Raw genomic sequence first — 72,089 nt, 5'->3', positions numbered from 1 at the left:
CCCTACACTGAAGTAGTCCGTAGGCGCTTTACATATCAGCTCATTCACACTCACATTCACACACCAATGGGACTGAGAGTCATATTTGCCTCCAGTGTTTCCCTATGGAGACAGAAAGGACTTTGGCCCACGTTTACATGGGACCTTTATTTCCCCTTTCATTCAGAATAAAAGTTAATTCCTCTTAAAAACTGAAAGTTATTACTATTTTATTACTTAACGTAATGCTAAAAAATCACTAAAATTACATTTTATACACGTTTTCCAAAGCCATGTGTTGTAGTTTGTATAGCATAAACATGTTATATGTTTTGTTTTTTTTTACTAACACACATACACACGTTTGTTTGGAAACGCACAACGTGTTGCTGTAGCAACAAGCCACGCTAGCGAGAGTTCGTCGCCAGTCAAAATGGTCGGCACTTAAACTACAACACCGGCCATGTAGGTACACAATATAGCAGAATGATACAGCGTCCACACACACATACTCATCATGACGAAAACACATTTCAGACAATAAAGCAAGGAATCACACTAAATATATTTACCTCCATATGTCATTCCGGGTTATCAACCCCAAGTGTCGGCGTGCTGGTGTCCCGTTCGAAGTCCCATTCAGTGTTCCATTTGGCGTCCGGAAAGACAATGTTTCTCCCCCGCCAGACGGAGGAGTCCTCCCCGGTCGTGAAAAGCTAGGAGGAGAACACGACCCAGACCTCGACCGAGACCTCGATCTGGAACGAGTCCGAGTCCTAGGCCTAGAACACTTCTTTGTTGTCTTGTGGCCCATATTTCCCTCCATGGTATCCATGCTTTTAAAATGCGAATGCAATTCCGACGATACGCGGGCTGTATTTTTTCACATTTGGCGCTTGTAATCTCAAGAGCCAATCACTGCCACCGATGTAGAACACACGGCCAATCACATTTAAACTTTGGACCGTTAAAGACCTGCAATGCATTGTGGGTCTTCCAGGTTGAAGTCACGCTTATCTACTGGGATAATGTATAGGTGACGCTCTCCATAGCAACCCACCGTAGACTGTTAATACTGTTTCTGTGAAACACCGAGAAAACGAAATGGATCAACGGAGGAAAAGAACCTGGGGGCTTCTGTTTTGCGACCACTGTGAAGAATACGTCTCCAAGTCAACGTTTTATCGTCATCGAGAAATGGTAAGATGATCAAACTTAGTGCACTTCGTATATGTTGTAATTAAAATCAGCTTTATTGGCCAGGTATGTTTAACACACAAGGGATTTGACTTCGGTTGACTGTGCTTTCACTGTACAGTTTAAACATTAATAATAACAGTCAACTAAAAATGAACAAGTCATTTAAAGACTAATATGTACAAGAAAAATTAAGATAATTTAATAGGATGATAGTAGATGATAATTTAAATTATGACTGTATGTGCATGAGTAAACTGTATTTGCGTGCTCATGACTAAATACTTTCTTTGTATTGTGACCTCTAGAATATGAGCAGACCTTATGCAAAACGATTTGTTGAGTCGTCATCAGATGAACAGCAACAGGTAACTGAAGGATTTTCTCTCTCTGTGTGTGTGTGTGTGTGTGTGTGTGTGTGTGTGTGTGTGTGTGTGTGTGTCTGTGTGTCTGTGTGTCTGTGTGTCTGTGTGTCTGTGTGTGTGTCTGTGTGTCTGTGTGTCTGTGTGTCTGTGTGTGTGTGTGTGTGTGTGTGTGTGTGTGCAAAGATGACAGTAAAATACAAAAAAAAAAATTAAACAAAAAAAACAGACCAAAATAATCAAAATCACTCCAAAAACACAGATGATGACAACAAAAAATAAATGATTAAGAAAAGCCATTAAGAAAAATTTTATTTAAAAAAAAAAAAAAATAATAATAATGTTGCCATTTATTTTGAAATGTGAGAATAATTACAATCATAAATGTATACTTATGTTAAAATGTAACACTTTTGAAACATTGATTTAAGACATTTTATTGACAATAAAGGGCTTATTTTTAGATTCATTAATTTAATGCCTTTTAAGACTTTTTATGGATTCGCGGGATTCACCCTGGAGATTATACATGTGTTTTCAACAGTTATTTTTGAAAAACTAAATTTGATTGGTTGAATTCTAAAAAAAAAAAAAAAAAAAAAGTGGGTCGTGATTTGATGACAGTGGTAAAAAGTGGGTCCCAGGGTGAGACCAGTTGAGAACCCGTTTTTACAATTTAGGTGTTTAGAAAACACTCTTAATCCAGAATGATTTACGAATAGGGTAAGAATGCTAATCACAAGGAAATTCATGAAATGCACACAAGGAATTAGACTTTGGTAGACTGTGCTCTCTCTGTACAATGTAAACAATAATATTAACAGTACAGTCAACTAAAAATAAACAAGTCATTTAAAGACTAATATGTACAAGAAAAAACAAGATTATATATATATATATATATATATATAATATTGCAGTGGTGAGTAGTGTGAAAGGATGATGAAGTGAACATGAGGTAGTTATCTTTTCCAGTATTTATATTAAAGAGTGTGTAAAGATGATAATTTAAATTAAATAATATGTGTGTGTACATTCAATAATGACTGTATGTGCATGAGTAAACTGTATTTGCGTGCCAATGACTAAATATTATTTTCTTTGTATTGTGACCTCTAGAATATGAGCAGACCTTTTGCAAAACGATTTGTTGAGTCGTCATCAGAGGATGAACAACAGCATCAGCAACAGGTAACTGAAGGATTGTGTATGTCGGGGTTGGAGTCAATTAAAATTTTCACTTACAATTACGTCTTCAATCATCCATATTCAATTACAATTCAATTATGATTACATTGACCAACATTTATTTGAATTACAATTAAATTACGATTATTTTTTCCCCCCTGAAAGTCAATTACAAGTACGCTCTCAATTATTAAATGCCTTAACCATGTCTTAAATGAACTGTAAAATACACTGAAACAATCGTCCGTCATCTAATTTGTTTCTCATCTTGTTAGGCTTAAATCAAGGCTGTCGCCCTTTATTTATTAATATTTTAAATAACAAATTATCCTCATAACAGCCAATCCATGTAAAAAAAAAAAAAGGAAAAATAACTGCCCTTTACGAGGTACGGCAGACCATGATTCATGCTGAAAAACTGTAATACCTTCTACCTGTATGGGTGTGAAGATTCACAAGGTATCATTCACCATGGTAACCGAGGAATGGACACCTATAGAATGCAACAACCAACCCTGATTAACATGTTGGGATTAACCCACCTTTTGGGAAGTAGAGCAGACAAGGATGCCAGTTGAACAATTGCAGCCCAGGCCGGGCCAGGTCATGCATGTGTGAAACCATAGGGGGCCATTGTGAGGCTTGAGTAAGTGTTAAATTCCTTGTTAAGGAGACCTTTTTGGTCACACATGTATTTTGTAGTCAGGGACAAGGCTGGCCTAGAACAGTGAGTGTTATCTGATATGTGTAAGACAAAGTTTTTATTGCATTTTCATGCAAAGTCAATTATCTAAACTCAATTACAATTCAATTACAACAGCAACACATTTTTTCAAGTATAATTTCAGTTATGTTTACGCCATAATTGTAATTATTTATCAGTTACGCAATTACAATTATAATTGACCCCAACCCTGGTGTGTGTGGTCCTAATTTCTAAGTCATATTTTTCTTGATATTTTCACCTCCAGAAAATGAGAAGATTTCAACGGATTGAAGAATCCTCAGAAGATGAGCAGCAGCCACAGCAGCACAAGGTAACTGAGGTGATGAACAACTACACTGACACAGAAATGCTGGAAAAAAGGTCCAGGCACATGTACTTGATATTAATACCCCACAATCCAGTTATTAATAAAGTTTGTTTTTTGTGCTCCAGATGACCAGAAGCCTCCATTCTAGCTCAACTGAAATATCTTCTCAAGATGAGCAGGTAAATAAACTGAAAGTTAGTTGTTGGTTGCTAAACTTAAGAAATAGATTTGTTTTGCTAATCATCTATAAAAAACACACCAGAAGAAGCATGTGTAATGAGCATTATTGTAGAGAAGCTACTTATTCCCTGGTTTCATAGAATTTTTAAGATTGTTTTGAGTGACAATGACCTTTACTAAATAGTTAGAATGTGAAACATTCCACAATCCAGTTATTAATCCAGTTATTGTCTTAATGATTTGTGCTCTAGGTGACCAGAAGCCCCCCTTGTAGCTCCACTGAAAACTCCTCAGAAGATGAGCAGGTATGAAATGAATTGTTAAATGTGCATTAACACTGTTCATCAGTCATTTGAATGATAACAGCCAATCCATAAGAGTGTTGCAAATCTTTGACTGTATCTTAATAGATTACCTCTGTTTGTCTTGCTGTCGAAGGTGCAGATGTAACTACAGCAAATCCTGGTTACCTATCCCTGTTGAAAAAATCCCCTTTCATTTTCATTTTGCTGATCATAATGTTTTCTGTGGGTCTTCTCATTTTAGTTTTCTGAGGACCAAGAAGTTTGGAGTGAAAATGAAGACAGAGAAAATCCTGAGGAAACTGGTGGTTGTGAACCACATGCCATAATCACATTCTTGCTTTTGCTACTGGCAAAGTGGAAGTTATTCTTTACAGTCTCTGACAGGGCATTTGAGTCAATTTTAAAAATTTTCAGAATTCTGTTTAATGTACTGAGTAGTACTCAGAGAAGTTACAACATCAGTTCTCTGCAAATGACTCGGCTTCTGTCTGGAGAGGCTCAGGTAAATTACAAACTACAAGCCCAGAGCCCCTGCTGCTGCTAACGACCTCTGCCTGGCCAACAGTCTGAATAACTTCTATTGTAGATTTGACAGACAATGGGACAGACCTGACTCCAACCCCCCTCACACCTCTGACCAGCCTCACTCCAACACCTTCACCCCCCACATCAAAGCTACAGTTTCACCACAGCTGCTTACAGAGGCTCTCTCCCCTATCTTCCCCCCCTCCTCCCCCCCTCCTACAGAGACACCTTTCTCCATCAAAGAGAGAGATGTGAATAGACTTTTCAGGAGACAAAACCCCCGTAAGGCTTGTGGACCGGACTCTGTCTCTCCTTCTACCTTAAAGCACTGTGCTGATCAGCTGTCTCCAGTGTTCACAGACATTTTTAACACCTCACTGGAGACATGCACCGTACCAGCCTGTTTTAAGGCCTCCACCATCGTTCCTGTCGATAAAAAGCTGAGGATCACAGGACTTAATGACTACAGACCCATCGCTCTGACATCTGTGGTCATGAAGTCCTTTGAACGCCTCATGCTCTCCCACATCAAGGACATCACCGACCCCCACCTGGACCCCCTGCAGTTTGCCTATAGATCCAACAGGTCTATAGATGATGCTGTAAACCTGGCTCTCCACTTCATCCTCCAGCACCTGGACTCCCCAGGCTCCTACGCCAGGATCTTGTTTGTGGTCTTCAGCTCTGCTTTTAATACAATAATCCCAGCTCTCCTTCAGGACAAGCTTTCCCAGCTGAACGTGCCAGACTCCACCTGCAGGTGGATCACAGACTTCCTGTCTGACAGGAAGCAGCACGTGAAGCTGGGAAAAACCATCTCTGCTCCCCGGACCATCAGCACTGGATCTCCTCAGGGCTGTGTTCTTTCTCCTCTGCTCTTCTCCCTGTACACCAACAGCTGCACCTCCTCTCACCAGTCGGTCAAACTCCTGAAGTTTGCAGACGACACGACCATCATCGGTCTCATCGCTGATGGAGACGAGTCTGACTACAGGTGGGAGACAGACCGGCTGGTGTCCTGGTGCAGCCAGAACAACCTGGAGCTCAATGCTTTAAAGACAGTGGAGATGATAGCAGACTTCAGGAAGAACCCAGCCCCCCTCACCCCCCTCACCCTGGGAGACTCTACAGTGAGCTCTGTGGAGAACTTCTGCTTCCTGGGGACCATCATCACTCAGGACCTCAAGTGGGAGCTGAACATCAGCTCCCTTATCAAAAAAGCTCAGCAGAGGATGTACTTTCTGCGGCAGCTGAAGAAGTTCAGTCTGCCAACAAAGATGATGGTGAACTTCTACAGCTCCATCATCCAGTCCATCCTCTGCTCCTCCATCACCATTTGGTATGCTGCAGCTACGGCCAAGGACAAGGCCAGACTGCAGCGTATCATCCACTCTGCAGAGAAGGTCATCGGCTGCAATCTGCCCTCCCTCCAGGACCTGTACCCCTCCAGGATTTTGAGGCGTGCAGGAAAGATTGTGGCCGACCCCTCCCACCCCGGTCATAAACTGTTTCAATCTCTCCCTTCTGGTAGGAGGTTTCGGTCCATCAGGACCAGAACCTCCAGACACAAAAACAGCTTCTTTCCCTCTGCCACCATCCACATGAACACACCCCAAGTCACCCACTGAACCCCCCCCCCACCCCCCACCCGATCACCACCTCCACCAGCTTGATACCATGCTGCACTGTATATATATATTTATATTTATCCTATTTATCCTTTATTCTCTATCTATCCTTTATTTATCCCTCATCCTTTATATTTATCATTATTATTATTATTATTATTGTTGCTGGGTTGTTCTTTGTTGTTTTGTTTTTATTTCTTTTATTTCTTTTTGTTGCTTGTTTTGTGCACCAACCACCAAGTCAAATTCCTTGTACTGTCCTTAAAACTGTACATGGCAAATAAAACATTTCTGATTCTGATTCTGATTCTGATTTATTTTCACGCCGGCTTTGCAAAATATTGCAGCACATTTCCCTGCAACTTTCTACATGTTGAAGAAGGCTATATCTGTAAATGGAAATGATTTTACAACATTGGTTGTATGTCCAAAGTGCCATTCTGTATATACCTTAGATGAAGCTGTAATGTTAAAACATGATGCAAGTGGGAAGGTCATCCAGAAAAAGGCAACAAAATGTTGCCATATATCATTTCCCAGACATCCACAAAAAAGATTTCGTAAGAAATGTGACACTGTGCTAATGAAATCTGTTATCGGGAAAGATGAAAAAGAGTTTCTTTACCCCAAAAGAAAATTCTGTTATCGTAGTTTGATCAAATCTATTAGTGATCTGTTAAAGAGGCCTGGCTTTAAAGAGTCCTGTGAAAAGTGGAGGCAGCGTAATGTTAAGGAGGGAATATATGCTGTCATTTTTGATGGGCAGGTCTGGAAGAATTTTCAGGTTTATGAAGGCAAGCCATTTTTACAAGAGGTTGGGAATCTTGGTTTTATGCTCAACGTTGACTGGTTCCAGCCTTATAAATATATCAACGACTCTGTTGGTGTAATGTACTTAGCATTGATGAGCCTTCCAAGGGAAGAAAGGTTTAAGAAGGACAATATTATAGTTGTTGGTGTTATACCTGGTCCCCATGAGCCAAAGGAGCACATCAATGGGTTTTTGGAACCTTTGGTCAGTGATTTAAAACATCTTTGGGCGGGGTTAGATATTGATGGGCAATTTGTCCGTGGAGCGTTGTTGTCCTTAGCGAGTGACATTCCAGCTGCAAGGAAAACTGGAGGTTTTCTCGGCCATATGGCAAATATGTGTTGCAGTAAGTGCCTAAAAAACTTTCCAAGGACTGAAGACAATAAGGTTGATTACTCTGGGTTTGATGATACATGGCCTGTTAGAAGTAACACGGACCACTGTAGATATGCCAGAGATGCTAAGAGGGCAAAAAACAAAGCGAGCAAAAGCAAGATTGAGGGTAAATATGGAGCCAGATACAGCTGTTTACAAGAATTACCATATTTTGATGTTGTTCGAATGCATGTTATTGATCCAATGCATAACTTGCTGGAGGGCACAGCTAAAAGAGTGATGCAAGTTTGGAAAGAAAGAGGTTCAATCTCCAAGGAAGGATTTGCCACAATACAGGAAAGGGTAAACTTGTTGAAACTTCCAAGTAACACTGACTCTGGTATACCGGCAAAGATTGAGGCAGCTTTTGATAATTTCACTGCAGCACAGTGGAAACTCTGGGTTTGTGTCTATTCCACCTTTGCCCTTAAAGGAGTCATAGGAGAAGAGGACGACTCTTTGTGGAGAGTTTTTGTTGCAGCAACACAATTACTATGCTCCAGAGTTATTAATGATGTGCAGATTGAGGATGCCCATAGATGTCTCCAAATGTTTTGTAGATCCTTTGAAAACCGATATGGTAAACAGTGGTGCACGATGAATATGCATTTACATCTACATTTGAAGTCCTGTGTTAAAGACTTTGGACCTGTTCATGGCTTCTGGTGCTTCTCATTTGAACTTGCCAATGGTACATTGGGAGATTACCACACTAATAACCAAGACACTGAAGTGATTATGATGCGAAAATGGTTAGCTGAATGGCAGGTGGCAGGCAAACAGTTAATGTGCCCAGGTATTTTGGATATATTTGATACAGAAGTCCAAACATTATTCCGTAAGACCCCCACTGCCACAGCTATCCAGGCAGAGAAGTTACATGTCCTACATGATCTCTCTCATGATCATATTTTCCACAGAAACTTTGAGCTTGATGATACTCTAGAAACTTTTCTTCCACCTGCTAAACAAAGCACAATGTCAATTTCAGACAATTTGGATCTGCTTTCAATGTTTAAGGTGATGTATCAGACTGAGAGAATAGAGAGAGTGTCTCTAAACTACATGTACAGCAACAGATATAGTTTAGCTGGTGATGTATTTTCAACATGTCGCTATAGGTCAGGATCATCATCATTTGTGACTGCAAAATGGTTGAGTGTTGATAGAGTCACAGGAGATCCCATGATCGACCCTAATGCACCATTGCGCCCGGGGGAGATATCAAATATATGGAAAGTGTTTGTGTTTTTGTGGATGGATGAATGTTTGACAAAGGTTGAACATGCAGTAGCAAAAGTGAAATGGTTCAAAGAGCATGGGGATGTGTGGCATTTTGGGCAAAAAAGCAACTGCACAGTCTGGGAAACTAATGAAGTACCATGGTCACATGCATCTTTCCTTCCACTGAAAAGAATTGCCAGCCAGTGTGCATGCTGTACTTTCAAAGTCGCCTTTTCTACTGCAAGGCAAGAAACTGTTAATGTGTTGGTAACACTGCCTTTAGCAAGATGTATTTAACCGACATGTCATTGTTGTTCAGCAGAAGGGCCCCCAACGACCTTTACATACTGTACATATATATAAATTGCTTTTGTGTCTGTTATTTTTTTGTTGTTTCTGTAATGCATCTTAAATGTACTGTGTTTTAAACGTTCAAATAAAAATTGAAACAAAATGAAAGACTCCCTTTTTACTATCTGACAGCCAGTCATTCACAACTGTATTAGCCCAACATTACGGGTGAAAAGGCTCGTTTTTTTGTTGTGTTTAAGAAGAGTCCAAAAATAAGTTGCAGTGAGTTTTAAAAAAACTATATCCGATCCAATCCCAGACGCAAGCAATATGTCTCATTATATAACTTGTTGCTCATTTACTGTATGTACTTGTGTATTACAGAGTATCAAAAAAAATTTTCTCAAGCATTTTTGCCAATGTTTCACAATTTTTGCAAAGCCCCAAACTGACAGAGATAAGGGTAAAACATCAAAAAGCTCTATAGGCCAGACATGAGGCAGTAAAACATTCATAACTCAGAACTCCATAACATTTTAAGGCACACTAATGTAAGTTAAGGGTAGTAATATAGCCGATCAGAAAACGTGTTATTGACTGAAGACATGCAAAACTAGGGGAGACTAATGCATTGGGAACGTGTGTACAGGATCAACAGGAAAAACTGGTTAATTTTGAATATACTGAGCACAATATGCATGAAGTGGACTATGAACAAAATGACCCGGACAATAATTTATTTTCATCTATTAATAATTAATGTGACTATTTCTCAGATGAGCAATTTATGCAGACTTTCAATTGTAATGAAGCCTTATCTATTGTGTACTTCAACTGTAGAAGTTGAAATGCAGACTTCAATAACATTAAGGATTATTTACAGCAACCATTTAACATTGTTGCTTTAACAGAAACATGGATTAATAAACTGAAATAACTGAAAATTCCAGGGGCCACAATGGGGGACAGTTGCTTATCTGTCATTGTGTTCTTTGGCAAGGCACTTCACCTACATTGCCTAGTATGAATGTAGTGTGTGAGTGAGTGTTGGTGGTGGTGGGAGGGGCCGATGGCGCACTATGGCTGCCTCATTTCCGTCAGTCTGCTCCATGGTAGCTGTGGCCACAATTGTAGCTTACCACCACTAAGTGTGGAGTGAAATACTAATGCCTTAATTCTGTTAAGTGCTTTGAGTGTCTATGATAAAGTGCTATATAAAATCCTATGTTATTATTATTATTATTATTATTATTATTAACAGAACACAAACATGACAAAATCTAAATATTGTTAGTATATTAATACAATATACTGTCTTCATGAAGTATATTGGGTCCGTATTTGACCAGATATGGGGCATATCAAAAAAACTCCGGATATGCATCAGAAAAGTCCGTATTCTCGACAGAATCAAAAACCGGATATTTAGGGATTCTGGGTGTTTTCACCCTGAGGACATTTCCGGAACACATATATGACAAAATCTAAATACTGTTAGTATCCTAACAAAATATACTGTCTTCATGAAGTATATTGGGTCCGTATTTGACCAGATATGGGGCATATCAAAAAAACTCCGGATATGCATCGGAAATGTCCGTATTCTCGACAGAATCAAAAACCGGATATTCTCGATTCTTGATCTTTTTGCGCAGTGCAGGCTCCTCACCTTTGGACCCAGCTTCCAGTCTTATGCTGCTTTTACACCAATCGCGGTTTCTGCGGCACAAGCGAACAGATTACATGCAAAGTCAATGGTTTAGACGCGCTGGGAGGCGAATTATTCGCCGGTGGGGCGGCGCGAACTGTTTCGCGCGTTGAACGCGAAGGCTGCGGCAAGCGCGCTCCCGATTTTCGCGTTATTCGCCGTTCGCTTGAGTTGAAAATATTGAACTCCAGCGGCAGTTTCGCGTGACGCGCAGGCGCGAACGCCAATCAGAGTCCTCGTTGGCAATGACGTCATGCCGTCAACGCGGAAACCAGTCCACTCACCTATTCAAACATGGATGACAAGCTAATCATAGCCGTGTGTGACAACTCTGAGCTGTACAACACAGCCAGTTATTGGTACCGGGACCGGACCAAGAAGGACCTGGCGTGGAGGAGGATCGGCGAAGCGGTGGGACTAGCAGGTAAATCTTCTTTCTCTGTAGTTTTCATCTTTGAAAGTCGGCAATGAGCTAGGATTTGCAGCTATTGGCCGCTGTGTCATTTTACCGCCTTTTTCACTTGTGGTTCATTGAATTGAATTAGAATTATATAGTCTTCATAAACAAGTACAGAACAAACAACACTCAGTAGTTCAATTCTTCAGCCGAAAGGGTATAGGTTGAAGCAAAGCTTATTTCACCATCACAACATAACTAAACCAGGTTATCTACATAATATCACACACAAAAAATATTTAACTTATATTACTATTTTTACAATACACACTCAATATAAATTCTGCACAATTTTTATATATACAGTCTGTACATGTATACCGTAACATGGATACTGTAATATTGTAATTTGTATAAGGGTTACACATACACACATACATGTACATAATATTGATACACTATTTCATATTTATAAAACAAACGTCATCAATTAAATTTAGAGTGGCAATATATAAATTAATAAAAACATTTTATTTTATTTAGTAAGGATTGATATATGTTATACCGTTGTATACATATTATTGTTTATTTTTCTGCTGTTTATGACAGCGGATCTCTGCCGTTAAAGGTGGAAGGGCCTGAGAGACACATACTTAAAGGAAAAAAGAAAGTGTCTGGAGAAAAGGAGTGGGTCAGCTGCAGGGCCATCAAAAAGGTGGAAATACTCTGTGGTCATGTCCTTCCTCGACCCCTTCATTTCACCGAGAGACACCAGCAGCAACATGGTGCAGGGGGTTGAGGAAGACAGGGCTGCAGAATATGGTCATCCATCAGAGACTGGAGGTTTGTTTATCAGTGCAGACATATATACATATAGAAAAATGTATCTGCTTCATAATCAGACCTTTATGCACAATAGGGCTTCTTCTAGTGTGGGTGGGGGGGATAAAAATCTAGTATCATGATTTAAAATGTATAGTAATGTTTCATATCTCATGTTTGTTGTCACTCAGAGGTAAACAATGAGGGACAGGAAGCAGAAGGTGAGGGTGAAGGAGAGGATGCTGGTGGTGAAGATGTGGAGGCTGGAGGTGCTGATGGGGTTCCTGCTAATGCTGCAGCAGCATCTCCTGCAGGATCAAGTGCAGCCAAACCATCTGGTATGATCATAACAGAAGTTGTTTTGCATTCTGTTATAAATACAATGTATCTATAAATGCTTGGTATATCAGTGATGACAATGTTGATCATTACCTCGATTAATTAAAATATATCTATGATCGTATTTAAGTAACAGTGACTTGATAAGCTATTAATATATGTTAAAATATGTTTCTTTAAAGGAAACAGTGCCAAGAAGAGACCCAGCCAAGGCCCAAGTGAGATGGACCTGGTCATCATGGAGGCCCTCAGAAGACCTCCTCCTTCTCCACCACCACCTATGTCGGCAGATGAAATGTTTTTAAAAAGCCTGCTTCCTACCCTGCAAAGAGTGCCCCCAGAAAACAGGGACTTTGTAAAATTACAAATGTACAAAGTACTTGTTGATAATCTTCCGGTGACTCTAAATTTAGAACATTTTGAATAAGTTTTAGATTTGACTGGGTGGGGTGGGGTGGGGTGGGGTGGGGTGGGGTGGGGTGGGGGCACTCTTTGCATGGTAGAAATCACATTGTAAATAGTTTAGTTTAAAGTTTTATAAAGTTAATATAATAGTTTGTTTAAAATCGAGGTATTATAAAGTTAATATAATAGTTTGTTTAAAATCGAGGTATTATAAAGTACATGTGAATAGTGTTCTTTAAGGATTGTTGAGTAAAATCACATTTTCAAGTTTACAGTCGCTTTCTTTGTATTTTTTACCAATGCATCTAAACATCTATATGTGTACTCCACATCAAGGTTATATATAATGTTCATATAAGAATTTAGAGTTTCCTTATGTCTCTGTGAGACCTTTAATGCCTTAACTAAATTTCTGAGGTGAGGTTTCATGGATTGTTTATGTCTGGTTAAAAATGAAGATGACAAATGTCTCTCCCCCAATTATCCATATTTATTATACACATGTTAATGCAGTAGGAAGTATGCTCTATAGACGTATGTGGTTGGCTCTTAAAAGAGCCGTTTTGTGTGCGCTGGTGCACTATGACAGCCTGCTGTCTTGCCACGGAACAGCTCCTTCTGCAGAGAAGTATGAAGTGAAGACCTCTCGCACCCTGATGGCCTCCCGTCCAGAGTAGTTGGCGGCAACTCTCCCCAGTCCTGGCAGTGGCTCCACCTCAGCAGTCGGATTGTTCGCCCTGGCTGTGGTAGATGTGTGTCGCAGGAAGTTGTGCAGAACACAGGTTTCCTTCACACATTTCTCTGCAACATCTACCCTCACCTCCATGGCACGCCTGTACATTCTCCACTGAGAGGAGAGGATGCCAAAGGCGTCTTCCACCACCATACGAGCCCGGGACAGACGGTAATTGAAAATTTTCTGCTCTCTTGGGATGTTGCGCCCAGGAAATGGCCTCATGAGGTTTTTCCTGAGTGGAAAAGCCTCATCGGCAACAAACGCGTGTGGCTGTGGCCCACGATGGTCTGCTCCTGGCAGTGTCTGGTCTGCAGGCAAGGGGAGGGTGCCGGCCCGGAGAGCCTGACCAAACGTGGAGTTGGCGAGGATCCCTCCATCACTTGTTCTCCCATAGCCCCCCCTGCTCTGTTACAGGTGTTGTGAAGCTGATGATAGCAGTTCCTGATCTGTGGTTCATGGCTCAACTAGTCTGAGACACTCTGATGTTCTATCTCTCTATCCTGTTCTGTTGGTCCTTCTGTCCACTAACCTCAACTAATCCACGCAGATGGCTGCCACCTCTGAACCTGGTTCTAACGGAGATTTCTTCCTGTTAAAAGGGAGTTGTTTCTTCCCACTGTCACTAAATACTTGTTCATGTGGATCTTGTTGGGTTTTTACTTTCTTATTATGAATTTTATATTTTGATAAGCGCATTAAGATGACTTTGTTGTAAATTGCGCTATACAAATAAAGTTGAATTGAATTGAAATTACTCCACCAGCTTCTTCCCGGCCGCTCCTTTCACTCTTCCCTCTGTCTTTCTTTTGTCATTATCCTCTTCAAAAGCTCCATACATGAGGCACCCACTATTTAGTCCTCTGTCTTAAGGCTCAAACATACTCAGGCGGACTCCGCGCTCAACGGACTCTCATCTGACCTCAAATACTCGAGCAGACTTGGAGCGGAACGTCACATAGTGGCTGCCTGTGAAATTTCTTTAAAATCCTACATTTCCCAGATGCTTTCCCCACAATCCTACAGTTCCCACAATCCTTTGCGCACTGTTTACCTTTTTAGTCATGGCGTCCTATACTGACGATGAGGAAGAGGAGCTGCTTTGGAGCGTATTTGGCCAAATTTGCTCAATCTTTTCTCTGTCCGGGAGCGTGAAACAATTAACTGTGGCTGAGCTGAACACTCCGGAACTGTGAATCACCCGCAGAGCACACATTGTGTTGCAGAGAAGGGTGATGTGTTGACGGAAATCCGTCGTAGGGGCGGAAAACTTTAAACCCTGTGCTATAAGCAACAGCAGGTTTTGCAATGCCACAGTCAGGAAATATGTCTTTGCTCCGCTCATGCTGATGGAGGCTTCACGTAGTTCCAGTGTGGTCTGCCTCTGCAGCTTCATCTTCAACTGTCTTGTAGTTGCTTCACAGCAGTCGTTGAGTATGACATGGGACTCCAGTTTAATTCAACAAGCTGCAACGTTTATTTGACCAATCACTCAAAAATGGCATACAGCTTATAATTATTCTGTTCAGGTCACACACACTCCCTCACTCTGCACACTGGTCGAGCGACCAGCGCATTCATTCGCAGTTAAAGGGCCACGCACCCACACACTCACACTGACAATAAATGTTATGTTCAGGTCCTGCATGGAAATTCTTCAACTCTTCCAATTAAAAATACTGTACGCTGGAAAGTTTACACAAAGGACCAGTATGTTTTAATATTCAAAATCAGTTTTATTGTCAAGTAGAGGTTTTTGACAATTTTGACAAGTTTGGTGTCAATAGGCTCAATAATCCATATTATTTCAAATTCTGTTCTCTCTTTCAGTTCTCTCTTTCAAGTTCTCCGAGGCACCGAAAAAAATCTTTCTTTTTCATTACTCTAAACCTAGGTTAGTGCTATCTGGGGTGATTGGACGGGGGTCTTGGGTTCCGTTGGGGGGGCTTGCCATCAATGCTGCCTCAGGGTCAGTTGCTTCTGGAGTGATTGGCCAGGGTTCTTGGGTACCGGTAGAGGGGCTTGCCACCAGTGTTGCCTCAAGATCAGTTGCTTCTGGGGTGATTGGACGAGGTTCTTGGGTGCCGGTAAGGGGGTTTGCCACCAATGCTACCTCAGGATCAGTTGCTTCTGGAGTGATTGGCCAGGGTTCTTGGGTACCGGTGGAGGGGCTTGCCACCAGTGTTGCCTCAAGATCAGTTGCTTCTGGGGTGATTGGACGAGGTTCTTGGGTGCCGGTGGGGGGGTTTGCCACCAATGCTACCTCAGGATCAGTTGCTTCTGGAGTGATTGGCCAGGGTTCTTGGGTACCGGTGGAGGGGCTTGCCACCGGTGTTGCCTCAAGATTAGTTGCTTCTGGGGTGATTGGACGAGGTTCTTGGGTGCCGGTGGGGGGGTTTGCCACCAATGCTACCTCAGGATCAGTTGCTTCAGGAGTGATTGGCCAGGATTTGTGGGTGCCGGTGAGGGGGCTTGCCACCGGTGCTGCCTTGGGATCAGTTGCTTCAGGGCCTAGGGTCTTGCGTCTACTGGCTCTGGACCTGGCCACTGGAGGGTGCTCGCTGGTTTTTCCCTGGGCGTGGATCTTGGCCCTTCTGCTGGGGCCTTGGATGGAGGGCTCCCTGGGCCCTCTTCGGGGGTTGGGTGTTGGGGCAAGGATAGGTTTGGAAGGTTGGCTGCAAGCAGGGGTTCTCGTAGCGGGTGTTCGGGGCGGCAGCGGGATGTGTTGGGTCTTGGTCCTTCTGCTGGAGTCTCGAATGGGGGGCTCCCTCGGCCCTCCCTGGGGGTTCGATGTTGGGGCATGAATAGGTTTGAGAGGGCGGGTGCTAACAGGGTTCTTCGCAGCGGGTGTTCGGGGTGGCAGCGGGGTGTGTTGGGTTTTGGCTCTTCTGATGGTCCCTCCCCGGGGGTTGGGTGTTGGGTCATGAAAAGGTTTGGGAAGTTGGGTGCAAGCAGGGGTTCTAGTGGCGGGTGTTCGGGGAGGCAGCGGGGTGTGTTGGGTCTTGGCCGTTCTGAGGCGGTTGGCTGAAGCCTCTTGGATGCAGCTTTTTATGGAATTGATCAGTTTTCTCTGAGCTGAACCAGGCTCAGCATCCATCTCCTGTATTTTACTTAACCCACCACTCATCACAAACTCTTGGCAAGCTTCACTGTCATGATGCATAACCTTGCTGAACTGGCCAAGCACATGATTTAAGATGTTGCTGGGAGCATTGCTGAGGAGAGGCTCTAAACTGGGCAGGTGAGTGCACTTCAGCAGGATGTTCTTCAGAGCCTTCTTACTTTTGAGCCGCAGGTCCTCCAAACTGCTTGCTCCCGTGTAAAACTGCAGTAATTTAGGCAGTAGGCCTGCAGTGGCTACAGCGTTGGCGTGCTCTGGTGTGTGATGTCCGATCTGACCAATGGACCATACGGTGGCCTCCTTTATGTGATTCTCATCCTCCTCGGACAGACAGATGGCCAGCTGTTGCAACCCCTTGGAGAGGATGACGGCCATAGCGAGATTTTCACTATGAGAAGCGACGTATCCCAGCATCATGATCCCGGGAAGTCTCATGCTTCCACGGCTTTTATCCAGGTAGTCCACCACCTCCACTAAACCATCACAGTTCACAATCACCTGAGATAACTGTGCACTGTGTTTGACCACCTCCCACATCAAGGTGATGACATCTTTCTTTACATATTCATCCGGGTCCTGGAGGCAGATCATGACATCTGGCAAAATGTACGCCGCGATCACCATCTCAGCCAGTTCTACTGAGTGTTTACTGATCTGAATGAGAGTGAACAGCACCTGCCTTTTCAGTTTGACATCTGGGCTGCGGATCATCTGTTTCAGGAGTGAGATGGTGCCAGTGTTGACCTCCTCCCGATCCAGGTCATTTGTGTGCAGGGACAACAGCAGAGAGGCTGCACCTGCATCCACCACAGCCTGAGAAAGCATTGTATTTTGTTGTGCGATGTAGGCCAGGGCCCAGGCGGCAGCCTCTTTTACCTCAGGGTCAACAGCTCCCAAACAGGAGACCAAAATATCCAACCCACCACTGTCAACCACAGCCTGGGAGAGCTCAGGGGAGTGTTTGGCCACAGCATGCAGCACAAACACTGTAGCCTTCTTATAATGATGAGGCTGTGAAGGAATAGACCAGATCAACTGATGCAGGATGTCTTTCTTCACCACAATCCTAGCCAGCTCTTCACTGTGTTCTACCAGACGGCCCAGAGCCAAAACTGCATTGTGCTGGATGCTGGGATCCTCATCCAACATGAAAAGACGCAACTGGGAAATCATTTTTTCCTTTTGGTGGATCTTCATGTTCTCAGAGTTGATTGACAAATCAGCAACCATCTGCTTAAATTCCATCCTTAATGTCTGGGACTGATCATAGGCTTCAATCATCTGTTGCTGAATCATGGTGGGTTTGTCAGAAGGTGACTCCATATCAAGTGTTTGGTTGAAGAGAGTGCTCTCCATTTTGTCTCAAAATTTGTTCCTGTAATTCCTTGTTGAAGTAATGAACTTTTTCTTCTTTCGTTGTTATTGGTGTGATGATGAGTGGCTACTCGAAAGGATCCTGTGACATTAAAGGAACCTATGAAAAAGGAGCTTTCTTTGATTTTGAGAGAACCTGTGACATCATCAACAGCAAAGAAACATGCTGACTCCTGATTGACTGCAGAAGACAAGTTGTGACATCATCAAGAGCAGAGGAAAATGCTGACTCCTGATTGGCTGCTGAATAAGATACGTTAGTTCGCACGAGGATGATGCTGGCTGCCCCTTGGTCTCTGCCCATCTGCTGGGGTCTCGGGTGGGGGGGTTCCCTGGACCCAAACCCAGGGCGTTGGGCGTGGGCGGGTGTGTGCTCACGGGGGCCCTCAGGATGAGGTGGCGGCTGTGTGCGTTTGTGCTCCCTGGAGTGCTCAGGTGTGGGAGATGCCGCTTTTTCAGAATCAGAATTCCTTTATTAATCCCAGATGGAAATTACTTATGTTACAGCCACAGAAAAAAAATCACAAATAAAAGAATAAAACATTTAACAAAGATAAAAGAAAGAATAAACTTTAAATAATTGTATAATTAAGTAAAACACTGTTAAAAAATAGGGATCAGATACACACACATTACAATAGTAGAAAATAAAGTAGGATAGATACTACTACTACTACTACTACTACTACTACTACTACTAATAATAATAATAATAATAATAATTATAATAATAATAACAATAATAATAATAATAATAACAATAATAATAATAATAATAATAATAATAATAATAATAATAATAATAATAATAATAATAATAATAATAATAATAATAATAATATTCAAATGATATACAAATATGATACAGATATTTACAACAATCAAGCTGTGAGGTTACAGTGATGAATTATACAGTTTGATCTCCACAGGCAGGAATAATTTCCTGTGGCGTTGTGTGGAGCACCGTGGTTGGATCAGCCTGGTGCTGAAGGTTCTAAAGGTCCTAAAGGTGCTGATGGTGCTTCTGTGACTGACCAGCACATCATGGAGTGGGTGGGACTTATTGACCAAGATGGCCTTCATCCTTGGACAGGCTCCTCCTCTCTGTCACCACTGTCAGAGAGTCCAGTTTAATCCCCACAACATCACTGACCTTGTGGATGAGTCTGTTGAGTCTGTTGGTGTCTGTGACCCTCAGTCTGCTCCCCCAGCAAACAACAGCGTAGAGGATCACACTCACCACCACTGACTCATAAAACATCCTCAGCATTTTCCTGAATTTGTTGAAGGACCTCAGCCATCTCAGAAAATAGAGACGGCTTTGGCCCCTTCTGTAGAGGGAGTCAGTGTTCCTCCTCCAGTCCAGTTTATTGTCAATCACCACTCCCAGGTATTTGTACTCCTCCACAATGTCCACACTGACCTCCTGGATGGAGACATTGCTGACTGGCCTCTTGGTTCTCCTCAGGCTCTTTTTGGCGTGGCATCTCTGGAGAGTCGGGTTTCCTCACTTTTTGCAAGTGACACTACCCTTGATGTATGTTAATGGTACTAAAAACTCAAATTTCCATATCTCATACAGTGTGGGCATGGCAAGCCTTCAACTCTGGTCAAGATCACCATTTTAACCCTTAAAACAGTAAATCTTATCGATCTGAAACTTCACACAAATTATCACTGTACGACAACTAACACATACCAATAACAATAACTGACTGTAGACACAGCGCCACCTACTTGTGAACATGAGATGTTTTTTTCACAAAACTTCATAAACAATTAATAAATTCATAAACAATCATAGGAAGGTCAGAAACCTGCCTCTCTGTAATCAGCTTTCTATGGCCAACATTTCAGACACTGCAACCTATGGTTTACAGACGTCAATCACTCTAAAGGTGTGTTCACACTGAACGCAACTGAAGAGACTAATCAGGCAGAAAGGGCAATATGACAGAATATTCCATTGATACGTTTATTTTTACCTAAACGGGTGGTTTGGTTGGAATGCATAAGAAAGAGACAAAAATGTCAAATCTGGGGCCAAATCTTAGAAAATGCTGGACTTCAGCTCCATATGACATGGACTAAAACCATCACCAACATGTTTTCATACAATATTATGCATTTTCATTATGTCTTTCACCGGTAAAAGTATTCTAGTGTTATTTAAGCATGTCGTTGCCTTCCCCCGTCTGGAAGTTTTTTAAATAGTATGGCCTAGAAATGGGAAATTATATGATTTTTACAATTCTGATTCTGCTTAACAATTCAGTTCTTTATTGATTTTTGTTTGTAAAACAGGAGAACAAACATGTGGATTAAATCACAAACTTAATCTGTGACTCACTGATTGATCATATTCCTCTTTCCTGTCTCGGTGAATGGACAATCTAGAGACAGACGACATGAACTGGAGCGAGTACTGCAGCCTCTGAGCCAATCACACTCCGTCCCTTGGTTGGTTGGTTGGTTGGTTAGTTGGTTATCAGCTGCAGTATGAGCATGATAACTGCTGCTGGGTTGAGATTAATTCTGGAGCTTTTGAAAACATAATGTGTGCAAATGTTTCTACATATTTGTAGCGTTTCCTCAATTTGATGAAATTTCCACTAACAAAGTGTCATCCTTCAAACAAAAGAGGTTCAAATCAACATCTTTTATCTACATCTTTAACTTTTCCTTGTATTTTAGAGCAACCAAATGCAGCACAAGTTGTCATTTTGACCTAAAAAGCTGTTAAATGATCTAAAAAGCTGTTAAATGATCTAAAAATCATGCTGAATGTTTTACTCCAATAGAAAACAATGAGATGTTCACAGGCAGTGGGGCCATGTGACATCATCAATCATGTGATTTCAAGATGGAGGAACACAGGCTCTAAAACTGTAAAGTAGTTTCATTTTTAAAATGTTCCAAGACAACTGTTGAATTCTCAGCTCTGTCAAAGAAAACGCAATAGGGAGACCTGATCTTAGATACAAAGATGTGGCAAAAAGCAACACGGAAACACAAGAAATAGACTTAAAAAGTTGGCAACAAAACCTCAATAAATAAGGCTGGATGAAGAAATATCATTAAACCCAAACCCATATCATAGCACAGTCCTTGTTGTTATTGACCGACTGCAAATAAAGAAAGAGAGAGAGATAATGCCTATTAAATCTAAATGCTTCACTACTTTCAGCTCTCCATGTTTATACCAGGATAAAGTATGAAAATACCTTTTCCAACATTAACAAAAAAACATTAAAAAACAATAATCATTGACCTGTTGCTTGTGAAATATCTTAGATTGTAGGTGATTAAACGGTTTGACGTGGCAGCCGAAGAACTAGTAGTCGCAATAGTAGCAGTAGTAGTAGTAGTAGTAACAGTAGTAATAGCAGTAGTAGTAATAGTAGTAGTAGTAGTAGTAGTAGTACTAGTAACAGTAGTAATAGCAGTAGTAGTATTGGTAACAGTAGTAGTAGTAGTGTAAAAGTGTTGTTGCCATTTGTAAAAGTGTTGTTGTCATTTGTAAAAGTGTTGTTGCCATTTGTAAAAGTGTTGCTGTTGTACGTGTGTTGTGTGAAATCACAACGGAAATGGTGGGGATTATTTTCAAAATAAAATACTTCGTCTTCAATGCAGATTGACGGAGGTTACTCTGGCAAACCCACCTTCCAGAGCCTCCAGCGGGCCCATTTCAGACTATATCCAAAAGTCGAGCACATATTCGGACTCAGGAGAATAAAACCTTTCTGTTCATACCACATTTTACACAAAATTAACACTTTTTTTGGGCCAGAAATTGTGCGTTTCTGCTCCGAGATACCGGAAGTAGGTACAGCAAGCTGTAAGGCTGTAAAGTCACTGCTAAGCATGTTTACATGGTGAGTTATGATCACATTTCTTAAATGTATAATGTTTTGCCCGTTTTGTGGAAGCCAACAAGGGCAGTTACACCACTTTTGCACTTTTTGTGGACGATCACTGGAGTTTTTAAACAACGCGGAGCAGACGGAGGAAGATAGTATATTCAGTCATTGTGTGTGGTATTTCACGGAGGGTCACTCATACGATGTGATTGTCGACATGATGTCAAGTTTACACGGTGTAAATATAAGTCTGTGGACTCTAAAAAGTAAACTTAACGAGGCCGGTTTTTACCGCAGGAAGGATTATTGATCACATGATGCCATCTCTATCGCCATCAGGCAAGAACTTTGTGGACCAGGGGAACTGTTTGTCTACAGGACTATGTGGCAGGTACTTCAACAGAAGTACAATGTCAGAGTGAAGAGAGATGATGTAATGACTCTGAGCCCTCGGGGGTGTGGGAGGAGAACACGGAGGAGGTTCATCAGAAGAACGTACCACTCAATGGACCTAATTACATGTGGCATGCTGATGGGTACGATAAACTGAAACCATTTGTTTTAGCTATATCAGGAAGCATTGATGGATTTTCACGTAAAGTACTCTGGCTTGAATGTGGACCCACTAACAATAATCATGCAGTCATTTACTCAGGATGGACTAGGTTTAGAATTAACAAATGAAACAAAATCATCTCCACATTATCATTTCTAGGGATATGCATGGGTTGGACACTATTCCTAAAAATTATAAAGATACTCTCACTGCTCCAATAACAACACTGATAAATCAATCAATAAGTGAAAACACCTTCTCTACCACATTAAAAACAGACATTATCATTCTAATCCATAAAGCAGGAAATAAACAAGATATCAACAACTACAGACCAATTAGCATTCTCACCGTTATATCAAAAGCAATAGAAAAAGTGGTCATTGAGCAACTCACAGAACATCTGGAGGATGAAGGACTTTTACATCAAATGCAGTTTGGGTTTCAGGCAAACAGCATGTTATCTTCTCACAGAAACAATAAAACTAAATCTTGATCATGGAGGAGTAGGAGGAGCAATATTCTTAGACCTTCACAAGGCATTGGATACCGTCAGTCACCCAACGTTACTTTTACAATGAACTCAATTTAAACTGTGGACAAACACTCTGGCTTGGGTTCATTCCTATCTGTCTGGTTGGACCCAATGTGTCTGTATCAATAACACTACATCCACTATTACTGCTACTGATTTTAACTTAAAATGTGTCTGTGGATCAATCAAAGCTGCTCACACGGACACTGAGGTGGACACTATGTTTCAACCACATGACAACTTACCAGTAATGTGTATATATTCATGAACGAGATAAACGTGTATTTTATAAAATATACTGTATTGAACTTGTGGTTAGTTTATAAATAATGACAGAATGAGAGAATGTATTTGTCCAGAGGGGTATTCCATAAAGGCGGGTAAACAAACTCTGAGTCTATCCATAAACTCTGGGTCAACATACCCCGCGATGGGAAACTCTGTGTATCTGATTCCATTACAGCTGGTATGAAGTGTGTCAATCAACCCTGAGTATGTAAACCTTGGGTTACTTACGTACACGCGCGATAAAAAGCCATCATCAATGTACGTTTCTGCTCCGAGATACCGGAAGTAGGTACAGCAAGCTGTAAGGTTACACCGCTTTTGCACGTTTTGTGGACGATCACTGGAGTTTTTAAACAACGCGGAGCAGACGGAGGAAGATAGTATATTCAGTCATTGTGTGTGGTATTTCACGGAGGGTCACTCATACGATGTGATTGTCGACCTGATGTCAAGTTTACACGGTGTAAATATAAGTTTGCGGACTCTAAAAAGTAGAGTATCAAAGAATACTCAAACTGCCATGACAACCAAACGGAAGATAGTGATTTATTCACCCTGATGGTGAAATAAGCCGTTGTTTGATGAATATGATCCTGTTCTAAAGGTGTGTTCAGTCTTCAGTGACTATAGTGGCTTAAATCACCTGTAATTAGTCACACTTTATGGTCACTTCATCACTTTATTGCTTCAGTGACGTGACGAGTGGTGAATAATATGAATAAAATGTGTCTGAGGAGACGTGTCATCATCATAGGATGTCTGCATAGAGAGTCCTCCTGTTACACTGGATATAAACACAGTGACTGATGCTTGATATCTAATCATTTTTATTGATTTTTAATGTAATATTGTCACCAGAGTCATCTCAATGTCCGAAAAAATGTCATAAAAAAACACTGAAGCAGGACACGAACCCACGTCCCGTCACTTCTAAGCGCAGCGTCACAATTCACTGCACCATCATAACTTCAAAGCAGCAGATTTAACTGTATAACAATATAAAACAACAATCAAGCCTTAAAAGTGTATTAATTTAAATGATCATCTCCTCCTTTATATTATCTACAGGTTTGTATCCAGTGAACTTTACTACAGACGTCAGTAGATGTTTTAATGTAGATCAACCTCTCAGTGTCTATAACTTAATGATCTACATCTACAATGTTAGAAAGAAAACTACTGTTATCACAAAAAAAAAAAAAAAACATAAATCAACACAACATTAGTAATGATGTGAACACATCTGTGGTGTGTGATGTTACTAATGTGTTTCAGAGAAAAGTGTTAAGGTTTATTAAAGTGTTCAGAAACGGTGTTCAGGTGGGCGGAGCCAGGTAGAAACCCAGGGTTTCTTTGATTACTTCATGGACAATGTTGCCATGGTAACATACTCAGAGAAGAACATACCTTGCTTTTAGGAATGAGATACTCAGAGTTTCATCATTTAAGCCTGAACATACTCAGAGTTTGAACATAACCTGCTTCATAGAATAAACCACTGGTGTGTTGCTGTAAATAAGAGGTGTGGATGTAATGTACAGGTGTGATGCTGTTCATGTCTGTGTCCGTGTCAGTGAGAGCTTATATTCTCAGTGTTCCTAATTCATTGTTCTTGTACATTTTTTCATTGTAATCTATTGCATGTTACTGTATGTTCTATACAGGTAACCAGGGACTACAGATGGAAACTAGCTGTTTAGCTCTACTCTGGTGTAGAACATCTTTGTCTTTTATGATCTTAATGTCTCTGCATTTGTCCCTTTAAATAAAGACCAAACTAAACAATTACACCACGTTAGGTTTGTTCAGAAGTGATCGATTATCTGGACTCTAAGGGTGACAGCACACACACACACACACACACACACACACACACACGCACACGCACACACACACACACAGAATCTTATCTAAAGTGAACATTTTCACAGTGTTTAAAGTAAATATTTGAGGAGAAAAGTCCCATTAATTGTGAAATATTTCCTAAAATGGAACGTAGTGATTGAGAGGGAAATAATCCAGTAAAGTGTTACGCTGCATCAACTCCACCATCACTAAGAGACATTTGCACTTAAGGGAATCGTTTCCTCTGCTCACGCTCACACAGTGTTTTATAAAACAGTAAAACTTCAATGACTCATGCTGTACTTTGTCCTTTAATTCACACAAAATCATTTTATTACTTCATTTTAAAGAAAAACTTGTTGAAATATGGCTCATGAGGAGCTTTGGAGGGTTTTGGATTGAACAGCACACACAGAGCAGCACAGAGGGAGAGAATGTTCAATACATTAAAACACTTCTGTATAAATAAGTTTAAATATGTGCAGCTGATTGTGTTCTCTTTAGCACATGGACACAGTGGCTGTGTCCCAAATGGTGCACTACGCACTATTCCCATTCATATTTAGTGCGTAGTGGTCCCACTTCAATAGTGTGCACAGAATATGGCCATCAGAAATAACCGGACGTACACTATGGCTGTGTCTGAAGTTACGCACTATTCACACTCAGTATGGTGTGTAAAGTGTGTCCTTTTTGACCTGTTTGCACAGACTTCAGGAATACCTGCATGTACATTACTTCAGGACATTTTTTAAGTGTACATGAGGAGCACACGACACACGCACTCAACCGCCCCATGATGCATTGCGACTCGCGAGCGTCAATTCAAGGCGGAGATGGAGGAAGCCGGTCCAAGCTAGCAGCTGGACGGACAGAGATATAAATGTAAGTTTCTGCTGTTTTTGTACGTTATGTGGTTAAAGAGTAATCCTGACACCCATGGATTCATTGAGGCAACCTTGACTGTGTTAAGGGGATTTGTCAGACGCTTCATAACATGTTGCTGCTAGCTAGAGTTATCTGCTAGCTAGAGTTAGCTGCTTGCTAGTAGTTAGCTGTTTGCTAATAGTTAGCTGCTTGCTAGTAGTTAGCTGTTTGCTAGTAGCTAGCTGTTTTCCAGTAGTTAGCTGTTTGCTAGTAGTTAGCTGTTTGCTAGAGTTAGCTGTTTTCCAGTAGTTAGCTGTTTGCTAGAGTTATCTGCTAGCTAGAGTTAGCTGCTTGCTAGTAGTTAGCTGTTTGCTAATAGTTAGCTGCTTGCTAGTAGTTAGCTGTTTGCTAGTAGCTAGCTGTTTTCCAGTAGTTAGCTGTTTGCTAGTAGTTAGCTGTTTGCTAGAGTTAGCTGTTTTCCAGTAGTTAGCTGTTTGCTAGAGTTATCTGCTAGCTAGAGTTAGCTGCTTGCTAGAGTTATCTGCTAGCTAGAGTTAGCTGCTTGCTAGTAGTTAGCTGTTTGCTAGTAGTTAGCTGCAGACTAGCTGGGGACAAAGCTCATCTGCAGTGGGCTCTACCTACTACAACTTGGGTCATTTTATTTATTTATTTATTTATTTAGTTTTTGGGTCTTTTTAAATGATATTATGGTTAGTCATTGAGGTGTATTTACTGCTTCACGTGTAGGAAATTAAATCATCTAAATTGAACTTTGACTGTGCTAGCCTCAGCATTCCTGGCCAAGCAAAGGAACAGTAGAATCAAAGAACAGGTTTGTTCCTGTTATCACCTCTTTGTTACATTACGATAAAAAATAAACAATCAATCAATGTTTCAAACTCTGGGCTCCGACCCCCTGCGGAGCCCAGAGGATTTAATCATCCCCACAGGTCACTCAGGATGTTGGAAGAATACCAGCTGTTTGTTTCCACCTCAAAATGAGATCATCATGTGAGGGTCTTATCACCTAAATGGACAAATGTTGCTTCCTTTCTTTGTGTCCCAGAAAAAGGTTGTTAAGTAATCATGTGACATCTGAGAACTTTGTGAAAGATATAAGCTTCTCTCTCCTGTTCTTGCTTCAGAGTAAATCTGACCCCAACTGCTCTCACAGGGTTTTTGTCTCTCCCCTGTTCTTTTGATTCTGCTTGTGTTAATAAACTTTGTGTTATTATGCAAGCCAGTTTCTACGATCCCTTTTTTCCACACTACATCTTTTTCATCGTTCACATCTCTACCTGGGGAAACCACGACATCATCAAGCATATTTTCCGACCAGGATCTGTAAGGAACATATATTAATTATGTGTGTTTCTGTAACACTCGTGTGTCCTGCTGTGATAATGATATAGAAGCATGCCTATAGCCACATAACTATACTAAACATGAGTTTTGTTTTCCAAAGGGACTGATGAGGACACCAGCAACCACATGGTGGTCCGACAACGATGACCTTTTCATGGGTCGTCGAAACGCGGCGCTGAACGGTTTACAGTAAGTAAGAAAGTCACGTTGTACAATGTGGTTATTGTTGTAAAATAGTTCAGAGACATGACGTAACGCTCAGTGTAACATCACAGTTTACTCTTTAGCTTTGTGATTGTTACATGATTTTAATCATTTGTTGCTTTATTTTATTTGATCTGTAGTTTGTTGAGACAAGTGATTTAAAATATAATTTGCTTTTTACTTTTGCTCTGGAAAGTTAGATACTGTTGATAAACAAGCAGAAGTGTTGATTCATAAGTATAGACATTGTTTTGTGATTACAGTTCATTTACCTTTGATGGGATTTTATTAAGTGGGAAACTGTTTTAAATGTGTCTTGCCTATAGTTTTATCATTAATAATGTTGTGATTGTCAATTTAAAGGTAGGGTTGGTAACTATCTCCAGATACACTTTTCAAGTTTTTGGTAGAAATGTTCATTATGTCCGGACAGATGTGAAGATCTTATGTATTCTGAAAAAGGAACGAAGAAAATCTGTCAACTGTAGCGTCTGTAAATCTGCAATAACTGCGACCAATGGGATTTTCATGGTTCGTTTTTTTTCAACCAATCACGTCTCCTGGTCTTCCTGCTCGTTCACGGCCCCGTGCGTGCACGAGCGTACATTGCAAAGCGCGTCACCATGGTTAGAGGAAGCCCGGAAGTAGACAACAGAATGGCGGAGAAAGTAGCTATTCCACGTTTACTGGTAACGTCTTGCCCTGCTAAGAAGGGCAAGAAAAGAAAGACGTTTTTAGAAAAAGCTGCAAAAAAGAGGTCTTTGGATTTAGCGAGAGGAAAGACAAAAATCTGTATCGGAACATCTTTTGAACGATGGCGACAATTGAAGGAGGACAAGGGCCTGAAAACTGATGCTATGTTTGCTGAATTACTTTTGGACAGGTAAGGTTGTTTTGTTGCCTGGGTGATTGTGTTATCTTTTAAAATAGTGGAAGCAATTCAAGCTATTTGTCATATTAGCCAGATGTTAACGTTAGCGCTACATGTCGCAAAGTATTTCTGTTGTTGGATTAGCCCGATGCTACTGTTGATTCTCTGTTAGTGCGAGCTAGTTTAGCAGCTACAGTGTGTACAGTATACATGTGTGCGTGTTTGAGCGTGTGTGTTGTGTTTGCTTTCAGCAGGGCGCTCAACAGCTGTAATGTAGGATATTTGTGATTCTTTTTAGCTATAACTGTGCTCCGTCGACTTCAACGCCGTGGAAGGACTCACTTGTGAGACTACCTAACCCCGCTGTGTCAACTGTTGCTCCCGAGTCACTGTCTGAGAGGTGCGTGTAACTTTAGGCTGATATGAACATGTGTTGTATTACCATGCTATCGAACATTCTTCCTAACTTGTCGTTTGTTACGCTATTACTAAATGTATATGCCGATAGTGTGTGGTGTGTGTGTGTGTGGGGGGGTGGGGGGTTGGGGGAGATCTGTACGTAAGGCAAGGGGGGGGAGGGGGGATCTTATGTTGTACTCTGTGTCATCCAGATGAGAGAGCCCTTGATTGTCTTCCAGGCTCTCCTTTGAACTCGTTTTATTTCCTGCAGGCATTCTGCTGCATTAAAAAATAATGCATTTCATATCAAGTTTAACATATGCTGATTACTTTCTGTAATTCTGTCATTTTCACAGAGATGATCATTTCTCCGTTGCTGGAGTCCAGGAGTTAGACATTAGTGGTCACGAAGAGACAGCTCTTCAGCAATTGGATTCAAGGTATAGTAATTATAATTATAATTTTTTTCCATTTATTTAAAAAAAATGCACGCTGCTTTACTTGCATCACAGTAACATGTCATAATATCCCTCAATTATTGTTCTTTGCCTGTGTATTCAGTATGCCGTCCCAGGACCTAAACGTTGAGGTTGGAGCTGATGAATTTAATGACATTTGGCCATAAGTGGAGACAGATCTGATAAATAAATGCACCAAAGTTGTTTACATTTTTGAGGTGTGGTTATGTAATGACAAAATACATGGTCAAGGTGAAGGTTGTTAATAACATCATTGAAAACTCATCCTATTGTTCACGGTTAGGTTATTTAGATGTATTCCTAAGATTGTTATACTTTCTGTTTTTCCAGATATTGCAGGTTGTTTAATAAAAAATCCAAGAAGTGGAGCCTCTACACAGTAAAAGAAGACAAAGACTGGCTACATCCCAGACCTCCAGAGTGCAATCCTTAGGAAAAGGTTGTCTGCTGTGGGAGGGTTGCCACGGACGATCCCCGTCAATATGGGGTTCTGTCAGGTGTCCCTGCTCCAGCCACCCAGGACCTGTTGCAGATGCAACTGAGCAGAGGGCGAGGTGAGTTGACTTATTTTGTAAGTTGATTATAAAGTACTAATATGCTTATGTGCGAAAGCTAATTAAAAATCTATTTCACATAATATTATAATATTTATACCAGGTTTACTTGTACATATTTTACAGCTCTAATAAACTAAAGAATTTGTATAAACATAGCTGATGAACAACTGAAACTGTAATGACTTTTTGTTATGGAGTGAAATACAATAGAAATGGTGTGGTTTGTCTATCAAATGCAGTAACTGTCAGATATGTAATTCTGATGTTCTTTCTAAAGGTGAACCACTGCAGAAACAATAAGTTCCCACAGTGGACGACGCTGCCACATACAGAGCCTCACCTGCCGACCAACACTTCATGTGTATTGCCTTTGTTAATTCCATTGTTTTTGCAGGATGAAAGTTGTATGAAGTGTATGTGACGTTTCTTTTTTATAATAAAAATTGTACGTGTACACATTTGTTATCATTACTAGTAAGGAGATTCAAAATGTTAGAGCTTGATTGTAGATGCTTTTTGTTCAAGCAAATGCCAAAATACTATATAAAAATGTGTAAATACAGCTACTTCTTCTGTAATGATAATAGATAAAACAAAAAAACAACACCATGCTCAGTGCAGGGCTGTCATATTTACACATTTATTTACACTTGTCATAATGGAAACATTATTGCACTGTTCCAGGGATGTAACCCGTATAATGTCCCAGTAGATCTGGAAAGCAATCTCTGATTTGTGGCAATCCTCCTTTGACTTCGGCCACGTCTCCTCTGACTCCACGATGCACTTGGCTCCGGACTGTAATCAGGGTCAGAGACATAAAACCTCTCACCTTCTGAACTGTAAAACAGAAATAAGAAATTATATCAAACATTTAGGCTTTTTGTCAATGATTACAACTGAACAAAAAATGTATCAGTAATTGCTGTAGACATGACATTATTTTTCCCAGCTCTATTACATCTATTGAATTAAAAAAAAACAATATTAGATTAGATATGCTTTATTTTATTTCGGGCAGGGAAATTACAATTCCAGTTGTATTACAGAAAGAAAAGAAAAGCAGCACTCGGGTGAAATAATATATAAATACAGAATATTAAATATAAAAAAGAAACCAGAATGTACATAAATAAATAATAATAAAAAAGGTTTCTACAGACTACAGCTATACTCCTCTCTCTGTCTGTTATATTATCCCTGACTGGTAATTAGGCAAAAAGTGGCACTAAAAAGAAACAATAAGAAATGAAAACAACACTAAAAATAATAATTATAGACACGCAGAAAAGTAAGATGTTGTAATGGAAACTGAATAACAAGGTGAAAATGAATAAGGTGCCAAATAAATGAAAATAATGATTATAATAAAATAAATGAGGTAAAAGATGTATTACTTATGTTCTAGGACAGTGGCAGACCAGCTGATCGATACTCTGAGTAGTGGTAAAGAAAAACTCATTATAATAAACCTTTGTTTTCAGGAGGACGACAACTTGGGGACGAATGTCGCCCTCCTTCTAAACGCTTTACTACGGGGTAACCTAATGCTAACATGCTAGCTTGGCCACCACCGTTGATAGTAAATTAGTCACTTTTTTAACATATAAAATGATAAAGTATATCTTACCGCTGAATGCGACATCATACGCTTGGCTGAGGTCTGCTTCTGCGTGCGCGTTCATGTGAGTGATGGGGGTGTGGCTTCAGAGGAAGCACAGGGGGGAGGGGGAGTCGGAAGGCGGAGCTGTCGGAGCATGCTACATCAAAATCAAGCTAGGTTTAGAAAGTTACCGACCCTGCCTTTAACAGAGCAAATCATACAAGAGGTCTAGTTGTTATTCAGCACAACAGCCAGTGTGATTTCAGTTAACAGTATTAACAACAGTTTACTTCTTTAATCATTTATTTATCTTCTTGAAAACACATTTTCACAATTGGAAAAAGATGAGGCTGTTGCTAGGCAACACACACATTTCATCACTGAAAGTTGATCAGTTAGATAGGTCTCTGGAATGTCAGCATGAAATGCGTTTCCGAAAGATTTATGGATCAAATGAGCACATGTTAATTTTTTACTGTTTTACTGTTTTCAGAACTTTCAAAGGTGGCGAAATGATGGAGATATTTTAGACTCCATGTGCTTCCGCTTGTTGTTGTACCTTCGCAATGCATCATGGGATACTGGGAAGTATACTTCGATAGGAAGTAGACCCTATGAGTGAGAAGGGCTTGTAGTGCGTAGTGCACCATTACGGACACAGCCAGTGTGTGAGTGACTTTTTAACCCATAAAATAATTAGCTGTCAATCAAAGCTCTGCCTTGTGAAAAAGACAAAAGAATAAAACTGTAGAAGCTCATCTTATATTATTCTAAACTTGTGGTTCTCAAACTTTTTTAGGTGTTCCCCACTTTGAACGAATGTGAACTTTCAAGCCCCCCTGCACCCATTGCCCCCAAATAACTCTGACAAAGAACACATTTTCAGATTTATTACACTAACAGGAAACATCTTACATCTTATTTCATAATAAATCCAAAACTAATGTAAACCAATCACCTACAATAAAACAAATGTAAAAATGCAGCAGTCAAAAATACAGGAAATAAGCAAACATTGTTTACAATCTGTGACAAAAAGCTAGTCAGCTATTAAACGTTTTTAAGAAGACTGCCATGAAATCAAAGATGTCCTCATGTCATACCTCCATTCACCACCAGGGTGTGCGCCCCACACTTTGAGAAGCACTGTGGGCGGGGCTCCTGGAGCAGTTAAGTCACGCCCAGTCCATACTAAGGACGATCTATGCTATGCTAACTAGCTACTCAATACTCACCATCAGGGGTGGAAAGTAACAAATTGCATTTACTCTCGTTACTGTAATTGAGGACCTTTTTTGTGTACTTCTACTTTTTTGAGTACTTTTTAAATTCTGTAATTTTACTTTAACTTCAGTAAAGTTTGTTTCAAGTAACAGTACTTCATTACAATTTGAAATAGATTTTGTTACAGAATAAAATAAAGTTTTCTTAATGCCCCCCATTTAATACTGCCTGATGCTGACTCTGGTCTCCCGTGCACCTCGTCCTCCAGCAGTGCCTGATCAGCCACTGTGTGTCTTTATTCATTGTGTGTACGTTTCTTTTTATAACAGCTACAGGTGTTGTAGCCAATTGATCAGCAGTTTTGTGCAATGATCATGTGATTTTAATTACAATCATCATTATTGATAAAAAACTGTATTTGTAGGCGTGCACACGTCACCCTGGGGCGTCAGGATCAATTTTTCCTCCTTCGGCTCATTCCACCTAGAATTCTTTTGTGTATTTTAGGAGCCATTTTGTGCGTTTTTTCCCTCTAATATCCTGGTTTCAACCCATAGAGGGCAGTCACTGTGACATTTTACATTTCAGCAGAATAATGATTTATTTAGAGGGTTACACTTAAAATTTAATATGTGATATTTTGTTTAGAAAATAAATGTGAAGAATGAACAACATATAATACATTAAACTTTCACCACCACATTCCTTTAATTACCTTTTAAAAATAGGATTACTTTACAGGTTTAGAGCCTGTGTTCCTCCATCTTGAAATCATGTGATTGATGATGTCACAAGGCCCCACTGCCTGTAAACATCCCATTGTTTTCTATTGGAGTGAAACATTCAGCCTGATTTTTACATCATTTAACAGCTTTTTAGATCATTTAGTAGCTTTTTACAACATTTAGTAGCTTTTTACATCATTTAGTAGCTTTTTACAACATTTAGTAGCTTTTTCAGTCAAAATAACAACTTGTGCTGCTTTTGGTTTCTTCAAAAATAAACAGGAAAAGTTAAAGATGTTGATGTAAACTTCTTATGTTTGTATGTTGTAGTCCCATTTTTAAAAGTTCATAAAATGAATATGGTGCATAATAATGTGTTTTGTTGAACATAGACTAATAAGAACGTTTCAGAGATTTTAGGCCAAAAAGTGTAGGATCTCTTTAAAGACAAGGACAGTGTGTTATGATTGTTTGATTGATCAGTTTATTGATCAGTGTGTCAGTTATCAAAGGTGTGTTCCATAAAGGAGGATTAACAAACTCTGAGTTTATCCATAAACTCTGGGTCAACATACCCAGCGATGGGAAACTCTGTTTATCTGATTCATTACAGCTGGTATGAAGTGGGTTAATCAACCCTGAGTATGTAAACCTTGGCTTACTTTCATGCACGCGCGTGATGAAAAGCCATCATCAATTGATCAGTAATTACTCGAGCTGCCATGACAACCACCCTGAAGAGAGTGATTTATTCACCCTAATGGGTGAATTAAGCTGGTGCTTGAGGAATATGAGCCTGTCTTTGTCACAGTTTGTGGATGGTGTGGACCCAAATACAAGGAGAGATGGAATGCAGGAGTAGCGTTCTTGGAACCAGTTCATGTTTAATTCAAAAACGTAACTTAAAGCCTACAAAACAGGATGTACAGGGAACAAGGACCAAAACACAGCAGGACACGAGGAGGGTTGACAACACACAATGAACCAGCAACCACACTGTGTCCAAGCACTCAGCTAAATAGTGGAGGAGGCCTAATTAGGAACAGGCCACACCTGGGTGGAAACATGAGGGAGCTAATCAGTCACCAACCAAGCACACATGGATCACTGGGGGGTGGAGCCACAAGCAGGAATACCTGAAACACAGACAAGAGTTAAACACAGGAGGCCGAACTCAAACAGAATAAACAAAGACAGAATAATTGAAAGAGGATCCTTAAGGGCTAAATAACAAACTCAACAGAACCTGAAAATTCTAATGGTGCGTTCACACTGAACACACCTTCAGTGACTATAGTGGCTTAAATCACCTGTAATTAATAACACTTTATGATCACTTCATCACTTTATCTCTTCAGTGACGTGACGAGTGGTGAATAATAATAATAAAATGTGTCTGAGGAGACGTGTCAGCATCATAGGATGTCTGCATAGAGAGTCCTCCTGTTACACTGGATATAAACACAGTGACTGATGCTTCATATCTAATCATTTATATTGATTTTTAATGTAATATTGTCACCAGAGTCATCTCTACGTCCTAAAAATATGTCATGAGAAAAGACTGGAGCGGGATGCGAACCCACAACCCATCACTGGTTTGTATACAGTGAACTTTACTATAGACGTCAGTAGATGTTTTAATGTAGATCAACCTCTCAGTGTGTTTCACTTAATGATCTACATCTACAATGTTAGAAAGAAAACTACCGTTATCACAAAAAAAAAAAAACATAAATCAACACAACATTATTAATGATGTGAACACGTCTGTGGTGTGTGATGTTACTAATGTGTTTCAGAGAAAAGTGTTAAGGTTTATTAAAGTGTTCAGGTGGGCGGAGCCAGGTAGAAACCCAGGGTTTCTTTGATAAAACCTGCCAGTGACCAGGTTTAGTTCATGGACAATGTTGCCATGGTAACATACTCAGAGAACAACATACCTCACGTTTATGAATGAGATACTCAGAGTTTCATCATTTAAGCCTAAACATACTCAGAGTTTGAACATAACCTGCTTTATGGAATAAACCTCAGGTGTTTATCGTCTGATCACTGGTAATAAAGGTTTTTATCTCATTATGAGCAGAATTAAAACTTTGAACTTTGAACTTTGTAGCGTATAAACAACACCTCTGAAATGAGTGGTTGGAAAAACACAGTAGTGTATTTAGTTTATCGGTATTTTAAAGGAGAACGTGTTGGGAACTGCTGACTGTAGTGATATCTTCATCTGCTGACTCAGCAAAAGAAAAAGAAACTTCTTCTCTAACTTTTTTATGATAAGTTTAACATTCAGCTGAGGCTTTTACAGCCTATTATTTCAGTTATTTAAAGCTTTTAATGTATAGCCTCTCTATGAAACAGCACAGGACATACTCCCAACCTTAGCCTCTGTTTGTGTCCTATAATGTCTATGTAACAAACATTTAGAACTGCTAACAGATTATATATTAGATAAATTCAACTGTTTTTAGCATATTTACACAGCAGTGCAACATTAAATAAAGTTAGCACAGTCACTAATAGAAATGTGACGGATCCTCACATTTAACAAGCTAAAGTTGTGACTCACACAGACACACACACCGTCACAAACACTAGACAACACACACACCATGGCTGAAGCACCAGACCTGAACGGAGAGTTTGCCTCAGCGTCGATCGTCAGTGACATCACTAATTTTGCTCAAAAAAACAAACTCCAAAAGTCACATTTAGAACTATTTTGGCTTTAAACAAGGTAGAGACGGGACTTCTGGGAAGATGGCGATGTGAGTAGCTGCGCTGTTTGGAGCTCCTCGAGGGTTCAAATGTGAACTACAGACGGTTCTACGATCTCTGTGATTTGGAAGATCATCGTTATGTTGTAATCCTTAATGATCTAATATCATCAGATTGCACACGCTTTTACACATGTAAGTGACAGAGACACACACACACACACACACACCAATATAAACAGTGAACATAAATGGGTAGTTACATACCATTTCAGACGGCTCTGATGTCTAGAAACACTTTCTTTCTGAAAACATGTTGATGAGTCGGTGCGTGTTGTGTGAGATGTCATTAGAGACCAGCTCGTAAAGACCCGCCTTACGTTGCTTCTGATTGGTTTATTATTGTGTGATGCCTTCAGTGGTTGGTTAGATTTAGGCACAAGGAGACATGGATTGGTCTGGGATTGATTATCTCGGTCAGTTACTCGAACTACGGCAAGTCATGAGGACCAAAGTTTATTATCATGAAAAAATAAAAAGAGCATTGAATAGTGAAGTATAAGTGTGAGAAATGTCGTGTGGTGTGAGAATGAGTCAAATTGCGTGACTGTAACACTCAAAGGGTGAGGCTTGGCAGCTCTGGAAATGGGATTTTGAAAACCACAGAAATTGGTTAAAAGTTGCAAGTTAGAGTGGGCAAAAATGGATGGAAAAGTGGTAAAAAAAAGGTTCAAAGTGTCAATGATAGAACAATTAGTTTAGACTGACAAATAATCAAGAATGTGGTTAAATTGGCATAAATAAGCATGAAATACAATGAAAAGAGGATTAAAACTACGACAATGATGGGTCAACATATGTGACATTATGTTGAAAAGTGGTGCAAAAGGTTTATAAGTGCCCAAAATTTCTTAAAAGTGTAAAATGTGTGCAGGAAAGGCATTTAAATTTAATGGAGAAGTGTCAGAAATGTGAGTAATGTAGCAAAAATGCATTAAAAGGAGCAAAAGTTTGGCAATAACAAGTGATTAAAAAAAGGGTTAAAATATGGTGAGTTTGGTGCAGTTACAGAAAAAGGGTAAAAATAAGCAAAAATGGGCCATGATGGTCTATTGTTCTATGAATCTGTGATAACCACATTTATTTATTTATCTGAAAAATATTCATCCATGAACGTTTATTATTATTATAGTCATCTTAAATATGGAAATCCTGGTTTTAATCACTAATAAAATGGGTTCAAAGTGGTAAAAAGGTGGTGAAATAGGATTTTAAAAAGCACTTAAAGTGATTTCCTCTCTTCTCATGGTTGATGTTCCTGTTGTTTGAGGCTGATTGATGTGATGTTCAGAGTCTAAAGAACTTTAAACTCCCTGTAGAGAAACATGTCTTTATCTAAACTTCAACTTGATGATGACGACTGACTTGATCTTGATCTTTGTGACGTACGATGTGTGTAGATAAAGATAAAGACGAGCTGATGGCCTGAGGGTGGACTGTCATTAAACATCTACATTTGATTGGACAGGAGAATGTCATCAGTCATTAGCATGTCACATGTTACGTCTTTAAAGGAGAGGTTAGCAGTAGCTTTAACACAAGTTAAATCACTACACACACGTTTAAACGTCCTCTCTGAGTCTGATGTGATCCTATGATGTTCCATGTTTGGGTTTAAACACAATGTTCAGCTGGCGTACATACATAGTTTGGTCATAGAATAAATGAAGCTATAATTAAACAGAAGCTGTGTCTGCTTGATTTACTCACTGATAGAAACATGAATTATTAAATACTGAAGTGTTTCTACACTTTGCATCGTGTGCAGTCACAGAGACGTTAAGTGTGTATTATTTACAAAGTGAATGTAATGACTTATTTTGGCCATATATGAATTTTTGCTTCGTCCTGTTTTAGTGTTGTTATATGTTTTTAAATTGTGATTTATGTTTGAATATGTTTTGTTTGACTGAAACTGAAACAATAACTATTTCACATTGCGTGTGTCCTGATAAATGCCTGCTTAGAACAGGCTGTGATTACTGCACAGCTTTATTTAAAAAGCTTTGACACATGATAAATATGAAACTAGCTCCACAGACACTTCCTGTGTGGCAGATTTATACACACACACACACACACACACTGATAATGTGAGTTTGTCATGTTGTGAAGGCCTTTTACATGTGGACGGAGCGCTAGTGCAGATGGTGTGTTGGTGTTTGATAACGATCAGACATGCTAATGCTAATGCTAATCATCAGCGATCACTGATAAATCATTCATTGAAATGTACTTTTGGAAATAGAAATGTGGAGCCAGAGCTTTGACAGGCCAATTAGCACATGTACCAAAGTTCTTACTAAGCTAACCAGAACTTTTAGAAATCATTCCAAACAACTTGAAGCCAAAGAAAAAACATGTTTTCAGTCCAATCAAATCTATATTTAAACATGAGCTCAGATGGTGGTGAGTTACAGATGGAACAGTAACTGTACTGAGAAGAGGCTACGCTAATGCTAACACACACAGTGGAAGCTACTTCATACTATAATGGTTGTAAGCACAGGAAAACTAGCACTTTAAAAAGGTCATTTATTTGTTTTTGTCCATAAGGTTTAAAAATGTATTTATTTCTTTAAAACAAAGACTTAAAAACAATCTGAAATCAGTGGTGACTGAACCTTTATTATGATTCCAACAATCTGTCCTTGAAAAATCTCATAAAAATCTTCTTAAAAACTCTCAATCATTAAAACAATGAGAAACATTTCCTCTTAGAAACTAAAACTATGATTATTTAATGTGATGTAAACCCTAGGCTTATATAACATTAAATATACACTTTAATAAATAACTTAACTTCCTATAGGATAAGTTTATCTGAGCCTCCATGGAGGTTTTATCATCCAGGAGGGTTTTACGCTGATATTTTTAATAAATCCACAGGTCTTTCAGTCTTTCTCGTCTCTCTGCTGCATGTGACCATTTAGTCAAAACAAAGTGGAATTTCTCAGATAGAAAAAATATTAGCAGATTTATGGTCTTTTGAATTAACATGTTCTCCTAGATGCGTTCAGGGTCCCTGGGAAATCTGGACATTTTCATATATTCATAAAATCCAGCGTAAAAGATGTACGGTATGATCACTCTATATTAGTAAACATCCCCAATGTAACATTTAAAGAACAAGAATGTTAAAGAAAGAAACAGAAGAACTTTATTTATCCCAGGGACAAATTACTTCTTCTTCTTCTTCTGAATCTAAAGTGGCCATAAAACATCCAATGATGAATCTTTAGGAAAGTGTTTCATGTTCATCATCATCACTTTAATGAGTCTGACTCCTACGTGATTTCACTTTAAGCTAATGTCTCAGTAGCCTGGTTAGCGCTGTGTTAGCACCGTGTTAGCACCTGGTTAGCGCTGTGTTACCACCGTGTTTGCACCTGATTAGCACTGTGTTAGCACCATGTTAGAACCTGGTTAGCGCTGTGTTAGCACCATGTTAGCACCTGGTTAGCGCTGTGTTACCACCTGGTTAGCACTGTGTTAGCACCATGTTAGAACCTGGTTAGCGCTGTGTTAGCACCTGGTTAGCAGCATGTTAGCATCTGGTTAGCAGTGTGTTAGTGCCATGTTAGCACCTGGTTAGTGCCGTGGTTGCACCTGGTTAGCACAGTGTTAGCGCCATGTTAGCACAGTGTTAGCACCTGGTTAGCACAGTGTTAGCGCTGTGTGCTACACTGAATGCTGATGAACCTCTTTAAAGCACACGAGGACCATTTGAAATTGGCTTCAGTAATTCATGCAGCACGTTGAGATTTATTCACTTATTCTTATTCACACTGTCACCCAGGCTTGGATCGTCTCTATTGATCTTCTGAGGCTAACGTTAGCATTGATTAAACACCATCACACTGGAGATATGCATTCATTTAAAGATAATATTTATCTTAAACACAGTGTGTTGATCAAATAATTGAACAGAACATGTTTATGTACATAAGGACACAGCTAATGCTTTAGCTTTAGCTAGCTACGCCACCCTATCTATTTAATGAGGGAAACTTAACGTGAAAGCAGAAATGTACATGATTTAATGAGCTCAGTTCTTTAAAGCTCATCCTGTGGATGTTCCTGTGAATCAGCATCAGATTTCCATCAGCTCTGTAGCTACTGCTACACGTCATTATTAATTCCCTCTCACTCATTCTTTACATGAAGCTAACTAAGGCAAAAGGAACCAGCGATTGAGAATAAAAAGAATAGATAAGATGTGAGAGAACTAAAGCAGTAGCTAGCATCGTTACATTACAGAAACAGATTCATTCAGACGTAAAGCTACATGTTAGCAAAGCTGTGTGAAAACATTAAAGGATGTTAGCATTGATTTCATTCTAAAAGTACACATGTGTAATCACTTTGGTTCTTTTTAATGCTTGGCTATTAAAGGGCTTCTCAACCTTAGGGTTGGGACCCTATTTGGGTTTGTGAGACACTGGGAGGGGGTCGAGAGATGCCATTATGAAACTAGAAATATTTTTTTAACGATGTGAACCCATTTTTGTTTATTTTTAAACAAAGATTGGGAGCCAAAAAAAAACAAAAAAAGAATTAAATATATAGAATGTCTTGAGTTTCGCTTCACAAATAAGGAGTGAAAACAAATGTACCAATGGAATCATCATTTCTGTAACTTCAGTTATGAAAGCTGAATTATGGACCTACCAAAATAAATCCAAATACAGTCTGAAATGTTCAGCATCTCCTGTAAGTTATTAGAGAAGGAGAAAGTAAAGTAGATCAAATGAAGCAGAGTTATTATTTATGATTAAGGGTCTAGTTAACGTCTCGTTCTGAATAGTTCCCATGGAGGGGAAGTCTAGTTAAATCATCTTCTATTTTGTTTTGAATGATCATATAAGGTTTTATAATAAGTTAAAAAGTCTTATATTTTTACTGGATCATAGTTTAATTCTCCAGTAAAAAGGTCCCTGATTGTGTTCATTTCATTTATTATTAGTCTTGCCAATATTTTTGTCGCCTTCGGGCCTGAATTATAAAAGGTTTGTTTTGTAAACCTCATTTTCTTTTCAATCTCTTCTTTTGTAAAGTCTGACAGTTGATTTCTTATATCCTTGATACATTTAGCCAACGATTGACTTTTAGCTGAGTTTTATTTCTCACTTGTTCTTCTAATTTCATCTTTTCATTTTATGCATATGTGCTGTTGTTGATATTAATCTGCCTCTCATCACAGCTTTTAAAGTGTCCCATATAGTTATTGATTCTATTTGGTCATCCTTGTTATCAGAGATACATTCTTGAATATGTTTTTTTTATTTCCTGCAGAACCTTTTCATTGTTGAGAATGCTGATGTTCATCCTCCATGTTGTTTTCCTTATTAGATGACTTAGATGGATGGTTAGATGAACAGCATTGTGATCTGAGATGTCTGCTATACCAATGTCCATCAATAGTATTGATCAGGAAAAAGTCAATCTGAGAGTGGAGCTTATGAGCTGCTGAATAATGAGTTAGTCTCTTTCTAGAGGGTGGAGAACTCTCCACACGTCACACAGATCTGCCTCCTTTATTCATGTTTAAGCTCTTTTGATTTATAACTTATATATTGTTTTTGCTGGTTGAATCCTGAGCCTGATTTAATACTGAGTTCCAGTCACCTCCACTAATCAAAACTACCTCACTGTTGGTAGTAATCTTATCAAATCTTATCACCTTCTGGAGCTGCATTGACTAAAAAAACCATAGTGTCTCATTTCAATAAAATGTGCTTTAATAAATCACTTGGTGGAGGTCTGCGCTCTCTGTGCTTTACTAGTTGGGATATAAAACTACTTTCTGAGACCAAAGTGTGTGAGACGTCCTGAAAATGTGTTGATGATGTGGAATGACCCATTAGCAGCTTCAGTGTAAAGTTCATTAGGTGAGTAAATACCTTAGCAGAGCTCATTTAGAAGATGTTCTAGCTTTTAGTGGTGAATGAGAAGAATGCTTTGTATTGTTCCAGAGATAGTGTTGTGTAGTTGTGTAGCCTGGGGTTGTGTGTGCTGGACAGGATTCACACAGTTGTTTCACTAACAGCCTTCATGTTCCACAGACATCCATCCACATCCATCCATCTATGTGTGAGTGATTCTAGGAGCAGAGCTTAGCTTCATCTCATCCATCTGTCAACACTAAACACCCTCAGAGCTCCGCCTTCAAAGTGAGGAGCAACACGTGGTTCTGGTGCTGCTCTGGGTCCGTTTGTCCACCATGTGGCCTCACTAAGTCTTCGGTCATCCAACAATCTGGGGATTTATGTTCCAAAACCTAACAGCAGAATGGCATATTTAATGAGTCACATGTGAAAATATATTTTATTAAGACTTTCCAAAAGTGTTCAGTATTATCTGTCACGTTCTTACTTAGTTCCTTTAGTACTTGGGTTTTATCAAATGCTTGTGTTGGTTGTGTTCATGGCTCGTGTCAATATTGAACGTTGTGTTATTCTGTCACAGGTTTCTCTGTACCTGTTTTCACCATCATTGTGTAGCGGTAACCATGGTGACATGTTGAATTAAACCTTAATGAGGAAAACACATCAGCCCCAAATTCTTTGATATTGAGAAGGTTTACAACATTGTGGAGTCAGAAGGTCTGCTGATAAGTTGGAGGTAGCGTGAAGGACACTTTAACTGGATTAGTCCAACATGTGCTCGTGCACTGGTCCAGGATGAGCATGGACTGGATGTACCAAACAAACCTGAAACCAGGGAACTTACAGCACACTGAGGTATATGAAGCTTGGGAGATACTGTATTATAGTATATAATATAGTATTCAAATAGATAAACACCAGCAGCTCTCTATCCAACCTCTGAATCAGCACAGAAATAATCCCATCAACATCTAAATATAAAATATAGTATTACGGAAAAATAAATGACATATTTATCATAGAGCTCCTAAGTCTGTTTCAGTCAAATCTAAACTCTGAATGAAATCATGTGAGTGGTTATATTTGATGTGTGGAGATGATTTAGTGCAGGATTCAACCCAGGCCGCTTTTACCCATAATGACTGACATGACTCATTTTTGTTGTTGACACTACATGGGTGACGTGCTGGTGACGTGCTGGTGACGTGCTGACGTATCGATCATTTCCTGTTTACGCTCTACCGCTGCTTGCAGCGCTCTACTACTGTGTTCTGCTAACTCTAATCAAACTTGTTGTCATTGATATTTTAGCCTTGAAAACACTTGTTTTAATTTTTTACCGTAGAGTTAAACGTACGAAGGTTAAGTAAAAAGCAATCTCGCCTCTTATAGGCAGTGTAATCTCCTTTAAACTTCCTTTTGTCCTTAGCTTAGCTTAGCTTAAATTTAGCACCTATGGCTTCTCTCTCCTCCCCTCCGCTCTCCTGCCCGGTGTGTCAGATGTTTAGTTACTCCTCGTCCTCCTTTAGGGACAATGGTAGTTGCATAAAGTGTAGCGTACTGTTAGATATGGAGGCGAGGATCAACAATCTGGAGAAGCGGTTCCGCACCCCTGATACCAAAACCGAAGCTAGCAAGCAGGACCTAGCCGGTGCGGACCGTGCTAGCTCTAGCTTAGCCTCCCCCCCGGCCAGCAATGAGTGGGTTACTGTCCGTGGTAAGCATAGTCGAAGGTCAAAAAGCCGCTCGGGACACCACCATGTTCACGTCTCAAACAGGTTCTCCCCCCTCCGTGAGGACAACACACTCACCGGGGAACAAACTCTGATAACTGGCGACTCCATAGTGAGAAACGTGAAGCTAGCGAAGTCAGCGGGCATCGTGAGGTGCATCCCAGGGGCCAGAGCGGGCGACATAGAATCAAATCTAAAGTTGCTGGCAAAGAGTAATCGTAAGTTTGATAGGATAGTCCTCCATGTCGGCACTAATGACTCCCGACGTCGCCAGTCGGAAGCAACCAAAGTGAACATTGAATCAGTTTGTGCTTATGCTAAAACAATGTCGGACTCCGTAATTTTCTCTGGTCCTTTACCAAATCTGACCAGTGATGACATGTATAGCCTATAGCATGTCATCATTTAACCGCTGGCTATCGAGGTGGTGTCCAGAAAACGAGGTGGGCTTCATTGATAATTGGAGATCCTTCTGGGGAAAACCGAACCTGATAGGAAGAGATGGAATCCATCCTACTTTGGAGGGAGCATCTCTACTATCAGAAAACATGGCACATTTATGACATCTCATGAATGAGACCATGTTACAGAGGCGGAGTCCTCCACGCCCCTCTGCGCTTGCCTTAGGACAGTTTCCCTCCCATTGCTATTATGATAGCTGTGTTCATCGCCATGACAACTGTTGTGTTGCTATGTGCGCAGTGATTGGCTCTGGCCGCACACGTGACTCTTGCTCGGGTGAGGAGCTCTGTAGTGAAATAGATATAGATGGTGCACTAGCGCCCCCTGCCACCCTATGCCACCCCGGTAGATCCGCCCCTGATTGGGTGATTCTTAGACACTTTTTACAAAACAACAGAAGTTAAAATATTATCAGATCAATGGTGAACTTATTCCACTCCTTGATAACATTTTATGAGCATTTGAAATTTTGTTTTCTGCTTTTCCTTAAGAAAATTATTATGGAGAGAGTCAAAATTATTATTATTACTTTTATTAAATTATTATTATTTGTGTCGTATTATCATCATCATAAATGTTTTACCAATTCTAAGTATATAAAATATGTGATCTAGTATTTTATGACTGGCATTATTATTATAATTATTATTGTTATTTATAACCATAGGAGGAAGCTGAGATCATGCTGCACTTTAGAATTGGTTTTAGGGCTGACATTATTGGGCAATGCCATCACCACTACTGACTTATGAAAAATGAACTCAGCTTCTTTTCATTTTGATCAGGACATTCAGCAGCTCTGCACCACTTTTAGCACACGACAATGTCAGGGACTTCCCTGAAAAGCTTCAACATATTTGGGAAAAAGAGTCAAAACTATGAAAACATCAACAAAGCAGGTAAATTATGAAGTGTATTTATTTACAAATATATATAGAAATTCAATACAATAAAAATACATTTTGTTTCTCAGGCACCTTTTAAAACCTCTAAAGGTCACCTTACATTGAAACAAATCAAATAATAAACAATATTAAAAACAATAGAATATAATAGAAGTTTACTTATAAAGAAATTACTCCTGCACGGAGGAACAGCAGCAGCTGAAAAACATTTTTCGAATTCGGGAGAAAAACCTCCGAACATTTTTAAGCCTCTTGGGGATGGGGAAGGGGACGTCTTCCACCACAGGTCCGTTCTTTGAGGAACCTGATTCCAGACTCTCATCACAATGATTAGGAAACTGTTCTGGAAAGGAACAGATTCCTGAATCAGTTGCAGGAAGATGGAGTTCTTTTCCCCAATCTTGGCAAGGTTCCTGAACGCTTCCATTGTCATCTTTACCATGAGAAAGAGGGACCTTGGGGACATCTGTCTCATTGTGTGTGATTTGGCTGGATGCAGGAGTCAGCAGGACCTCGTCAGCCTCTTCAGCCACATGTGCCTCACCATCCTTCACAGGAGTAACACTTAGTGAGGCCTCCGTTGGCATTAATGCCTGTGCAGTGGTAAGACTGGAGGAAAAATAAATCAAAAAGATTAGTACAAAAGTCAATAGAACAACAAGTTGATCTCCATGTGAGTGATTGTCTCCTCAGTGCAGATACTCACTAGTCACTGATGTCTGGATCCTGGCTCAGGTGGGACATCGTAATGAATGGATGCTGAAGAGCCTCAGTCGGAGAGAATCTCTTCTCCTCATCCAGGGTCAACAGGTGCTTGAGGAAGTCTATGAACGCCTTCCTGTCCTTAAACTCCTCAGCATCCTCTTCTTCATAGATCTGGATTAACAAAAGAAAATAAAGAGTTACTGTAGGTTCTAGAACAAGTTCAAACCTCTCTCGCTCATATGATAAGTGAGTCATTTCAGCTTATAAACACATGTATAAAGTAGGTTACATTTTAAAGAACAGACCGCTGCTAAGTATTTGAACTCAAATATCGTAGAGAACACTTACATAGAGCAGTTCATCCAATGAGGAGAAATGAGGGCGCCATGCGGGCCATTCCTGAGCTTTCACACCGTTAATACGTAAGTATTCTTCTGGTGTCTGAGGAAACACAATGACAATAATAAGGGTTTAGGATAAGTTTAAGGCAACAGTCAAGGTTCAGCAACAATAAAAACTATGTTTTACCAGGAGCCTCCATCTTAAGCCAAGCTCCTCCTCCTCCAGACAGAAGAATCTCTTGGTATGCATGCCAAATAGGAGCTGGTTTTCTGGCGGCATACCAAGATACTCCACCATGGCTTTCATCTGCAGAAAGAACACACAATTACACACATTAGGGGCAGTTCTTCAAGACTTTATATACATGTGTAGAAAACAGCCACAACCCTAAGAAAGAGCACGTGGGTCATTAAATGGATGGAGGTATGGTGTATAAAAAAAGATGACCTACCATGAGATATTTACATCTGACGGGGAAGAGGTTGTCATTCAGGTACAGTTTGGCCAGCGTACAGCCCAGTCCCCACATGTCAATGGCCTCTGTGTATGGAAGGCCAAGACACACCTCTGGGGCCCTGTGAAGCAAAATGAATAAAATACGCTTTAGAAATCTGTTGCTTAGCGCTAAGTACCAACACTATAATGACTAAGGCTTCATCCATTCCATCCATTAATCCATTTTTCATACAATCCAACTACATCGATCTGTGCTCCGCCTTCTGGATGACATCAACCGATATAAAATCGCTCTAAAAGGTAATCAATCAAAACTTTGCATTAGCTTGTTAGCATTAGCTCAGCAGAACGCCTCAAGCTCACCATCAAGTTAAAATGAAAAGTATCAGGTTCAACCACAGCTCATTTAACCTGAACAGATGTTGGTTGCACTTCATTTTTTAGATTAATGTTGTGTTATTTTTACATAAAAAAACAACCAGAAGAGTCTGATGAACCTAATACAGTATCTAGTTTTTAATGAAAATATGTTGACTATTGAAAATAGGAAGAGAAAAGAATCAATTTTAAGTCACTGAGACTTTTCTGATTGAATCGTTCTAAATGAAGTAATATCGTCTTTGAATGGAATCGCCAACAATGAATCAAATTGTTTCTAAAGCGAATGGTTACACCCCTAATAATGACACAGGTTTGTTACAAAAACACAGAAGTCATTCAGGCTGACACCCTCATACCTGTAGCCGATGGGCTGAAGCAGCATCCCGTACTTGGCGGAGGAGGATGGAAGAGCCAGTCCAAAGTCAATGAGCTTGACTTGTAATGAATCCTCCTCAGTGTTTACCAGCATCACATTGTCAGGCTTGATGTCAGTATGCATGATCCCCAGAGATTGGAGTCCCTGTAATGCTACCAACATCTGCAGGGACACGATGAGAAAAGACAGAATTATAATGGAGTTCCTCTTATGGAGCTGTTTAAGCTCAGGTTTTAGCTCAAGGCTTTCTTAATCCATTAGCAAGCATCATCATAGATAGGATTTTAGTCAAACAATAAAACAGGATCATACCTGCTTGGCAATGGGGCGGATTTGGTTCACATACATTGAAGAACCCACTTCAGCTTTGAGGAACTGGAGTAAGTCCATCCCAAGCAACTCAAAGACGAGGCAGGTGTAGCTAGAGTACTCAAACCTCTCGTGGAATTTGACCAAGTTAAACTGGTCTGGATCCAATACGCTGATTTTACTCAACATAGACAGCTGGAGGGGAATAAAAGCACAATTAGATCATCTTTATATCACTATTCCCTAAACAGTTAAAAGACCTGTTGGAGGCCCCAAAACTAGGAGAGATCCAAACACTCACCTCCTCCTCCACGTCTTTCACAAACGTGTCCTTCAGTATTTTTACTGCCACTAATTCACTGGTGGAATTAACCTGGCACTTGGCCACTTTACCAAAGGAACCTTCTCCGATGAACTCAATGATTCTGTATTGAGTTGAGCTGCTCTGCAGAACCTGTCCTAAAATGAGTTGAGACTCTGTCAAAGTGGATAGACAGGACACAAGGTTAGTATTCACTATTTCAACACTAAGACTCACATAAACAAGGACATTTTGTCCTGTCCTGTCATTTGGAAATTTGAGTTTTTAAAAACAGTCTGAAAATCCACTTCATATGTGAAGTCCTGTCTCTGCATTTATTGCATGTGTTGCATTTTCTGTTGGTACACTCTAAACACTATTATCTACATAAAATATCAATAAGTTTTTTTAAAGAAATAATATGTTCAATATATTAAAACCAGATTAAAGTCATTTTCTAATGATAATTTGTAACATTTTTAATTAAATCTACTGATTTCATCTTAACAGATCAAAGTTCATCCTCATATTTTGTCTGTAAAGTCTCTTACCTACAGCAGCCATTTCTCAATCAGGTCTTCACTATTTAAGCTTTAAAAATACACAAATATTGCTTATTTATCTTCTCAATACTTAGATCAAGAGAGAATGTTTGTCCAACTGAACCACAACCACTCAGACAAGCTACTGGAGTTATGGCTTTGTTTGGTTCTCTTTCATCTTGCTGCCATGGCAACCATACTTGAAAGCTGACATCAAACTGTATTTTACATGTATACATTCAGTGTGAACAAATGAAGTAAATATACTTAAGTACTGTAATTAAGTAGTATTATTGAGTATCTGTACTTTACCTGAGTATTATTTTTTGAGGGGGGGGGTCTTTTTTTTTTTTTTTTACTTAACTATTAAATGAATAATACAAGTGGATAGGATTAGAAAAAATGTAAGAATTCATCCAAATGACTGATATTATATACAGTAAACTTTGTATGTAAACTTTATTGCCCCATGTACCCCTTAACCTTTATTATCACAAGTACCACTGAGTTCATGTTATACATGATTTATTTGTGTCTGCAGGCTCGTCTAAACTCTTTTCTGTGTCTCGTCCAACATCAACCTTGAATTTAGGCCCTTTTTTATTCATTTATATCTGATGTTTTACTATTTTTAGAATTTGAACTTCACCTTTTGGCATATTTTAAAGAGTTGTGCCACAAATTATTGATGGAGGAGAAAAAAAATGTGTGCATGTAATAAATATTAACACACTCAGTGTCATTGATGAGATAATTTATCATTTCATATCCAAACGCTGAGTTACACTGACGAGAAAACTAATCATTTGTGTTTTATCACAGAGATTATCAGTGTTTAAAATAACAGCGTTTAAAATAATGGCGTTAAGTAACGGCGTTTTTTTTTTTCAGTAACGGGGTAATCTAACTAATTACTTTTTACACCGTTACATAGTCGTTAACGTTACTGAACATTACATGTGGTGCGTTACATGCATTGATTAAATAAACTGTGATCTGAAAACACCTCTGGATTCATACACAGCTGTAGTGAGGAGGTGGGTTAAAAACAAGGTGAGAGATTATGATTGGCTAAGGCAGTGTCATTGGTCATGGTAGCCAATCAGAGCCAGTGTTTTTACACATGTGCCAGCACACACACACACACACACACACACACACACACACACACACACACACACACACACACCACACACACACACACACACACACACACACACACACACCACACACACACACACCACACACACACACACACACACACACAGATTTGATGAATCAGCAGATGGTGAGCGTGGAACAATCTGATGAAAAGTTGTTATTTTTAAGGTGACGATACAAACACTACTTTATATTAATTATGGTCAAAGACAAGAACGTACATGTGAAGTGTTCATTATATCCAGGAGTGAAGACTTTGTCCACATCTGTTGTAAACAACTCTAATTTAATGAAGCACCTCACGACACACACATCTAAAAATATGAATTATTTGACAAATATCAACTTTTTTTTTTAACAGTAACACAAATAGTTACATTCATTGGTAATGAGTTACTTTTATTATAGAGTAATTCAGTTACTAACTCAGTTACTTTTCAGAACAAATAGTGATTAATTATAACTAATTACTTTTTTAAAGTAACGTTCCCAACACTGCGTCTACTTGAGTAAATAAATCAGTTCTCTTTACAAACACTGCGCAAAAAGATCAAGAATCGAGAATATCCGGTTTTTGATTCTGTCGAGAATACGGACATTTCTGATGCATATCCGGAGTTTTTTTGATATGCCCCATATCTGGTCAAATACGGACCCAATATACTTCATGAAGACAGTATATTGTATTAATATACTAACAATATTTAGATTTTGTCATGTTTGTGTTCTGTTAATAATAATAATAATAATAATAATAATAATAATAACATAGGATTTTATATAGCACTTTATCATAGACAGTCAAAGCACTTAACAGAATTAAGGCATTAGTATTTCATTCCACACTTAGTGGTGGTAAGCTACAATTGTAGCCACAGCTACCATGGAGCAGACTGACGGAAATGAGGCAGCCATAGTGCGCCATCGGCCCCTCCCACCACCACCAACACTCACTCACACACTACATTCATACTAGGCAATGTAGGTGAAGTGCCTTGCCAAAGAACACAATGACAGATAAGCAACTGTCCCCCATTGTGGCCTCTGGAATTTTCAGTGGTCTCCATCCTACTACTAACCAGGCCCAAATGTATTGATTCAGCAAAGCAAAACCCCTGACTATGTCTTTGTATGCAATCTCAGGTACTGAACACAAGAGTATCTTAAAACTCTAACAGTCTTCATAACATAGCTCATAACAGCCAATCCTGATTAACATGATCAACAAATCAGCCTTTTACAAGGTACAACAGACAATGATTCATGCTGAACAACTGTAATAATTACTATCTGTATGGGTGTATCGTCCTGAGTACCTTAAGTCTCTGGATGTTGTAGGACTGTCTTGGTTGACACCTCTCTGCAACATCGCGTGGCAGTTGGGGACAGTGCCTCTGGATTGGCAGACGGGGGTGGTGGTCCCTCTCGTTAAAAAGGGGGATCGGAGGGTGTGCTCCAACTACAGCGGGATCACACTCCTCAGCCTCCCCGGCAGGGTCTACTCCAGGGTGCTGGAGAGGAGGATCCGGCCGATAGTCGAACCTCGGATTCAGGAGGAACAATGCGGTTTTCGTCCCGGTCGCGGCACACTGGACCAGCTACCTTCATTGGGTGCTCGAGGGTTCGTGGGAGTTTGCCCAACCAGTCCACATGTGCTTTGTGGATCTGGAGAAGGCGTTCGACCGTGTCCCTCGTGGTGCCCTGTAGGGGGTGCTGCGGGACTACGGGGTCCGGGGCCCTTTGCTAAGGACTGTCCGTTCCCTGTATGACCGCAGCAGCAGCATTGCCAGCAGTAAGTCAGACCTGTTCCCAGTGCATGTTGGTCTCCGCCAGCGCTGCCTTTTGTCACCGGTTCTGTTCATTACTTTTATGGACAGAACCTTAGCTGACCCTGTGGGAAAGCTAAGCCCCTCCCAGCTGGGTGACCTCACTCTGACCCTGTGGGAAAGCTAAGCCCCTCCCAGCTGGATGACCTCACTCTGACCCTGTGGGAAAGCTAAGCCCCTCCCAGCTGGGTGACCTCACTCTGACCCTGTGGGAAAGATAAGCCCCTCCCAGCTGGGTGACCTCACTCTGACCCTGTGGGAAAGCTAAGCCCCTCCCAGCTGGGTGACCTCACTCTGACCCTGTGGGAAAGCTAAGCCCCTCCCAGCTGGGTGACCTCACTCTGACCCTGTGGGAAAGCTAAGCCCCTCCCAGCTGGGTGACCTCACTCTGACCCTGTGGGAAAGCTAAGCCCCTCCCAGCTGCACCTGCAGCTCATTAAAACCTCCTCAGCCAATCAGGTGACCTGTTCCTTTTTGGAGTTTTTCTTACTACTAAGTATCTGTAAATAATTAAATATTATAAAATGGTTTGTGTTACCAAATCTTCAAACATAGACAAGACCGAAACAGGCAAAAGTAAAATGTTTGTATTCCCAACATTAATCATTACGTTCAAGTTACTTTTTTCAGAAACAAAATGTTCTATATATATATATATATATATATATATATATATATATATATATATATATATATATATATATATATATAGTGTGTGTGATGTTTTCTTTGCAACAGCAATAACCTGCCAGGTTACAGCTTAATATTAGCAAATTAGGTTGAAAAAAAAAAGAAATGGTTTAAAAAAGTTGAAAAAATCATTAGCATTCACCTAACAATAGCAATAACCTAGCAATAGCTTAATATTAACATTTTGGTTAAAAAAAAAGCTACAATTTGTTGAAAAAGTTTAAATATGTTAAAAAAAAGTTTTTAAAAAGTTGAAAAATGTTAAAAAGTTGAAAAAAAGAAGTTGTAATGGGTTGCAGGTAGTAACTGAACATGTTAAAGGTTGGTTTAAATCAGTTACAAAATGGCTGAAAGGGTTAAAAGTTCCTATAAAGGGAGAAAAGGTGGAGAGAACATGTAAATCACACAGAAAGATAGATTTAAAAGATGAAGTCATAGGTGAAAGGTTAAATAATGTCATCCGAGCTAATTAGTTACCATGGTAACTGCAGTGATCACATGCACCTGTGGGAGGTTGTGTACAGGATGACAAGCAGAATTTAGCCTGTTACAGCCAGGAGGAACTTGTGTAAAACACATCACAAATAGAAAACTAAATCATTTACAGAAAAACTGGGCAGTTTGTGAGAATCACAAGGCTTTAGACTACAAATGAGTTAAATTTCATGTTTTTAAGGCAAAAGGTGTGCCCAGGAGGACGAGAGAAAAACCATGGATTTTAAGCAGTGACTTGATGATTCCCCAATGGAAACAACCCTGTAGATTTGTGGGATTATGTCCACTTCAGGCTTGATAAATCAAAAACTGATAAACCTTTTACTAAAAATGTAATATTGTGAGCAGCTAAACACACATCTACTACTTTTGAGAAAATTAGGTCTCTGTGTTCAATATTTTGGAAGTTATGACAATTTGTTTGACAATTTTGAGACACTCTTAGTTCACGAGTACTCCACTCTAATTTGAGGAACATGAAGATTTAATGGTTGTGCTTGAAGCTTCATTGGTCAAAAACAGTTAAAGATAGAGAAAATGTGAAGATAGAAATTAAAAGACAACAGATTTGTGAACATTTTAGAAGTTGAATGGTTTAAATTGGTTGAAGAATGGCTGAACAGTGGAACTTCAAAGTTGGAGGGTTGAAAGTTGAGTTTTCTCAAAAGTGAATGGGAAGGTGAAAAGTGAAGAAGTTCAATTGTTTAAAAAGTGAAAAAGTTACAAAAAAGTTGAAACAGAAAAAGTAGCTGAACATTTTGACACCAAACTTGTTTAAAATTGGTTGAAAACTGTTGGAGTTACTTGCACTGGCAGAATAATAACTACTACTATAATAATAATAATAATAATAATAATAATAATAATAATAATAATTATTATTATTATTATTATTATTATTATTATTATTATTATTATCATTATTATTATTATAAAGTTTAATGATTACGATATATATTTATTTAATTAGTGAGGATGCCAATGCATCCTCACTAATTAAATAAAACATGTACAGTAAGTGGCGATATGCACATATTCAAGTTGGTTACAACACGCCAATGACCAAGAAAGAAGAAGAGTGAAGTGGCCCAAAGCTGCACATAGTAGAGAGTGGAGAACAATTATGAGGCGCAAGTTCAAGCTTGATAACCCTGTAGCTGGCCACCATTGTTGAGGATGACTATTGTTAAAAAGGCCAAAACACCTCCTGATTCAAAAGAACACCACTGATGATGTGTTCTAAATGTACATCCTTCTCTATTTGACACACAGCTCCCACACCACTCTCAGGGGCGGACTCACTAAGATCTGAAATAAAGGGCAGTAAACCAGGTGCAAATGGCAACAACACTTCTACAAATGACCACAACACTTTTACAAATGACCACAACACTTTTACAAATGACCACAACACTTTACAAATGACCACAACACTTTTACAAATGACAACAACACTTTTACAAATGACAACAACACTTTTACAAAATATTTGTAATTCTCTCTTAACATTTGTAAAAGTGTTTTGCTATTTGCATTTGTTTTCAAAATTGTAAATGTGTATTGCACTTCTCAGCCAACTATTACTATTACTATTACTACTACTACTACTACTACTATTACTACTACTACTACTACTACTACTACTACTACTGTTACCAATACTACTACTGCTATTACTACTGTTACTACTACTACTACTACTACTATTACTACTACTACTGTTACCAATACTACTACTGCTACTACTGCTGTTACTACTACTACTACTACTGCTACTATTGCGACTACTAGTTCTTCGGCTGCCACGTCAAACCGTTTAATCACCTACAATCTAAGAAATTTCACAAGCAACAGGTCAATGATTATTGTTTTTTAATGTTTTTTTGGAAGTTCACTTAGGTGAGCATTAATGTTGGAAAAGGTATTTTCATACTTTATCCTGGTATAAACATGGAGAGCTGAAAGTAGTGAAGCATTTAGATTTAATAGGCATTATCTCTCTCTCTTTCTTTATTTGCAGTCGGTCAATAACAACAAGGACTGTGCTATGATATGGGTTTGGGTTTAATGATATTTCTTCATCCAGTCTTATTTATTGAGGTTTTGTTGCCAACTTTTTAAGTCTATTTCTTGTGTTTCCGTGTTGCTTTTTTGCCACATCTTTGTATCTAAGATCAGGTCTCCCTATTGCGTTTTCTTTGACAGAGCTGAGAATTCAACAATTGTCTTGGAACATTTTAAAAATGAAACTACTTTACAGTTTTAGAGCCTGTGTTCCTCCATCTTGAAATCACATGATTGATGATGTCACATGGCCCCACTGCCTGTGAACATCTCATTGTTTTCTATTGGAGTAAAACATTCAGCCTGATTTTTAGATCATTTCACAGCTTTTTAGATCATTTAACAGCTTTTTAGATCAAAATGACAACTTGTGCTGCATTTGGTTGCTCTAAAATACAAGGAAAAGTTAAAGATGTAGATTAAAGATGTTGATTTGAACCTCTTTTGTTTGAAGGATGACACTTTGTTAGTGGAAATTTCATCAAATTGAGGAAACGCTACAAATATGTAGAAACATTTGCACACATTATGTTTTCAAAAGCTCCAGAATTAATCTCAACCCAGCAGCAGTTATCATGCTCATACTGCAGCTGATAACCAACCAACCAACCAACCAACCAACTAACCAACCAACCAACCAACCAACCAAGGGACGGAGTGTGATTGGCTCAGAGGCTGCAGTACTCGCTCCAGTTCATGTCGTCTGTCTCTAGATTGTCCATTCACCGAGACAGGAAAGAGGAATATGATCAATCAGTGAGTCACAGATTAAGTTTGTGATCTAATCCACATGTTTGTTCTCCTGTTTTACGAACAAAAATCAATAAAGAACTGAATTGTTAAGCAGAATCAGAATTGTAAAAATCATATAATTTCCCATTTCTAGGCCATACTATTTAAAAAACTTCCAGACGGGGGAAGGCAACGACATGCTTAAATAACACTAGAATACTTTTACCGGTGAAAGACATAATGAAAATGCATAATATTGTATGAAAACATGTTGGTGATGGTTTTAGTCCATGTCATATGGAGCTGAAGTCCAGCATTTTCTAAGATTTGGCCCCAGATTTGACATTTTTGTCTCTTTCTTATGCATTCCAACCAAACCACCCGTTTAGGTAAAAAATAACGTATCAATGGAATATTCTGTCATATTGCCCTTTCTGCCTGATTAGTCTCTTCAGTTGCGTTCAGTGTGAACACACCTTTAGAGTGATTGACGTCTGTAAACCATAGGTTGCAGTGTCTGAAATGTTGGCCATAGAAAGCTGATTACAGAGAGGCAGGTTTCTGACCTTCCTATGATTGTTTATGAATTTATTAATTGTTTATGAAGTTTTGTGAAAAAAACATCTCATGTTCACAAGTTGGTGGCGCTGTGTCTACAGTCAGTTATTGTTATTGGTATGTGTTAGTTGTCGTACAGTGATAGTTTGTGTGAAGTTTCAGATCGATAAGATTTACTGTTTTAAGGGTTAAAATGGTGATCTTGACCAGAGTTGAAGGCTTGCCATGCCCACACTGTATGAGATATGGAAATTTGAGTTTTTAGTACCATTAACATACATCAAGGGTAGTGTCACTTGCAAAAAGTGAGGAAACCCGACTCTCCAGAGATGCCACGCCAAAAAGAGCCTGAGGAGAACCAAGAGGCCAGTCAGCAATGTCTCCATCCAGGAGGTCAGTGTGGACATTGTGGAAGAGTACAAATACCTGGGAGTGGTGATTGACAATAAACTGGACTGGAGGAGGAACACTGACTCCCTCTACAGAAGGGGCCAAAGCCGTCTCTATTTTCTTAGACGACTGAGGTCCTTCAACATCTTCAGGAAAATGCTGAGGATGTTTTATGAGTCAGTGGTGGTGAGTGCGATCCTCTACGCTGTTGTTTGCTGGGGGAGCAGACTGAGGGTCACAGACACCAACAGACTCAACAGACTCATCCACAAGGTCAGTGACGTTGTGGGGATTAAACTGGACTCTCTGACAGTGGTGACAGAGAGGAGGAGCCTGTCCAAGGATGAAGGTCATCTTGGTCAATAAGTCCCACCCACTCCATGATGTGCTGGTCAGTCACAGAAGCACCATCAGCACCTTTAGGACCTTTAGAACCTTCAGCACCAGGCTGATCCAACCACGGTGCTCCACACAACGCCACAGGAAATTATTCCTGCCTGTGGAGATCAAACTGTATAATTCATCACTGTAACCTCACAGCTTGATTGTTGTAAATATCTGTATCATATTTGTATATCATTTGAATATTGTTATTATTATTATTATTATTATTATTATTATTATTATTATTAGTAGTAGTAGTAGTAGTAGTAGTAGTAGTAGTAGTAGTATCTATCCTACTTTATTTTCTACTATTGTAATGTGTGTGTATCTGATCCCTATTTTTTAACAGTGTTTTACTTAATTATACAATTATTTAAAGTTTATTCTTTCTTTTATCTTTGTTAAATGTTTTATTCTTTTATTTGTGATTTTTTTTCTGTGGCTGTAACATAAGTAATTTCCATCTGGGATTAATAAAGGAATTCTGATTCTGAAAAAGCGGCATCTCCCACACCTGAGCACTCCAGGGAGCACAAACACACACAGCCGCCACCTCATCCTGAGGGCCCCCGTGAGCACACACCCGCCCACGCCCAACGCCCTGGGTTTGGGTCCAGGGAACCCCCCCACCCGAGACCCCAGCAGATGGGCAGAGACCAAGGGGCAGCCAGCATCATCCTCGTGCGAACTAACGTATCTTATTCAGCAGCCAATCAGGAGTCAGCATTTTCCTCTGCTCTTGATGATGTCACAACTTGTCTTCTGCAGCCAATCAGGAGTCAGCATGTTTCTTTGCTGTTGATGATGTCACAGGTTCTCTCAAAATCAAAGAAAGCTCCTTTTTCATAGGTTCCTTTAATGTCACAGGATCCTTTCGAGTAGCCACTCATCATCACACCAATAACAACGAAAGAAGAAAAAGTTCATTACTTCAACAAGGAATTACAGGAACAAATTTTGAGACAAAATGGAGAGCACTCTCTTCAACCAAACACTTGATATGGAGTCATCTTCTGACAAACCCACCATGATTCAGCAACAGATGATTGAAGCCTATGATCAGTCCCAGACATTAAGGATGGAATTTAAGCAGATGGTTGCTGATTTGTCAATCAACTCTGAGAACATGAAGGTCCAACAAAAGGAAAAAATGATTACCCAGTTGCGTCTTTTCATGTTGGATGAGGATCCCAGCATCCAGCACAATGCAGTTTTGGCTCTGGGCCGTCTGGTAGAACACAGTGAAGAGCTGGCTAGGATTGTGGTGAAGAAAGACATCCTGCATCAGTTGATCTGGTCTATTCCTTCACAGCCTCATCATTATAAGAAGGCTACAGTGTTTGTGCTGCATGCTGTGGCCAAACACTCCCCTGAGCTCTCCCAGGCTGTGGTTGACAGTGGTGGGTTGGATATTTTGGTCTCCTGTTTGGGAGCTGTTGACCCTGAGGTAAAAGAGGCTGCTGCCTGGGCCCTGGCCTACATCGCACAACAAAATACAATGCTTTCTCAGGCTGTGGTGGATGCAGGTGCAGCCTCTCTGCTGTTGTCCCTGCACACAAATGACCTGGATCGGGAGGAGGTCAACACTGGCACCATCGCACTCCTGAAACAGATGATCCGCAGCCCTGATGTCAAACTGAAAAGGCAGGTGCTGTTCACTCTCATTCAGATCAGTAAACACTCAGTAGAACTGGCTGAGATGGTGATCGCGGCGTACATTTTCCCAGATGTCATGATCTGCCTCCAGGACCCGGATGAATATGTAAAGAAAGATGTCATCACCTTGATGTGGGAGGTGGTCAAACACAGTGCACAGTTATCTCAGGTGATTGTGAACTGTGATGGTTTAGTGGAGGTGGTGGACTACCTGGATAAAAGCCGTGGAAGCATGAGACTTCCCGGGATCATGATGCTGGGATACGTCGCTTCTCATAGTGAAAATCTCGCTATGGCCGTCATCCTCTCCAAGGGGTTGCAACAGCTGGCCATCTGTCTGTCCGAGGAGGATGAGGATCACATAAAGGAGGCCACCGTATGGTCCATTGGTCAGATCGGACATCACACACCAGAGCACGCCAACGCTGTAGCCACTGCAGGCCTACTGCCTAAATTACTGCAGTTTTACACGGGAGCAAGCAGTTTGGAGGACCTGCGGCTCAAAAGTAAGAAGGCTCTGAAGAACATCCTGCTGAAGTGCACTCACCTGCCCAGTTTAGAGCCTCTCCTCAGCAATGCTCCCAGCAACATCTTAAATCATGTGCTTGGCCAGTTCAGCAAGGTTATGCATCATGACAGTGAAGCTTGCCAAGAGTTTGTGATGAGTGGTGGGTTAAGTAAAATACAGGAGATGGATGCTGAGCCTGGTTCAGCTCAGAGGAAACTGATCAATTCCATAAAAAGCTGCATCCAAGAGGCTTCAGCCAACCGCCTCAGAACGGCCAAGACCCAACACACCCCGCTGCCTCCCCGAACACCCGCCACTAGAACCCCTGCTTGCACCCAACTTCCCAAACCTTTTCATGACCCAACACCCAACCCCCGGGGAGGGACCAGCAGAAGAGCCAAAACCCAACACACCCCGCTGCCGCCCCGAACACCCGCTACGAAGAACCCTGTTAGCACCCGCCCTCTCAAACCTATTCATGCCCCAACATCCAACACCCAGGGAGGGCCGAGGGAGCCCCCCATTCGAGACTCCAGCAGAAGGACCAAGACCCAACACACCCCGCTGCCGCCCCGAACACCCGCTACGAGAACCCCAGCTTGCAGCCAACCTTCCAAACCTATCCTTGCCCCAACACCCAACCCCCGAAGAGGGCCCAGGGAGCCCTCCATCCAAGGCCCCAGCAGAAGGGCCAAGATCCACGCCCAGGGAAAAACCAGCGAGCACCCTCCAGTGGCCAGGTCCAAAGCCAGCAGATGCAAGACCCTAGGCCCAGAAGCAACTGATCCCAAGGCAGCACCGGTGGCAAGCCCCCTCACCGGCAACCACGAATCCTGGCCAATCACTCCAGAAGCAACTGATCCTGAGGAAGCATTGGTGGCAAACCCCCCCACCGGCACCCAAGAACCTCGTCCAATCACCCCAGAAGCAACTGATCTTGAGGCAACACCGGTGGCAAGCCCCTCCACCGGTACCCAAGAACCCTGGCCAATCACTCCAGAAGCAACTGATCCTGAGGTAGCATTGGTGGCAAACCCCCTTACCGGCACCCAAGAACCTCGTCCAATCACCCCAGAAGCAACTGATGTTGAGGCAACACCGGTGGCAAGCCCCTCCACCGGTACCCAAGAACCCTGGCTAATCACTCCAGAAGCAACTGACCCTGAGGCAGCATTGATGGCAAGCCCCCCCAACGGCACCCAAGACCCCCATCCAATCACTCCAGATAGCACTAACCTAGGTTTAGAGTAATGAAAAAGAAAGATTTTTTTCGGTGCCTCGGAGAACTTGAAAGAGAGAACTGAAAGAGAGAACAGAATTTGAAATATTATGGATTATTGAGCCTATTGACACCAAACTTGTCAAAATTGTCTAAAACCTCTACTTGACAATAAAACTGATTTTGAATATTAAAACATACTGGTCCTTTGTGTAAACTTTCCAGCGTACAGTATTTTTAATTGGAAGAGTTGAAGAATTTCCATGCAGGACCTGAACATAACATTTATTGTCAGTGTGAGTGTGTGGGTGCGTGGCCCTTTAACTGCGAATGAATGCGCTGGTCACTCGACCAGTGTGCAGAGTGAGGGAGTGTGTGTGACCTGAACAGAATAATTATAAGCTGTATGCCATTTTTGAGTGATTGGTCAAATAAACGTTGCAGCTTGTTGAATTAAACTGGAGTCCCATGTCATACTCAACGACTGCTGTGAAGCAACTACAAGACAGTTGAAGATGAAGCTGCAGAGGCAGACCACACTGGAACTACGTGAAGCCTCCATCAGCATGAGCGGAGCAAAGACATATTTCCTGACTGTGGCATTGCAAAACCTGCTGTTGCTTATAGCACAGGGTTTAAAGTTTTCCGCCCCTACGACGGTTTTCCGTCAACACATCACCCTTCTCTGCAACACAATGTGTGCTCTGCGGGTGATTCACAGTTCCGGAGTGTTCAGCTCAGCCACAGTTAATTGTTTCACGCTCCCGGACAGAGAAAAGATTGAGCAAATTTGGCCAAATACGCTCCAAAGCAGCTCCTCTTCCTCATCGTCAGTATAGGACGCCATGACTAAAAAGGTAAACAATGCGCAAAGGATTGTGGGAACTGTAGTGATTGTGGGGAAAGTGTCTGGGAAATGTAGGATTTTAAAGAAATTTCACATGCAACCGCTATGTGACGTTCCGCTCCAAGTCTGCTCGAGTATTTGAGGTCAGATGAGAGTCCGTTGAGCGCGGAGTCTGCCTGAGTATGTTTGAGCCTTAAGACAGAGGACTAAATAGTGGGTGCCTCATGTATGGAGCTTTTGAAGAGGATAATGACAAAAGAAAGACAGAGGGAAGAGTGAAAGGAGCGGCCGGGAAGAAGCTGGTGGAGTAATTTCAATTCAATTCAACTTTATTTGTATAGCGCAATTTACAACAAAGTCATCTCAATGCACTTATCAAAATGTACATTTCATAATAAAAAAGTAAAAACCCAACAAGATCCACATGAACAAGTATTTAGTGACAGTGGGAAGAAACAACTCCCTTTTAACAGGAAGAAATCTCCGTTAGAACCAGGTTCAGAGGTGGCAGCCATCTGCGTGGACTGGTTGAGGTTAGTGGACAGAAGGACCAACAGAACAGGATAGAGAGATAGAACATCAGAGTGTCTCAGACTAGTTGAGCCGTGAACCACAGATCAGGAACTGACATCATCAGCTTCACAACACCTGTAACAGAACAGAGAGAGAAGGACGAGGAGAAGACACTGACTGCAGTAAAACATGATACATTAATATCAAGTCAGCCTATCTTGGCCTTGGGCCTCACTCCTAGTGGCCTAGTCAGCACTTATTATAAAGGTGATGAATATTCTCCTATTTATTGGTAAGCTAACAACGACTCCAAGGTCTGTAAATGCGACTGTTTACAGACGAACCCATGTCTGCTCTAGCGATTAGATTATATTATGATTCAGTCCTGTTTATACGGACTGTAAATAACATAACCAGCTACATCAGAATTTTAATCTCTTCCCGTTTATTTGAAATCTAACAGCGACTCCAAGGACTGTATAATGCAACGAGCCCATGTCCGCTCTATTGGTTAAGTTAATGCTATTATACGGTATACGCTTCAGCATATAAGTAGGTTTTGAGTTCAGCCTTAAAGGTGGAGAGAGTAGCAGCCTCCCGTACTAAGACTGGAAGCTGGGTCCAAAGGTGAGGAGCCTGGTAGCTGAATGCTCTGCCTCCTGTTCTACTTCTTGACACGTTAGGAACTTCCAGAAGACCAGCAAACTGAGAGCGGAGTGATCTGCCCGGACAATAGGGCACTAACAGGTCTCTATAGATATACAGGAGCTAGATCATGTAGAGCTTTGTATGCTAACAGGAGGATTTTAAACTCTATTCTAGATTTTACAGGAAGCCAATGAAGGGAAGCCAATACTGTAGAAATATGCTGTCTCCTGTTAGTACCTGTTAGTATTCTAGCTGCAGCATTCTGAATTAACTGGAGACTTTTTAGTGAGTTACTAGGACATCCTGACAGTATAGAGTTACAATAATTTAGTCTAGATGTAACACATACATGCATAGTTTTTCAGCATCACTCTGGGCCAAGATATTCCTGATTTTAGAGATATTACGGAGGTGGAAGAAGGTTGTCCTTGAGATCTGTTTAAAGGTATGCTATTTAACACTGAACTAAACACAATGGATTTATATGATAAATAATATAACACCTTTATGCTTTAACAGTGTCAGCAGCTTCTTGTCTGGGTTTTTTCATTCCTGCCTTTTCTGTAACAACAGTGTTGTTTTGTTCTGAATTATGGATTTTAATTATTCATAGTTATAAACTTCAGCAACACTTAACCTGGTCAGGACCAAGTTATGAAGTGGATCAGATCTGAGGGAGTATAAAAGCTCCGCCTCCTGGTGCGTTACACTGTTTAAATGCATTATATTTGTTTAAGATTATAAGCTGTTCCTCCACTGTAAAAAAGGTTGCTCTGCCAATTTTGGACTAATCTGTTCTGACCTCTTTGTTCTGGTTCAGACCTGAGCTGCAGCGTTCTGAACCAGCTGTAGATGTTTGATGAAGACCATTACAATAGTTCAGTCTGCTGGAGATAAAAGCATGGACCAGTTTCTCCTGATCTTTGAGTCATTAAACCTTTCACTCTGGAGATGTTCTTTAGGTGGTAGAAGATGTTTTTGTGATAGATTTGATCTGATGCTGAATGTCAGATCTGAGTCAATCAGAACAGAGGTTTCAGACATAGCATAGCAGATGGTTTGATCCTTAAGACTCTTCAAGCTGCTCCTTTATGTGTCACCACTTTCACACCCAGATGTTTTTGAGCACATTACACACATCTGTTTGTCCCTCTTTGCCAGTTTAATGAAATCACACTTTGTCCTCCAATCTGTGAGATCAGCAGGTAAAAAAACTAATATATCGTTCATGTTGGATCAAATGTATCTGTGCAGGATGTGATGAACTACTCATTAATCACTGATGTTAGTTTATCTTCATCCTGAAAAGTCTTTGTAAAAAAACCTTAAAAAGGTCTTAAGTGTTGTTAGCTTCTGGTGTCATGGTTTGAGTTCACATCGTACTGAGATTGTATATGCGCATTTATGGACTAAGGCTGAACGGTTAATCGCATTTGCGTTATTCTCGCAAAGGCTGCGATTATTATTTTTTATTTTTTTTGGACCGACAAGCTACATCCTTATCAGCCCTGTAACCGGTATTATTAAGGTGGCGTTAATCCTCAGACAAGCATTGATACTGTCGTGCTGCCTGTCAGTCCCACATGCGGAGCTGACTGATGGGAGGGGCTACTGTAGACAGTGCTCGCCTCACTTCATGAGTAGGCGTCTGTAAATGCTATCGACACATTTATTATTGTTTTCAGCCAAAACACTGCACATTACAGTAAAACAAAGCTGTTTAAGCAGCTATTGTGATTTTGAGTCAGAAAAGTGTGTGTGACGCTGCAGAACCAGAGCAGCTGAAGCAGATGAGTTGTGTGTGCGTGCCATGCAGGGTTCTCCACGGCTTAGCCTTTAGCCTAGCTGATAGTCCTCCGTGGCACCACGCTTCTCCCGTCTGTTCTAGTGGCGGCGAGTGCTGGCAAGCAAACCCGCTGCTTCGTGGGACGCTGGGTCGTTTTGGCGTAGCGATCCAAGGTTTCCCCGCACATCGGCCGCTACTGTGCCTCGGCTGCCCACAATGTTTAGTTGGAGTAGTGATTTACGATCATATATTATCTTACAGCTAAAACGTTGTGAGTTAATATGTTAAAACAGGGATAAATCAACATAATTAGCCTTGTTGTCACGAGCCAGTGCAGCAGCATCAGAGTCACTAATTCTCCTTTTGCACAATTTTTCATTGTTAAGTTGTTTGATATGCTTCATTTTAATATTTGTATTGTTTAGATAGTTGATTTAGTGTTTTGTTAATATAAAAAAAATATTTATACGGTATTTTTTTTGCTGTTTTATTTATGCATTTATAGTGTTTTATTTAGAACTATTTATTTTGTATTTTTCATTTCATTGCCTTATTGTTAAAAATCTTCAAAAATAAACAGATTGATGTTCATTATTTGTTTTTGTTTTTTTTGTTATTTTGTGTTTTTTCATTGATTAAAAAAAAAGTAAAATATCGATAAAGTACCGGATCGATAAGAGTAGTAGTATACCCATCTCTAATGTTGAAAAGGTAAAGCCACAGATTTGTTTGCTTTATTGTTGTAATCTATGCTTTAAAATTAACATTTTGTATTTATTTAAAGTTTAAATAAATCTGAAATTGTTTATTATGAACCAGATTGATTTATTGCTTGTGTTCATTGAAAAATACATGACGAGGCCCTTGAAAAAATAATCGCATTTTAAATCTAAATTGCAATATTGAGGAAAAAAATTGCAATTAGATTATTTTCCAAAATCATTCAGCCCTAATATGGACATGCGCACTAACGAAAAATGAATTTTTGCTAGAAAAAAATTTATTAATTTTTGTTTATTTTTTTTCAAAGTGAACGGACACGTGTTTTATTTGTTCATTGGATTATGTTAGGATTAGGGTTAGAATCTCAGTACGGAGGTAAACTCAGACCGTGACACTGGTTAAATAAATCATGCTTTTATTTTGATAACATTGTTTGCTGTTTGGCGTTTGAGGGAGCTTGATGGTGATGGAAACATACGGAGAAGTAGGATAAATTGTGTGTATAGAAATAAACACTGTGGGTTGTGGTGGGAAGGCTTTACTGAGCTGTTAGTGACACAGACTGAATAGAAACACGTCTGTGTTGTAATAAAATAAAACTGACCAGTTGGTCTGTTCTCTGGTAAATTCATATTTTGTCACATTTTAATGCAGATTTTCTTTTAGCCATCATCCAAACAATGGAAAGGTTTGGTCCTCCCACAGTCCACATATTATTTAATAAACAGTTATCTAATTATTAATAATAATAAGTGAAAGGTAAGTCAGAAATAAAAATCAAAGTGGAAAAGAAAAACCGTTTCTGTGCTGGCAATGTTTCATTTTAAATTCAGAGAGAGATGCTGCTGGCTGTGTAGGGGTGACCTCACTCTGACCCTGTGGGAAAGCTAAGCCCCTCCCAGCTGGGTGACCTCACTCTGACCCTGTGGGAAAGCTAAGCCCCTCCCAGCTGGGTGACCTCACTCTGACCCTGTGGGAAAGCTAAGCCCCTCCCAGCTGGGTGACCTCACTCTGACCCTGTGGGAAAGATAAGCCCCTCCCAGCTGGGTGACCTCACTCTGACCCTGTGGGAAAGCTAAGCCCCTCCCAGCTGGGTGACCTCACTCTGACCCTGTGGGAAAGCTAAGCCCCTCCCAGCTGGGTGACCTCACTCTGACCCTGTGGGAAAGCTAAGCCCCTCCCAGCTGGGTGGCCTCACTCTGACCCTGTGGGAAAGCTAAGCCCCTCCCAGCTGGGTGACCTCACTCTGACCCTGTGGGAAAGATAAGCCCCTCCCAGCTGGGTGACCTCACTCTGACCCTGTGGGAAAGCTAAGCCCCTCCCAGCTGGGTGACCTCACTCTGACCCTGTGGGAAAGCTAAGCCCCTCCCAGCTGGGTGACCTCACTCTGACCCTGTGGGAAAGCTAAGCCCCTCCCAGCTGGGTGACCTCACTCTGACCCTGTGGGAAAGCTAAGCCCCTCCCAGCTGGGTGACCACACTCTGACCCTGTGGGAAAGCTAAGCCCCTCCCAGCTGCACCTGCAGCTCATTAAAACCTCCTCAGCCAATCAGGTGACCTGTTCCTTTTTGGAGTTTTTCTTACTACTAAGTATCTGTAAATAATTAAATATTATAAAATGGTTTGTGTTACCAAATCTTCAAACATAGACAAGACCAAAACAGGCAAAAGTAAAATGTTTGTATTCCCAACATTAATCATTACGTTCAAGTTACTTTTTTCAGAAACAAAATGTTCTATATATATATATATATATATATATATATATATATATAGGACAAAAACATAGAACAGATGCACCGCCATTTGTAGTTTATATATATATATATATATATATATATATATATATAGTGTGTGTGATGTTTTCTTTGCAACAGCAATAACCTGCCAGGTTACAGCTTAATATTAGCAAATTAGGTTGAAAAAAAAAAGAAATGGTTTAAAAAAGTTGAAAAAATCATTAGCATTCACCTAACAATAGCAATAACCTAGCAATAGCTTAATATTAACATTTTGGTTAAAAAAAAAGCTACAATTTGTTGAAAAAGTTTAAATATGTTAAAAAAAGTTTTTAAAAAGTTGAAAAATGTTAAAAAGTTGAAAAAAAGAAGTTGTAATGGGTTGCAGGTAGTAACTGAACATGTTAAAGGTTGGTTTAAATCAGTTACAAAATGGCTGAAAGGGTTAAAAGTTCCTATAAAGGGAGAAAAGGTGGAGAGAACATGTAAATCACACAGAAAGATAGATTTAAAAGATGAAGTCATAGGTGAAAGGTTAAATAATGTCATCCGAGCTAATTAGTTACCATGGTAACTGCAGTGATCACATGCACCTGTGGGAGGTTGTGTACAGGATGACAAGCAGAATTTAGCCTGTTACAGCCAGGAGGAACTTGTGTAAAACACATCACAAATAGAAAACTAAATCATTTACAGAAAAACTGGGCAGTTTGTGAGAATCACAAGGCTTTAGACTACAAATGAGTTAAATTTCATGTTTTTAAGGCAAAAGGTGTGCCCAGGAGGACGAGAGAAAAACCATGGATTTTAAGCAGTGACTTGATGATTCCCCAATGGAAACAACCCTGTAGATTTGTGGGATTATGTCCACTTCAGGCTTGATAAATCAAAAACTGCTAAACCTTTTACTAAAAATGTAATATTGTGAGCAGCTAAACACACATCTACTACTTTTGAGAAAATTAGGTCTCTGTGTTCAATATTTTGGAAGTTATGACAATTTGTTTGACAATTTTGAGACACTCTTAGTTCACGAGTACTCCACTCTAATTTGAGGAACATGAAGATTTAATGGTTGTGCTTGAAGCTTCATTGGTCAAAAACAGTTAAAGATAGAGAAAATGTGAAGATAGAAATTAAAAGACAACAGATTTGTGAACATTTTAGAAGTTGAATGGTTTAAATCGGTTGAAGAATGGCTGAACAGTGGAACTTCAAAGTTGGAGGGTTGAAAGTTGAGTTTTCTCAAAAGTGAATGGGAAGGTGAAAAGTGAAGAAGTTCAATTGTTTAAAAAGTGATAAAGTTACAAAAAAGTTGAAACAGAAAAAGTAGCTGAACATTTTGACACCAAACTTGTTTAAAATTGGTTGAAAACTGTTGGAGTTACTTGCACTGGCAGAATAATAACTACTACTATAATAATAATAATAATAATAATAATAATAATAATAATAATTAAAGCCGCGAGCGGCGTCATAGGTTCCGATGAAGCGGCCGGGGGCGGTAACCCACGGTCACGTATACCACTGTTGGGGATTTGGGAATTGGCCTGGAGTTGTAAGCGTTTTCGTATAACGGCGTACTTATCGCGAAGGATTTTCCTGTGTCATGATAGGCCCCTCCCACTTTTCACAGCCTGGTATATTTGCCATAGCAATGTGCTTCCATCTAATAAGATTCATCCTATAGTGTTTTGAAGTCAACACGACATGTCGTCTTTTCGCCAGAGCTGCTCGTGTAGGACGACCACAGAAGCGGCGCCCTCTGAGAACGCAAGGCATTGTGGGTAAATTGGTTATCGTTTGTTGTTTGGGGCTGTACGGTCATCATGTGTATCAAATATGAAGCACTTTGAACTTTGCATTCTGGAGTTGTAAGCGTTTTCGTAAAACGGCGTAGTTATGGCGAAGGATTTTCCTGTTTCATTATAGGCCCCTCCCACTGGCCATGATGGGTAATTTGGTCATCGAGCGTTGTTTATGGATGGACAATCACCGTGTGTATCAAATATGAAGCAGTTTGAACTTTGCACTCTAGAGTTATAAGCGTTTTCGTATATATGGCGTTGTTATGGCGAGGGATTTTCGTGTGTCATTATAAGCCCCTCCCACTGACCACAGTCTGTTGTTTCTTCAATAGGAATTTGCTCCCCTCTGTGTAGGTTCATCCTACAATGTTTTGAAGTCAACACGACATATCGTCTGTCCGCTACAGCTGCTCGTGTTGGACGACCACAGCAGCGGCACCCTCTGAGAACGCAAGGCATTGTGGGTAAATTGGTTATCGTTTGTTGTTTAGCTCTGGACAGTGATCGTGTGTATCAAAAATGAAGCAGTTTGAACATTGCATTCTAGAGTTATAAGCTTTTTCCTATTACAGCGTGCTGATGGCGAAGGATTTTCCTGTCATGATAGGCCCCTCCCACTTTTCACAGCCTGCTCTATTTGCCATAGCAATGTGCTTCCATCTAATAAGATTCATCCTACAGTGTTTTGAAGTCAACACGATATATCGTCTGTCTGCTACAGCTGCTCGTGTTGGACGACCACAGAAGCGGCGCCCTCTGAGAGCGCAAGGCATTGTGGGTGTTTTTGGTTATCGTTTGTTGTTTAGCTCTGGACAGTGATCGTATGTATCAAATATGAAGCAGTTTGAACTTTGCACTCTAGAGTTATAAGCGTTTTCGTATATATGGCGTTGTTATGGCGAGGGATTTTCGTGTGTCATTATAAGCCCCTCCCAATGACCACAGTCTGTTGTTTCTTCAATAGGAATTTGCTCCCCTCTGTGTAGGTTCATCCTACAGTGTTTTGAAGTCAACACGACATGTCGTCTGTCCGCTACAGCTGCTCGTGTTGGATGACCACAGAAGCGGCGCCCTCTGAGAACGCAAGGCATTGTGGGTAAATTGGTTATCGTTTGTTGTTTGGGGCTGTACGGTCATCATGTCTATCAAATATGAAGCACTTTGAACTTTGCATTCTGGAGTTGTAAGCGTTTTCGTATAACGGCGTACTTATGGCGAGGGATTTTCGTGTGTCATTATAAGCCCCTCCCACTGACCACAGTCTGTTGTTTCTTCAATAGGAATTTGCTCCCCTCTGTGTAGGTTCATCCTACAGTGTTTTGAAGTCAACAAGACATATCGTTTGTCCGCTACAGCTGCTCGTGTTGGACGACCACAGATGGCGAAGAATTTTCCAGTGATATTTTAGGCCCCTCCCACTGACCACAGTCTGTTGTTTCTTCAATAGGAATTTGCTCCCCTTTGTGTAGGTTCATCGTACAGTGTTTTGAAGTCAACACGACATATCGTCTGTCCGCTACAGCTGCTCGTGTTGGACGACCACAGAAGCGGCGCCCTCTGAGAACGCAAGGCATTGTGGGTAAATTGGTTATCTTTTGTTGTTTAGCTCTGAACAGTGATAGTGTTTATCAAATATGAAGCAGTTTGAACTTTGCATTCTAGAGTTATAAGCTTTTTCCTATTACAGCGTGCTGATGGCGAAGGATTCTCCTGTGTCATGATAGGCCCCTCCCACTTTTCACAACCTGGTTTATTTTCCATAGCAATGTGCTTCCATCTAATAAGATTCATCCTACAGTGTTTTGAAGTCAACACGACATATCGTCTGTCCGCTACAGCTGCTCGTGTTGGACGACCACAGAAGCGGCGCCCTCTGAGAACGCAAGGCATTGTGGGTAAATTGGTTATCGTTTGTTGTTTAGCTCTAGACAGTGATCGTATGTATCAAATATGAAGCAGTTTGAACTTTGCACTCTAGAGTTATAAGCGTTTTCGTATATATGGCGTTGTTATGGCGAGGGATTTTCGTGTGTCATTATAAGCCCCTCCTACTGACCACAGTCTGTTGTTTCTTCAATAGGAATTTGCTCCCCTCTGTGTAGGTTCATCGTACAGTGTTTTGAAGTCAACACGACATATCGTCTGTCCGCTACAGCTGCTCGTGTTGGACGACCACAGAAGCGGCGCCCTCTGAGAACGCAAGGCATTGTGGGTACATTGGTTATCGTTTGTTGTTTAGCTCTGGACAGTGATCGTGTGTATCAAATATGAAGCAGTTTGAACTTTGCATTCTAGAGTTATAAGCTTTTTCCTATTACAGCGTGCTGATGGCGAAGGATTCTCCTGTCATGATAGGCCCCTCCCACTTTTCACAACCTGGTTTATTTTCCATAGCAATGTGCTTCCATCTAATAAGATTCATCCTACAGTGTTTTGAAGTCAACACGATATATCGTCTGTCCGCTACAGCTGCTCGTGTTGGACGACCACAGAAGCGGCGCCCTCTGAGAACGCAAGGCATTGTGGGTACATTGGTTATCGTTTGTTGTTTAGCTCTGGACAGTGATCGTGTGTATCAAATATGAAGCAGTTTGAACTTTGCACTCTAGAGTTATAAGCGTTTTCGTATTTATGGCGTGGTGATGGCGAGGGATTTTCGTGTGTCATTATAGGCCCCTCCCACTGACCACAGTCTGTTGTTTCTTCAATAGGAATTTGCTCCCCTCTGTGTAGGTTCATCCTACAGTGTTTTGAAGTCAACACGACATATCGTTTGTCCGCTACAGCTGCTCGTGTTGGACGACCACAGATGGCGAAGAATTTTCCAGTGATATTTTAGGCCCCTCCCACTGACCACAGTCTGTTGTTTCTTCAATAGGAATTTGCTCCCCTCTGTGTAGGTTCATCGTACAGTGTTTTGAAGTCAACACGACATATCGTCTGTCCGCTACAGCTGCTCGTGTTGGACGACCACAGAAGCGGCGCCCTCTGAGAACGCAAGGCATTGTGGGTAAATTGGTTATCGTTTGTTGTTTAGCTCTGGACAGTGATTGTGTGTATCAAAAATGAAGCAGTTTGAACATTGCATTCTAGAGTTATAAGCTTTTTCCTAGAACGGCGTCCTGTTGATGCTAACCGTGTACATGACCTTAAATGACACCGGTCGAAAACACAAGGCATGATGGGAAATGTTTCAAAGCAGTCATGACCAAGCTTGGGCACATGTCCTTTGTGTGAAATTTGAAGCTGATCGAAGTTTGTGTGTCAGAGTTATGGAGATTTGGAATTTTTTGCGTGCTAACGAAAATTAGCATTGCATTTTTGTGGCGGCGCCACGACCAAACCGTGACAGATACGAAAATTCTTTTGATAACTTTTCATCTTCAATGGGTCCTATGTGGTGTTGCCAAGTTTTAAGCGAATCGGATGAATCCCCTCAGACTAGTTCGCGCAGATGCGTTTCGAGGGCGAAACGCCATTTTTGACCTTTGACCCAAGATGGCTGACTTCCTGTTTGGTTTTGGGCGGGGTCACAATGTAACTTTTTGCTCATTCTGGGGCGGAGACTACACGTGGCGATTTTCGTACATATCGGTCAAACCTGGCGGTCGTGCGGTTCCATCGTTTTTTTGGCGGCGAAAACGCACGCTACGCGTGCGTTTTCTGTCCGTTTTTTTTCACGCCACCTAATTATCAAATTTTTCGCCAGGCCTGAGGTGCGTGCAAATTTCGGTGAGTTTTCGGGCATTTTTAGGGGGTCGAATTAGCGATCAAAGGCGGGCGG

General features: G+C 40.4%; 2 pseudogenes; one reads left to right on the top strand and one right to left on the bottom strand.

Annotated features, from left to right (window-relative positions):
- Positions 1-15,382: 15,382 nt before the first annotated feature.
- On the bottom strand, positions 15,383-17,920 carry LOC114471517 (sperm-associated antigen 6 pseudogene; annotated as a pseudogene).
- A 39,807-nt stretch (positions 17,921-57,727) lies between these two features.
- Positions 57,728-60,326, top strand: LOC114470851 (sperm-associated antigen 6 pseudogene; annotated as a pseudogene).
- Positions 60,327-72,089: the final 11,763 nt, after the last annotated feature.

The sequence above is a fragment of the Gouania willdenowi genome, chromosome 10 (assembly GCF_900634775.1).
Source record: "Gouania willdenowi chromosome 10, fGouWil2.1, whole genome shotgun sequence".
Taxonomy (NCBI): domain Eukaryota; kingdom Metazoa; phylum Chordata; class Actinopteri; order Blenniiformes; family Gobiesocidae; genus Gouania; species Gouania willdenowi.
Note: the sequence above shows the minus strand (reverse complement) of the source record. Positions and strands in the feature narration are given on the sequence as shown.